The following is a 72,089-nucleotide window of genomic DNA, read 5'->3' on the forward strand; positions in this document are numbered from 1 at the left end:
TCCCTCCTGGTAGCCAGTACCCAGCTCAATGTAGGATAAATGCCAGGGTCCTTATATATATATATAGATCAGAATCAGCTTTATTCGCCAAACACAACACAATCGATCGTGTGCCCAGAATTGGGTTAGGCACAGGTACAGGCATAGTACTAGTGATTGACAAGAGGCGGTGGGGAACACGGGGGGGTGGGGGGGGGGGGTGGTAAGGTTCTGCGATGGGCACAGCAGGGGCGAGGGATTATGAGCGGGTGATGGGGCGTGGTGGGCACAGCAGGGGCGAGGGTTTATGAGCGGGTGATGGGGCGTGGTGAGTTCAGCAGGGGCGAGGGATTATGAGCGGGTGGTGGGGTGTGGTGAGTTCAGCAGGGGCGAGGGATTATGAGCGGGTGATGGGGCGTGGTGAGTTCAGCAGTCTGACGGCCGTTGGGAAGAAAGTGTTCAGCCTCCTCGATGTCCTTGCAGGGATGGCCTGATACCTGCGGCCGCACTTTATATATAAGGACCCTGGCATTTATCCTACGTTATCGGCATGAGCAGTGCGCCCTCCACCGCTTTCAGGGCTCCATTCAGGAGATAGGTGCGGGTCCCAAATATGCCCCCATTGCCTCAGACAACCCCTTAACTTCCCTAGGCCTATTTTCACACTTCGGTGTTTGGTCAATGATTTCCATAAGCAGGTGCCGGTAAAAAACACAGAACAGGGACTAATCTTTCCATTATACCTGATCTCTTCACAAATGACTGACCAAAACACTCAAGGGTGAACTAGGCCTTAGGAAGGCAGGAAGAACTAACCCCTAATTACCCTATCAATGAGTGCTAGATTGCGTTATTGAAATCCCTGTTGTCCCATGAAAGCTCAATAATTGAGCAGAGCAGCACAGGACAATGCTCCAGTAATAATTACCCCTAATACCTATAACAGCAACAATGTACCACTGTGCTGTTACTATGTAACCAGTGGTGCTCTACAGCGCCAGGATACAGCGGCCGCATGTGGAACTGCAGCCCACCCACGTCTAACGGGGTTCCTGTTATCCCCAATCAGCGGCGAGCATTGTGGCCCCGCCCCCTTGCCCCTTCCCTGTTACTCCATCCTGTGCTGCTCACCCGGTACAGACGGGCTCTCCTCCGGTGGCTGCAGCTGCCCCGTCCCGGCCTCGTCCTCCTGTCACCGCCATAGCTGCAGGTAAGAGGCGGCCGAGCGTCATGTGCTGCCGAACTAACAGTCCCAGCATGGGGGAGGCCAGTGATAGAGGACCTGCCGAGCGTGCGGCTAACATGTGTGATACTGACTGCAGGAACTGTGTATCTAAGCCATAGAGTGTGATACTGACTGGAGGAACTGTGTATCTAAGCCATAGAGTGTGATACTGACTGGAGGAACTGTGTATCTAAGCCATGGAGTGTGATACTGACTGGAGGAACTGTGTATCTAAGCCATGGAGTGTGATACTGACTGCTAAACCTGTGTGATACTGACTGGAGGAACTGTGTATCTAAGCCATGGAGTGTGATACTGACTGTAGGAACTGTGTATCTAAGCCATGGAGTGTGATACTGACTGCTAAACCTGTGCGATACTGACTGGAGGAACTGTGTATCTAAGCCATGGAGTGTGATACTGACTGGAGGAACTGTGTATCTAAGCCATGGAGTGTGATACTGACTGGAGAAAACTGTGTATCTAAGCCATGGAGTGTGATACTGACTGGAGAAAACTGTGTATCTAAGCCCGTGGAGTGTGATACTGGCTGGAGAAAACTGTGTATCTAAGCCCGTGGAGTGTGATACTGGCTGGAGAAAACTGTGTATCTAAGCCCGTGGAGTGTGATACTGGCTGGAGAAAACTGTGTATCTAAGCCCGTGGAGTGTGATACTGGCTGGAGAAAACTGTGTATCTAAGCCCGTGGAGTGTGATACTGGCTGGAGAAAACTGTGTATCTAAGCCCGTGGAGTGTGATACTGGCTGGAGAAAACTGTGTATCTAAGCCCGTGGAGTGTGATACTGGCTGGAGAAAACTGTGTATCTAAGCCCGTGGAGTGTGATACTGGCTGGAGAAAACTGTGTATCTAAGCCCGTGGAGTGTGATACTGGCTGGAGAAAACTGTGTATCTAAGCCCGTGGAGTGTGATACTGGCTGGAGAAAACTGTGTATCTAAGCCCGTGGAGTGTGATACTGGCTGGAGAAAACTGTGTATCTAAGCCCGTGGAGTGTGATACTGGCTGGAGAAAACTGTGTATCTAAGCCCGTGGAGTGTGATACTGGCTGGAGAAAACTGTGTATCTAAGCCCGTGGAGTGTGATACTGGCTGGAGAAAACTGTGTATCTAAGCCCGTGGAGTGTGATACTGGCTGGAGAAAACGGTGTATCTAAGCCCGTGGAGTGTGATACTGGCTGGAGAAAACGGTGTATCTAAGCCCGTGGAGTGTGATACTGGCTGGAGAAAACTGTGTATCTAAGCCCGTGGAGTGTGATACTGGCTGGAGAAAACTGTGTATCTAAGCCCGTGGAGGGTGATACTGGCTGGAGAAAACTGTGTATCTAAGCCCGTGGAGTGTGATACTGGCTGGAGAAAACTGTGTATCTAAGCCCGTGGAGTGTGATACTGGCTGGAGAAAACTGTGTATCTAAGCCCGTGGAGTGTGATACTGGCTGGAGAAAACTGTGTATCTAAGCCCGTGGAGTGTGATACTGGCTGGAGAAAACTGTGTATCTAAGCCCGTGGAGTGTGATACTGGCTGGAGAAAACTGTGTATCTAAGCCCGTGGAGTGTGATACTGGCTGGAGAAAACTGTGTATCTAAGCCCGTGGAGTGTGATACTGGCTGGAGAAAACTGTGTATCTAAGCCCGTGGAGTGTGATACTGGCTGGAGAAAACTGTGTATCTAAGCCAATCTATTGTGATTCTGACTGCTGACCCCCCCCCCCGGCAATCACTACCGCCTTCCCCCACCATTTACCCCAGGCCTCACTGTAGGTTATGGCATCTGAGGTGCACAATGGCTCCTGCCCAGCTCCGGGCACACACATTGGCACTGGCAGTCAGGGCTCCCTGTGGATCCTGGACATGCTGGGACTTGTAGTCCCTCATCCTGCACATGTTCTGCCGTCTGTTTGTGCTTATCCCGGGCACATCTGCTCATCATATAGATAGTTGTGCAACCAGAGGGCGTATAGAGCAAAGCCGCCCTGCGGCCACCGCCCCCCCCCCCCCCCCGACACCCCCCGACACCCCCCATAGTCACAGACTGACCAAGGTAGTGCACCGACCCCTGGGTGCAACTCCCCATAAGCCTATAGACAGCGCTGCATTGATACTATTTGGCAGCCAGAACAGGGCCCCCAGGGGCCACAAGATATAAAGCGAGTCATAGGATATATTTCCCTTCACAAGTCAGATGCAACTCTTTACTAGACCTGTTGTCACAGCCTGGGCTGCTGTTTGTGGCGGCCTGTAGTCAGTCAGAGTCCCGGCTGCTGTTTGTGGCGGCCTGTAGTCAGTCGGAGCCCCCGGCTGCTGTTTGTGGCGGCCTGTAGTCAGTCGGAGCCCCCGGCTGCTGTTTGTGGCGGCCTGTAGTCAGTCGGAGCCCCCGGCTGCTGTTTGTGGCGGCCTGTAGTCAGTCGGAGCCCCCGGCTGCTGTTTGTGGCGGCCTGTAGTCAGTCGGAGCCCCCGGCTGCTGTTTGTGGCGGCCTGTAGTCGGTCGGAGCCCCCGGCTGCTGTTTGTGGCGGCCTGTAGTCAGTCGGAGCCCCCGGCTGCTGTTTGTGGGAGTTGCTATTTCTGCAATGTTCCTTCATGTTTTGCATCTTAAAGCTGAAGTTGCTCTGGTGCCGACCGCTGTTTCCTAAGAAGTCACCTAACGATGGGGAACCAGAGGCCGAGGGGAGTAGTAGTAGTAGTAGTAGTAGTAGTAGTAGTTGGGCTGCTCACCAGATGCATCCCTGTTGTGGTTTTTAAGAATTTGTGTTAGAGAACATTTCCTCCTAAAATAAAATAAAAACACAGGGATTTTCATGAGTTTTAGAAAACCAGAGAGCGCCACTCTTATAAACTGGTCAGGTCCGGTATTGCAGCGTTTTATTGAATGGGCACCAGATACAATCCCAGACCTGACCATGGCACCAGTCTCTAAACGTCCTCCTCGAATGAATCCCAGCTGCAATACCAGACCTGGCCTGTGTACATGGGTGGCACTGTTTGTGGACAGAAGCAGCTCTGTTTTCTAATCCCATAGATGAGATTGTCTGTAACTCGTCAGTTCTTAGTTGAATTTGTTTCTGGTCATTGTGACCTTGCAGTCGTCACCCAGCTTTTCCACGGCAGATAGTTATAGGATGATGATAATGGCTCGGCGCTGACATCACAGGGTCACATGACTGGTTTAATAAGCTGCTTGTACCTTAGGAGACCCGGTGCACTGACTTATGCAATGGCTTCAAAACAAGTACACACAAAAAGGGGGGGGCGGGGTGGGGGGGCTTCCCTGATCAACCAATCAGATTTCAGCTTTTATTTTTCAAGGAAATTGGTTAAATTAACCCTTTCAGGACCAAGCCATTTCACCTTAAGGACCAGCCATTTCTTAGCAAATCTGACCAGTGTCACTTTGTGGTAATAACTTTAAATCACTTTTACTTATCCAGGCCATTCTGAGATTGTTTTCTCGTCACATATTGTACTTCATGACAGTAGTAAAATAGAGTAAAAAAAGTCATTTTTATAAAAAATACCAAAATTTGGAAAAATTAGCACGTTTCCAAATCTCAATTTCTCTACTTTTATAATAGTGATGCCTCCAAAAATAGTTATTACTTTACATTCCCCATATGTCTACTTCATGTTTGGATCTTTTGTAAATGCCATTTTTATTTTTTGGGGACGTTAGAAGGCTTAGGCCTCTTTCACACGGGCGTCCCGGATTTGCTCCGGATGCGTTGCGTGTGCATTGCGGTAAACCCGCGCGAGTAGGCACGCAATTGCAGTCAGTTTTGACTGCGATTGCGTTCCGATGTTGAGTTATTTCCGCGCCAGTGCAATGCGTTTTGCACGCGTGTGTGAAAAAAATTTCATGTGGTACCCAGACCCGAACCACATTCTTCACTGAAGTTCGGGTTTGGGTTAGGTGTTCTGTAGATTTTAATATTTTCCCTTATAACATGACTATAAGGGAAAATAATAGCATTCTGAATACAGAATGCATAGTACAATAGCGCTGGAGGGGTTAAAAAATTAACTCCCCTTATCCACTTGATCGCGCAGCCGACATCGTCTTCTTTCTTCTTATTCTTTCAGGACCTGCAAAAGGACCTTTGACGTAATCGCACTCACCACATGGTGACATCAGCGCAGGTCCTGCTGAATGAAGATAGAAGATCTTTCTATCTTCATTCAGCAGGACCTGCGCTGACATCACCACATGGTGAGCGCGATTACATCATCAAAGGTCCTTTGGCAGGTCCTGAAAGAAGAAGAAAGAAGACAATGCCGGCTGCGCGATCAACAGGATGAGGTGAGGAGTTAATTTTTTAACCCCTCAAGCAACATTTTACTAAGCATTCTGTATTAAGAATGCTATTATTTTCCCTTTATAACCATGTTATAAGGGAAAATAATACAGTGCAGTGATTAGACTATAATGGGGCCCGGGGATGCTTTCATCCCGATCATCTCGTAGCAACCATGCGTGAAAATCGCACCGCATCCGCACTTGCTTGCGGATGCTTGTGATTTTCATGCAGACCCATTAATTTCTATGGGGCCTGCGTTGCGTGAAAAACGCAGAATATAGAACATTGCACCCACGTGGAGTTCTCGCCCGTGTAAAAGGGGCCTTAGAAGTTTAGAAGCAAATCTTGAAATGTTTTTGAAAATTTCCAAAACCCACTTTTTAAGGACCACTTCAGGTCTGAAGTCACTTTGTGGGGCTTACATAATAGAAACCACCCATAAATGGCCCCATTTTAGAAACTACAACCCGCAAGGTATTCAAAAATGATTTTGCAAACTTTGTTAACCCTTTAGGTGTTCCACAAGAATTAATGGAAAATAGAGATAACATTTCTGAATTTCACTTTTTTGACGATTTCCATTTTAAGGCTACTTTCACACTAGCGTTTTTTCTTTTCCGGCGCTGAGTTCCGTCCTAGGGGCTCAAATCCGGAAAAGAACTGATCAGTTTTATCCTAATGCATTCTGAATGGAGAGCAATCCGTTCAGGATGTCTTCAGTTCAGTCTTTTTGACTGATCAGGCTTTTCAGAAAACCGTAGCATGTTGTATTTTTACCTCCGGCCAAAAATCCTGAACACTTTGACTGAACGCTTGATCAGGCCTTTTTCCCATTGACTTGCATTAACGCCGGATCCGGCGCCGTGTGTTCAGTCAGGCTGTGTTCACACTTGAGCGTTGCGCAAACGCGCGTTTTACGCGCGTTTTTGACGCGCATTTTTATGCGCGTTTTTGTAATAGTAAACGCGCGTTTGACGCGCGTTTGTGTGATTCACTACAGTGTCCTATGGCCACAAACGCCCCAAAAGTCGCTCATGTACTTTTTGGAGCGTCGGGCGTTTTACAGCGCGATCGTACGCGCTGTAAAACGCCCAAGTGTGAACCATTCCCATAGGGAATCATTGGTTTCTCCTTGTTGAGCGTTTTACAGCGCGTAGGAACGCGCTGTAAAACGCTCAGGTGTGAACCCAGCCTTAAACCGGATCCGGCTTTTGCATGCTAAACCCGAAAAATGTCCATAAATGGCGGATCCGTTTTTTCCAATGCATTTTTTCATTGTGATCAAAATCCTGATCAGGATTTAAATGTAATACGTTTTTCCGGATCCGGCGGGCAGTTCCCGGGTCGGAATTGAACGCCGGATTTAAACAACGCTAGTATGAAAGTAGCCTCAATCCACTTTTTCCAGTAACAAAGCAAGGGTTAACAGCCAAACAAAACAATATTTATTGCCCTGATTCTGTAGTTTACAAAAACGCCCCATATGTGGTCGTAAACTGCTGTACGGGCACACGGCATTGCGCAGAAGGAAAGGAATGTCATATGGTTTTTGGAGGGCAGATTTCACTGGGATATTTTTAAGCTGCCATGTCACATTTAACAGCTTGCCGCCACGTTAACGCCGAAAGGCGTCATTGCGGCGGCTCTCCCAGGTCACACTAACGCCGATTGGCGTCATCTCGCGTGAGCCGAGATTTCCTGTGAGCGCGCGCACACAGGCGCGTGCGTTCACAGGAACGGAAGGTAAGCGAGTGGATCTCCAGCCTGCCAGCGGCAATCGTTCGCTGGCAGGCTGGAGATGCGATTTTTTATTTTTATTTTTTAACCCCTAACAGGTATATTAGACGCTGTTTTGATAACATCGTCTAATATACCTGCTACCTGGTCCTCTGGTGGTCCCTTTTGTTTGGATCGACCACCAGAGGACACAGGTAGCTGTGTAAAGTAGCACCAAACACCACTACACTACACTACACCCCCCCCCTGTCACTTATTAACCTCTTATGAACCCCTGATCACTCCATATAGACTCCCTGATCACCCCCCTGTCATTGATCACCCCCCTGTAAGGCTCCATTCAGACGCCCGTATGTGTTTTACGGATCCACGCATCCATGGATCGGATCCGCAAAACGCATACGGACGTCTGAATGGAGCCTTACAGGGGGGTGATCAATGACAGGGGGGTGATCACCCCATATACACTCCCTGATCACCCCCCTGTAAGGCTCCATTCCGACATTTTTTTGGGCCCAAGTTAGCGGAAATATATATATTTTTTTTTTCTTGCAAAGTCTCATATTCCACTAACTTGTGTCAAAAAATAAAATCTCACATGAACTCACCATACCCCTCACGGAATCCAAATGCGTAACATTTTTTAGACATTTATATTCCAGACTTCTTCTCACGCTTTAGGGCCCCTAAAATGCCAGGGCAGTATAAATACCCCACATGTGACCCAATTTCGGAAAGAAGACACCCCAAGGTATTCCGTGAGGGGCATATTGAGTCCATGAAAGATTGACATTTTTGTCCCAAGTTAGCGGAAAGGGAGACTTTGTGAGAAAAAAATAAATAAATAAATTTCCGCTAACTTGTGCCAAAAAAAAAAATTTCTATGAACTGGCCATGCCCCTCATTGAATACATTGGGGTGTCTTCTTTCCAAAATGGGGTCACATGTGGGGTATTTATACTGCCCTGGCATTTTAGGGGCCCGAAAGCGTGAGAAGAAGTCTGGGATCCAAATGTCAAAAAATGCCCTCCTAAAAGGAATTTGGGAATTTGGGCGCATCTAGGCTGCAAAAAAGTGTCACACATGTGGTATCGCCGTACTCAGGAGAAGTTGGGCAATGTGTTTTGGGGTGTCATTTTACATATACCCATGCTGGGTGAGATAAATATCTTGGTCAAATGCCAACTTTGTATAAAAAAAATGGGAAAAGTTGTCTTTTGCAGAGATATTTATCTCACCCAGCATGGGTATATGTAAAATGACACCCCAAAACACATTGCCCAACTTCTCCTGAGTACGGCGATACCAGATGTGTGACACTTTTTTGCAGCCTAGGTGGGCAAAGGGGCACACATTCCAAAGAGCACCTTTAGGATTTCACAGGTCATTTTTTACAGATTTTGATTTCAAACTTCTTCTCACGCATCTGGGCCCCTAAAATGCCAGGGCAGTATAACTACCCCACAAGTGACCCCATTTTGGAAAGAAGACACCCCAAGGTATTTTGTGATGGGCATAGTGCGTTCATGGAAGTTTTTGTTTTTTGTCACAAGTTAGTGGAATATGAGACTTTGTAAGAAAAAAATAAATAAAAAGATCATTTTCCGCTAACTTGTGACAAAAAATAAAAAGTTCTATGAACTCACTATGCCCATCAGCGAATACCTTAGGGTGTCTACTTTCCGAAATGGGGTCATTTGTGGGGGTTTTCTACTGTCTGGGCATTGTAGAACCTCAGGAAACATGACAGGTGCTCAGAAAGTCAGAGCTGCTTCAAAAAGCGGAAATTCACATTTTTGTACCATAGTTTGTAAACGCTATAACTTTTACCCAAACCATTTTTTTTTATTTTTTTATCAAAGACATGTTGAACAATAAATTTATCGAAAAATTTATATATGGATGTCGTTTTTTTTGCAAAATTTTACAGCTGAAAGTGAAAAATGTCATTTTTTTGCAAAAAAATCGTTAAATTTCGATTAATAACAAAAAAAGTAAAAATGTCAGCAGCAATGAAATACCACCAAATGAAAGCTCTATTAGTGAGAAGAAAAGGAGGTAAAATTCATTTGGGTGGTAAGTTGCATGACCGAGCAATAAACCGCTAAAGTTGTGGAGTGCCGATTTGTAAAAAAGGGCCTGGTCACTAGGGGGGTATAAACCTGTGGTCCTTTAAAGCCCCCCTGATGCACCCCTAGAGTAGAAACTCCAAAAAATTACCTCATTTTGGAAACTACAGGATAAGGTGTCAGTTTTGTTGGTACTATTTTAGGGTACATATTATTTTTGGTTGCTCTATATAACACTTTTTGTGAGGCAAAGTAACAAAAAATTGCTGTTTTGGCACCATTTTTATTTTTTGTTATTTACAATGTTCATCTGACAAGTTATATCATGTGGTATTTTCATAGAGCAGGTTGTTACGGACGCGACAATGCCAAATATGAATTTTTTTTGGTTGTTTCAGTTTTACATAATAAAGTATTTTTGAAAAAAATGACTTTTTAGTGTCTCCATATTCTGAAAGCCATATTTTTTTTATTTTTTTATATTTTTTGGGGCGGCTGGCTTATGTAGGGGCTCATATTTTTCAGTATGAGATTACGGTTTGATTGGTACTATTTTAGGGGGCATGACTTTTTGATCCCTTGGTATTACACTTTTTGTGATGTAAGGTGACAAAAAATGGCTTTTTGTACACAGTTTTTATTTTTTTACGGTGTTCACATGAGGGGTTAGGTCATGTGATATTTTTATACAGCAGGTTCTTACGGACACGGCGATATCTAATATGTATACTTTTTAATTTAAGTTTTACAGAATGATATTTTTTAAACAAAAAATAATAATCATGTTTTAGTATTGCCATAGTCTTAGAGCCATATTTTTATTTATTTTTTTAGTTTTTTTTTTGGGCGATTGTCTTAGGTAGGGGCTCATTTTTTGTGGGATGAGGTGACTGTTAGCTTGGTACTATTTTGGGGGGGCATATGACTTTTTGATCGCTTGGTGTTGCACTTTTAGTAATGTTAGGTGACAATAAATATTTTATTTTATTGACTGTGTTCACCTGAGGGGTTAGGTCATGTGATATTTTTATAGAGCCGGTCGATACGGACGTGGCGATACCCAATATGTTTACTTTTATTTTTTGTCCCTATTTATTTATTTTTTTGTTACTTTATTTTGTTTTTTGTACTTGAAACTTAAAATTTTTAGTAAATCGTAATTTTATTTTATTTTTTTACTTAGTTCCCTGGTTGTTAAGGGGTTAAGTGCTACTCTTGTATCGCTTTCTTCAGCTTATCAAATGAGTCTCCACAGATGCTGAAGGAAGGACTGCGGGAGCAGCGACTCGAACATGGCATCTGAGAATCTGACATTAGTTCCCATCACAGAACTCTTCCTCTGTTATTCCTTCTGGAAATGTATGAATAAATTGATCAATGGTTGTTACTATCCCCTTGTTAAGGGTGCAAATAACACGACTGCTCAGTGTTTTGCATTCCGCAAATCACAGATGCCGCCCATGTGCGTTCTGCAATTTACAGAATAGGCGGCCCATTATAGAAATGCCTCTTCTTCTCCACGATTGTCGCGGAACGGAAGCGGACTCATTCATATGGGACCACACAGGAGAGCTGACAGATCCTCTCTACTACACCACACAGGAGAGCTGACAGATCCTCTATACTACACCACACAGGAGAGCTGAAAGATCCTCTACACTACACCACACAGGAGAGCTGACAGATCCTCTACACTACACCGCACAGGAAGGCCGACAGATCCTCTATACTACACCGCACAGGAAGGCCGACAGATCCTCTATACTACACCACACAGGAGAGCCGACAGATCCTCTACACTACACCACACAGGAGAGCTGACAGATCCTCTATACTACACCACACAGGAGAGCTGACAGATCCTCTATACTACACCACACAGGAGAGCTGACAGATCCTCTATACTACACCACACAGGAGAGCTGACAGATCCTCTATACTACACCACACAGGAGAGCTGACAGATCCTCTATACTACACCACACAGGAGAGCTGACAGATCCTCTATACTACACCACACAGGGGAGCCGACAGATCCTCTATACTACACCACACAGGAGAGCTGACAGATCCTCTATACTACACCACACAGGAGAGCCGACAGATCCTCTATACTACACCACACAGGAGAGCCGACAGATCCTCTATACTACACCACACAGGAGAGCCGACAGATCCTCTATACTACACCACACAGGAGAGCTGACAGATCCTCTATACTACACCACACAGGAGAGCCGACAGATCCTCTATACTACACCACACAGGAGAGCTGACAGATCCTCTATACTACACCGCACAGGAGAGCTGACAGATCCTCTATACTACACCGCACAGGAGAGCTGACAGATCCTCTATACTACACCGCACAGGAGAGCCGACAGATCCTCTATACTACACCGCACAGGAGAGCTGACAGATCCTCTATACTACACCACACAGGAGAGCCGACAGATCCTCTATACTACACCACACAGGAGAGCCTACAGATCCTCTATACTACACCACACAGGAGAGCTGACAGATCCTCTATACTACACCACACAGGAGAGCTGACAGATCCTCTATACTACACCGCACAGGAGAGCCGACAGATCCTCTATACTACACCACACAGGAGAGCTGACAGATCCTCTATACTACACCGCACAGGAGAGCCGACAGATCCTCTATACTACACCGCACAGGAGAGCCGACAGATCCTCTATACTACACCACACAGGAGAGCTGACAGATCCTCTATACTACATCACACAGGAGAGCTGACAGATCCTCTATACTACATCACACAGGAGAGCTGACAGATCCTCTATACTACACCGCACAGGAGAGCTGACAGATCCTCTATACTACACCACACAGGAGAGCTGACAGATCCTCTCTACCACACCACACAGGAGAGCTGACAGATCCTCTATACTACACCACACAGGAGACCGGATCCTCTATACTACACCGCACAGGAGAGCCGACAGATCCTCTATACTACACCACACAGGAGAGCTGAAGGATCCAGTTTATTACTGCTGTTGTGTAGAATGCCTCTAGCTCCGGATAATCTTCCTCCCTATCTTGTCTCCATCTGCCATTCTTCATCCTCTTGTTAGGATGGGGGTGCAGTGGGCGGCAGATGTCTTCATTTCCTTTGTGTTCTGGGTCCTTCTTGTTATGTATATGACCCTGGTGTTTGTGTAGGTCTCCAGTGGTGGGTACTGATGTCCCCAGATGTGACCTCTGATGAGAGAGATTTGCCATAATGCTGGAACACCTTTTCAGACTCGCTCTCCCTCATCACATCCTGATTCTTGAGCAATAGCCAGGTGAGACACAACTACGAGGAGGATTTTATAGGTGCAGCAGTGCCGACTTTGTCATGCATCAGCCTCATCCGTCTTTGAATATCTTATGCTTTACACTTCTGCTTAGCTTGTTCATATGTGTTACTGTTTTGTATTACAGCTCAGCTGGAAATCTGAAATCATTACAGTAAGGACAGAAAGATTAGAAAATACAAGCGACTTGTGTATTTGGTGATGTCATCATAGAGGGTCTCCAGACCACCAATTATCCCACTGAGCAACGTACAGGTAGTACTAGTGGTAATCAGTGCAGGTACTGTCTATATTAAATGATCAGGATCCTTATATGCTAGAAAGAAAGTCTTCTGACAAATTTAGCTCTGCTACTTCTGTATTTGCATCGAACGGACATTTCCATATCCAGGTCAGCTGTCACTGTAGATGAGGGATGCTTAGATCATCGGTGTGTTTATTGGCGTTGCGTCACCCCAGCGGACAGAAAATTACATTGCAGAGAGTGACATCACTATGAACCAGTATGGATCACAGTGCTTGGCTGCTGTGATGTTGTGCAGTGCTGCCGGCAGGGGATACTAATGGTGACGGTACAAGGAATGGCGCCAAAATTTAAATGGTCGCCGTAACTCGCTCATTTTTTCTCTGGCGTGGCTGGCCGTCCTCAGGAGCCTCAATCGATCAGGTTGGATTTTAGGCTTTTTTCATATCTGCGTTTTCCTTTCCGGTTTTGAGATCTGTCAGAGGATCTCAAAACCGCAGGAAACGCATCCCTCTCAATAATACCACCGGCTGCATCTGTTCAGAACGAATCCGGTTGTATTATATCGAAAATGCACATGCCGGATCCCATTGTAAGTCAGTGGGCGCCATATCCGTTTTTTTTGGGTTTTTTTTGTCCCTGGAAAAAAAACTGATCTGGCACCATTGACTTACATGGTTTTTGATGCCAGTTTCCCATGACGCACACAAACTCTGCTTGCAGCGATTTTGTCTTCGGCATTGGAACAGAATGCATTCTGGTGCACGCTGTTCCGTTCTGTTCAGTTCAGTTTTGTCTCCATTGAAAATGAATGGGGGGCAAAACCGATGCGTTTTCCTCCAGTTTTGAAATCCTCAGACGGATCCAAAACTGGAAAGGAAAAGGCAAATGTGAAAGTAGCATTACCTGTATTCTTTTTACACACACACTCACACATCATTGTTCATCCTGAGCCTCCTGATTCACCCAGTCCTACACAGCAAGCTCAAGCAGGGGGAAGAAGCATCAGACAGCTGGATGATCACCACATTGTAAATCTCAATGCAAAATATACAGTACATCCAGGGTTAAATATGTCTGCACCAAATCTGTCATAGCTGTTGCTTTTTACCCCCTTGCACTGGTTGTGTAGGGCTGTGTGAATCAGGAGCTCAGGATGAACACTGCTTTATCTGTGTACAGCACTGTGTGGCGGGTTTGCTGTAACATCCTGCGTGAGGTTTCATTGATCAGGAAGCTGCCTCCATGTGACTCGCCTTTGGTCTATTATTAAAGGCCTCGCCGCTTGCATGTGGCTCAGTCAATCCAGGGCACTTCCGCTGACACTGGGTCCTGACGCTGCTGCTTTCTGTTCCTGTCACCCTTGAAAGGTTAAATCTGACAATGCAGGACGCCGGGTGTGTGAAGCAAGAACTTGCCTGCTGCCTACTAAACTGGCCCGTATCCGGGACCATAAATATCCAGCTTGCGGTGTGATCGGGGCATTCTTCTGCTTGGCAGCAATTTGTGTTTGTCGTCTAACATTGCAGTCATTTGATTGTCTTCAAGTGGCTGGTTTAACACGTTCGCTACCAGCGCCGTACATGTACGGCGCTGGAGCGATGTGTAAACATGGCGTCTGCTCACACGCGCAGCGGGCGATATGGCCGGCAGATCTCTGCTCTTTCAATCCTTAAGTCCTTAAAGGGGTTCTCTGCTTTTGGGCTACTCCTACTCAGGAGGGTCACAATAACCTGGTTACAAAGTGTCCTCCTGCTCAGATCCGCAGCGATCAGCTGCAATCTGTAAAGACACCAGGATGTAAGTGTTCAGTTTTCCTGCAGCGCCGCCACAGGGGAAGTGAAGTATTACACAGGGACCATTCACATCTGTGGGTTTTCTGTGTAATACAGCAAAGGACAAGTCCTCCAGGGAGAGAGACGCTCTTTGTATTCACTTTCCATGCTGGCCAAGAGATGAGGATCCTGAGCAACATGGGGGCCCACTTGCTTAGTTCCCCCTTGTGCTGCCTTAAGATCCGTGTAATTTATGACGAGGCACGCGCCTTATCATAAATTAGGCTACTTTCACACTTGGGTTGTTGTTTTCCGGTATTAAGTTCCAGCAGAGGATCTCGGTACAAGAAAAAAAAAAAGTTTGTATAGTCCTCATGCATTCTGAATGGAAACAGATCCGTTCAGGATGTCTTCCGTTCCAGCAGCATTCCGCTTTGTGACCGGACAGAAAACCGCTGCAAACTGCGGTTTTGTGTCCAGTCATGAAAACAAAAAAACTGATCCGGCACTGAAAACAATTTAAGTCAATAGTGACTAATCAGTTTTTTTAGAAGCCCCAAAAAATGGATCCGTCACTAAATACATTGAAAGTCAATGGGTCACGGATCCGTTTTTTTTTTATTTCACACCATTTCAACAGGATTTGATTTCACACAACCGCATCCTAACGGAACGGATGCATCTTTATGTGCAAAATCAAAACTGATCAGTTCAATTCCTCTGACGGATCTTAATACCGGAATTAACAACGCAAGTGTGAAAGTAGCCTTAGGTGCATCTATGACATTCCTTGCTACCAGCGAAAAAGCTGCGCCAAATCCATTTACTCCTTTTTCCACGCGCCCCCTCCACCATCGTCCCGAACACGGCATAAAACCGGCCATGCGACAATATTTTGTTAAAAAGGGGACTTGTGACTATTGTATATTTTTTTTTTAACTGATATGGTCACTCAAGTCCCTTAATAAATGACCCCCATGGAGTTGTAAGGCCGCTGCTCTCATAGAGGATGTCCTAATGCGGGATCGGGGGAGGATTCTGCGCCAGCGGCTGCAAGGAGTCGCGACGTATGACACACCGGCCTGTGGTGAGGTAATATGGACCTCCGACAGGTGTCTGACCCCAGATATTAGGAGCTCTTCATCCTCCCTCCATTTGTGCCGCCCTTTTTACATCCTCCACCTGTCCAGCGTGTGTTACAGGAGACTATGGTCTTCGGCCAGACCCCCAGTCCTGCTACTACCTGGTAATTGGATATGGTGTATACTGGTATTATTCAGGGTTTTCCCCCCATTGAGCTCTGTGCGCCCAGAGGCCATTGTGTCCCTTCTTAGCATTTTTAAATACGGAAAGGACACCTTGTAAAGAAGCAGATGGACAGCATTGTCCCGGCCAGCGACTCGGCAGGTGGTCACAGGGTGGAGTCCAGGGAGGAGGCTGAGACACAGGACCATATAGGCTACGTACAGCTTGTGGGCTTTCTCTCTGTCTGCCACCCCTGGACGTGCAGCACTTTCCTCAGGATCCGCTAATATTACGTATGTGCTTCCTGTGTATGTGTAGATATTATAGGAGTGCGTATAGATATCTGTAGTCTAGTTGTGTCCCATTTATACGACGTGTGTCTGTGGATTCTGTGGCCTGCATGTGTTTATGGATGTGTACAATTATATTTATATTTATATTATATATATATATATATATATATATATATATATATATGTGTGTTATTCAGGGCTCATGCACATGAACGTGTATCGGCAGAGCCCGTGCTGCGGTGTGGTCTCCATATTCAAAAGCAGGACCCATTCACACGAATGGGGTCCGCATGCGATGGTTGCACCGCAAAAAAGTAGTGCATGCACTATGTAGTGGATCTGTACCTCTGTTCCGGTGCCTGTATATTGCGGACCTGCTGTTTGCGGGCACCGGCCGACAACGGTCGTGTGCATGAGCCCTCATGTACATGTACTAGTGGTCAGGTACTGGATGTGAGGTGGTCAGAAGTGTAGATCCAATGTACGAAATGTAGTTGGGATCTGGATATATACTGTTGAGCCAGTGTATCTAAGTCTATCCTGTGAGATACACAAAATAAAAAGAAGGTATCTGTCGTGTGTGATACTGTCAGTTGGACTGGTGTATCTAAGCCTATAATTTCTGACATGGAAAACCCCACAGTACTACATTCCCCATCTTTCGTAATCTCATTATAGAATAATTTATTAGATATGTCCGGTGAGCACCCCTGAGTTGTGGCGGCGCCTGTGTGTTCACGGCCGAGGTGGCGACGCCTGTGTGTTCATCCAACCTGACATTCCCCTTTGATAGACATCTTCCCTTATATTTCCCCTTTGGGCGGCAGGGCTGATAAGTGATCTCTACTCCGTAGCTGGCACGCTGCCAGTCGGTGGGTGTGTATCGCAGTTCTGCCCTCTGCTGGGCAGTGTTTACCTGTTGGCTGCTTTCCCAGATGCCAGACATGAATGGGAGCGTAGCTGGTAGGGCGCTCTGCATTTATTATAGGATCCATGAACTGTCATTAGGGATATTCTGTATTATTGGCCACACAACAGTGGTGCTCATGGGGTACATGGGGTGTGAATGGGGCACCCTGCTCTCTTATAATATCCCCCATACAATATTCTTACCATGATCTCACTGCCCTGCGGGTATGATCCAGTGCTAAGGACAGGGAGTGTGCCAACCCAGCATTCCCCCGAGTGGCACAGGTAACCCATCGTACCACACCAGACTGCTGTGTGACCCCAAAGCGGGACTTATCTCACCCTTCTCTGGTATACATAATACTGAACTACAACTAGTGGCGCCCCCTGGTGATAAAACATATTAATATAACCTCTATGGCCAGCTCTAGCTTCTGTTCAGCTGCTCCTCTTGTATTCCTTCTTCTTCTTCTGGGTCTCTCTTTCCAAAGAGGTTCTGCAGCAGCATGCTTTTCGAATATACTGCGCAGCTGCTGCATTGTATCTTCCTACACCCCGCAGCTTGTGCTCCTTGAAAAGGGGAATATTCATCCATGATTGGCAGAAGGCACCCTTTGTGCTTCGAAAAGAGGTTCCCCACCTACTGGGGTAATCGACTGTAATATACATACCCAGCTGCTGCAGAACCTATTTTGACCCCTTTCTCATTTTATGCACTGACTGCTGCTGCAGAACCTCACAGAAACCACGTGAATATTATTGATGTAGGGTTTACCAAGTACAAAAAGGAGCAATAAACTGAGGACAAAGTAACATCTTACTCAACTCCAGTGGTAATTAAATATTAATCTCTGAGTAATTATATCTTTTCTAAAGATGCAGCAGAGCCGAGCGTGTCCAATGCTGGATTTGCCATTTGTCACACCCCTTGTATGCAGTATACTTGGATTGACATAGGACTGCCGGTAAACCTACAGAGTTATCACTGTACAGACACACTCCTGCTAGAAAGAGATAACAAAGTTAGCTCTACTACTCCTCTAGTTGTCGCCGATTGTAGCAGAGCACCTCTCAGTAATGTCCTCCTCCATCTTATCAGATAGTAACATAGTACATAAGGCCGAAAAAAGACATTTGTCCATCCAGTTCGGCCTGTCATCCTGCAAGTTGATCCAGAGGAAGGCAAAAAAACCCTGTGAGGTAGAAGCCAATTTTCCTCACTTTAGGGGAATAAAAATTCCTTCCCGACTCCAATCAGGCAAACCTCTCTAGTAGCTATAGCCTGTAATATTATTACACTCCAGAAATACATCCAGGCCCCTCTTGATTTCCTTTATTGTACTCACCATCACCACCTCCTCATGCAGAGAGTTCCATAGTCTCACTGCTCTTACCGTAAAGAATCCTCTTCTATGTTTGTGTACAAACCTTCTTTCCTCCAGACGCAGAGGATGTCCCCTCGTCAGTCACAGTCCTGGGGATAAATAGATGATGGGAGAGATCTCTGTACTGACCCCTGATATATTTATACATAGTAATTAGATCTCCTCTCAGTTGTCTTTTTTCTAAAGTGAATAACCCTAATGCTGATAATCTTTCAGGGTACTGTAGTTGCTCCATTCCAGTTATTACTTTAGTTGCCCTCCTCTGGACCCTCTCCAGCTCTGCTATGTCTGCTTGTTCACTGGAGCCCAGAACTGTACACAGTCCTCCATGTGTGGTCTGACTAAGTGATTTGTAAAGTGGTAGGACTATGTTCTCATCACGGGCATCTATGCCCCTTCTGATGCAACCCATTATCTTGTTGGCCTTGGCAGCAGCTGCCTGACACTGGTTTTTGCAGCTTAGTTTGCTGTTTATTAAAATTCCTAGATCTTTTTCCATGTCAGTGTTACCGAGTGATTTACCATTTAATAAGTACGGGTGACTTGCATTATTCTTTCCCATGTGCATAACTTTACATTTGTCAGTGTTAAACCTTATCTGCCCAAGCCTCCAATCTATCCAGATCCCTCTGTAGCAGTATACTGTCCTTTTCTGTGTTAATTACTTTACACAGTTTAGTGTCATCTGCAAAAAATGGATATTTTACTGTGCAAGCCTTCTACAAGATCATTAATAAATATTATATCAATAAATCTATTGATAAGAATAGGGCCCAATACTGACCCCTGAGGTACTCCACTTGTTACAGTGACCCAATCTGAGTGTGTACCATTAATAACCACCCTCTGTTTTCTATCATTGAGTCAAGTACGGGTGACTTGCATTATTCTTTCCCATGTGCATAACTTTACATTTGTCAATGTTAAACCTCATCTGCCACTTATCTGCCCAAGCCTCCAATCTATCCAGATCGCTCTGTAGTAGCGTTCAGGTGTCCGCCTGCTGAGCGGAGCGGAGGCTGAACGCCGCCAGACTGATGCATTCTGAGCGGATCCGCGTCCACTCAGAATGCATTAGGGCTGGACGAAAGCGTTCGGGTCCGCTTGTGAGCCCCTTCAAACGGAGCTCACAAGCGGACAGCCGAACGCTAGTGTGAAAGTAGCCTTAGATGCTCTAACATAGCATCTGTCAGAAAACCTTCAAACAGTTTACCCACAACAGATGCTAAACTTACCGGCCTATAGTTTCCAGGCTCTGTTTTTGGACCCTTTTTGAATATTGGCACCACATTTGCTATGCGCCAATCCTGTGGGACATTCCCTGTCCATATAGAATCTGCAAATATCAGAAATAAGGGTCTGGCTATGACATTACTTAATTCCCTTAGGATACGGGGGTGTATGCCATCCGGTCCTGGCGATTTGTCTATTTTAATCTTTTTAAGTCGCTGTTGCACTTCTTCCTGGGTCAGACAGGACACTTTTAATGGGGAATTTATTTCAACATTCGGCATGTCATCTGACAGTTTATTTTCCTCAGTGAATACATTGGAGAAAAAAAATATTTAACAGCTTTGCTTTCTCCTCGTCGCTCTCTGCAACTCCCCCCTCATTACTCTTTAACGGGCTGACACCTTCAGATTTATACTTTTTAACATTTATATAATTGAAGAACATTTTAGGGTTAGTTTTACTGTCTTTGGCAATTAATCTCTCAGTCTCTAGTTTGGCCGCTTTTATTTGTTTTTTTACATGTTCTATTTTTTTTTCCTCTTTTGCTTCCCCCATGCCTGACGTTTTGTGTTCATATTTTTAGGTTCAGTCTCCATCATGTTGTCCAGACTGAGAGTTGCAGTGAGGTCGGGTGCTCTGCTCCGCCGTGCCGTTCACACCAAGGAAAAGGGGAAGGCTCTGCTGCTCAATCCAAGGACGAACAAGGTGACTATCCTGCGGATCAGAGCCTGCTGTATGTGACTATCTGTAGTGCAGACCATGTACCCAAACAGTCACTGGTGGGAAAACACTAAGGGGGAGATTAGTCAAGACCGGCGCTTTCTGCACTGGTCTTGATATACCGTGCGGCGTCAGAGGATGCGCCTAATTTATGACTAGGTGCAGCCATCATCATAAATTAGGCACATCCTCCGGCAGTCTGTGCGCCTAACCAGAAATCTACGCCAGCTCAGAGCTTCACTTGCGCCACAAAACTGGCGAAAATGAAGTTAAATTTGTCTCGGCTGTTGGCCACTTCCCTTTCGGAAAACTGGTGAGGGCGGTGTAAAAAGAGGCATGTAAAATAGTCAAACATTTGATTTGCTACCCCAAATTGTCAGAAATCGCCACCAGTTCTGTGCCTGTGATCGGCTGTGAGCCCGTCTTACTTGGTTTACTCCATTATTGTTTTTCAGGGAATGGGCTTCACCTTACAAGAAAGACAGATCCTTGGCCTACAAGGCCTTCTTCCTTCCAAGATCGAGACCCAGGACATTCAAGCTGCCAGATTTCACAAGAACCTGAACAAAATGGAAGATCCACTGGAAAAGTATGCTACTGAATGAATAGAGGGGAGGGGGGATGTCTTTCGGCAGCTATTGACCATGCAAAACTGCTGACAAAGCTTGGTAGGGAAGAGCAGGACAAACATACCTTTTGTGGAACTTTTATTATCAGGAGTAGTATGAATATGAAGTTTTATTCTACTCCTACAAGTGCTGTAGTGATCTCCTGGTTGGATGCTGCAGCTATCGGAGGAGAGGGGCTGTGGAGGAGCTCAGTGCAGAGAGCACTTCACAGTGAAGCTCTGGGTACTCCAGGGTACTTTCAGAAACAGAATCTGGCAGAATAAAACTTCATGTTATCTTTACTCCTGATAATAAAATATTTTCACCAATTGCCAACTGAGGCTGCTCTCCATCCAGGGCTGGACTGGGATTACAAGACAGCCCTGGCACACAAACCCCACCAACACATATACATGTGCGCTATGCACACAGAAGTGTGCAATGCTTTACTTGATCATGCCCCTGTGTGTAAGCCATCAATACAAGAAAGGAAATAAAAGTAGAACACAAAAATGCCTACATGGTCAGAGACCTACTTTACCCTCCTCAACAGCAACACATACCATGATAAAGCTCAAAATGCCTCTCGGCAGCATCTGATTCCACCACACAGGAGAATATATGCCCCCAACAGCGCCAAGTAAACACCACCATGCAGCACAAAATGCCACCCAAGTAGTGTCAAATAATACAATACAGCACAAAATATCTCCCCAACAGCGCCAAATAATTACTCCCATGAAGTGCAAAATACGTAACATTATTGTCTCTTGACAACCCCGCCCTCACTGGCAGCATGAATGTCCCCTGAACACCTCCCTATTGGCAGCAGTATTGTCCCCTCACAACCACTCCCCCATTGGTAGCATTATTGTCCCCATTTATATGTCTCGCTGTTCTACTACTACTCTAGTTCACCTAGACCCTCTCCCCAGTAAATTATGTAGTGGCAATAAACACCACCACAAATGCTGGAAACGTACAATTTAGGCTACTTTCACACTTGCGTTCAGAGCGGATCCGTCTGAGACAGATCCGCTCATATAATGCAGACGGTGGCTCCGTTCAGTACGGATCCGTCTGCATTATAATGTTAAAAAATTTCTAAGTGTGAAAGTAGCCTCAGACGGATCTGTCCAGACTTTCAATGTAAAGTCAATGGGGGACGGATCCGTTTGAAGATTGAGCCATAGTGTGTCATCTTCAAACGGATCCGCCCCCATTGACTTACATTGTAAGTCTGGACGGATCCGCACGCCTCCGCTCGGCCAGGCGGACACCCGAACGCTGCAAGCAGCGTTCAGGTGTCCGCCTGCTGAGCGGAGCGGAGGCTGAACGGTGCCAGACTGATGCATTCTGAGCGGATCCGCATCCACTCAGAATGCATTAGGGCAATACGGATGCATTCGGGTCCGCTTGTGAGCCCCTTCAAGCGGACACCCGAACGCTAGTGTGAAAGTAGCCTAATTTACATACACCGAGCCCGAAGGCTGAGACCCTTGTGCTGCACAGCACGGCACCCTCCGATGGATGAAGGAGGAAAGTGCAGTAATTTACCTACTGGCGGGCACAACTAAACTGCCACACCTTACCTGTTATTACCCTAAAAACAAGAACCACTGTATAGGTGTGTGTTACGGGCTAGCCTGCGGTGCAGAACAACAGCTTACAATCTTACAAAGCTCTACAGTATTCCCCCTCCCATAACTGGTCCTGTAGCACGTGGCTGAGTATTCCTTTTGAGCAAAACACCAGCGAAAAACAAACAGAGACACTAACTAACTACAGTCCTGATCTCAGTCTCTAGGCGCCAACACTGTAATGAGGTGCGTGCACGATCTTGCCGACCCGGGTCTGCTGGTGACTCTGAACAGAACAAAAGCCTCTCCAACAAGAATTCAGTCCCACAGTGTATGTAGCTTTGCTCCTCAGCTCTCATCAGCGTTCCTGGAAGCAATCCTCGTTCATTTGGACAGGATCAGGGTCTTGGACACGATCAGCTTCACTTAGCTGCCGCTCTGGTCACTGAGTGTTACCCAGTGTTTTACCATTTAATAAGTACGGGTGACTTGCATTGTTCCTTCCCATGTGCATAACCTTACATTTGTCAGTGTTAAACCTTATCTGCCCAAGCCTCCAATCTATCCAGATCCCTCTGTAGCAGTATACTGTCCTTTTCTGTGTTAATTACTTTACACAGTTTAGTGTCATCTGCAAAAAATGGATATTTTACTGTGCAAGCCTTCTACAAGATCATTAATAAATATTATATCAATAAATCTATTGATAAGAATAGGGCCCAATACTGACCCCTGAGGTACTCCACTTGTTACAGTGACCCAATCTGAGTGTGTACCATTAATAACCACCCTCTGTTTTCTATCATTGAGCCAGTTACTTACCCACAAATAAAAAGATAAAACGCACGATTCGACATTTTTTAGTCACCTTGTCCCCCCAAAAAATAGGATAGGACTGTTCTATTATGGGCCGGACATTCTATAAAATGCGGAATGCATGCGGCTTTTTTGGTGTGTTTTTTTTTTTTTTTTTTTTTTTGCATGGTATCGAGTATCGCAATACTTTTTTTATGGTATCGAAACCGAATCAAAATTTTGGTATCGAGACAACCCTACTTTGAAGAGCCCTTAACCTGTGACTCTCCAGTTGTTGCAAAACTACAATTCCCAGCATTATGGGAGTGATAATTCTGCAAATACTGGAGAGCCATAGGTTGGAGATCACTGACCTCAAGGAAAATGGTCTCTAGTAGTGTCTGCCTGTATCTTAGTTGCAATATGGTTTCTACACTGTAGCAGTGGTGCCTGTTTTTTACATGAAACACATTTTCCACGCCAAAATGTGTGCGACTGTATGGTAATGACCTTGGCCACCACAGGCCCTGGCTGTCAAGAGTTCTAAATGATGCAGGTCCATTCTACTGAAAGCCCAATCCTCATTCGTAGAAAGGTCATAAATGTAACGTAACGACTAGAGTTTTCCTTGTAGTTGTTCTTCCTCTTAATATCTTTGTATCAGGAAAATGGAGCTCCTGACACTATACAGCTCCAAATACCCTTAGTAGACATATTTAGTAATTGGATAACATTTTGACTGCCTGCAGTCACCACTAGAGAAAGCTAAGAAACATAGTGCTTTCAAGTATAAATGTCTGCAGTAAGCTCCCTCTAGTGGTGGCTGCGTGCAGCCAGATTGTTATCATTTATTTTTAGGTGTGTGCATGGGCTTTGGAGCTTTATATTAGTAAAATGGGGTTCCAACCAGTATACAAATATATTAAGTGACTCTTCAGCACAGAATGGTGTTCTGGGAAGGATCTCCTATCCCAGTTTCTTGCCCTTTGTGACTGTGTGAATCATGTTTTTCCATTATGCTGAGAGTACACTTATTCTATCCCTTTCCTCTCCAGGTACATCTACATAATGGGCATCCAGGAGAGAAATGAGAAGCTTTTCTACAGGATATTACTGGATGACATAGAGCGGTTGATGCCCATCGTGTACACCCCCACCGTTGGGTTGGCCTGCTCACAATATGGGCATATCTTTCGGAGACCAAAGTAAGGAAGCAAAAAAAAATAATGTTTTGGCTTTCTAAAAGGAATTTGTAAAAAAAAATAGAAAAATGAAAATTTCTTCCCAAATTTTGAATTCCGCATCTTAGCAAATGGTATTATTTCTCAAAGTGACCTGAATAGATTATATTTTTTTGTATACTCATGCTTTTCTGATACAGCGTCCCAAATCTACTACCCTTGACATGTCCATATAATTAAATTATTAAATTATTCCTGCATCCTCCACTAGGGGAGCATAAGAACTTACTATATACTGACATATTATTACATTCAATAGGAGCCATGTATGCAGTAGGCTCTTTGGCTCCACCTTCTGGTGGATACAGGTAGGCAGAATGGTAGCGCATGTAGATTTCTGTGTGAAGAGAAGCTGGAGATTTTGAACTCTGTATCAGACAATCATACTCTATAAACTATACAGTAGTTTTTAGGCCTTCACCTAATACTTCTATACGTCATGTTTTCCTATAGGGGTGTGTATATTTCCATCTTTGATAAAGGACATATCAGATCCATCCTGGATAACTGGCCAGAGACAGATGTTAAGGTAATGGAGTCATTATTGTGTAATAGGAGTCGTCACCGCATTATAAAAATCGCGTATTTACTGCAAAATGTGTATTTTTCACAATTTTCAAGATCACTGTTTGCTGTCAGTAAAAGGTAACTTCCTATTTATATCCAGAAGCAGGTAATTTGTACAGACCTAGTAATTAGCTGAAAGCTTGCTACTTGTTGTATCTAGACTGTTCAATCTTCTGGAAGGTAAATTATATTATAATCCCAAATCTCTTTACTTTTTGCTACACTGTATCAGTGCAGGTAAAATGTATCCGGCTAGAGGCCGGACAGTTTAGGATTGTCTAGACTTGATGCAATTGTAGCAAGTTCTCAACTGAGAGAAGAATTTTGTCAGGCTGGGTTTTCGGCTTCTGGTTTTAATCAAGAATGTTTCCTTTCACCGACAGTAAGCAGAGATCTTACACTGATGGTAAAAAACTGCAACTTTCTTATTCTTTGTATACACAATCTTAAAGCGGAGCTTTTCTTTTCTCTTGCAGGCAGTTGTGGTAACAGATGGAGAGAGGATATTGGGCCTTGGGGACCTCGGAGTGTATGGAATGGGAATTCCTGTAGGAAAGCTGTGTCTGTATACAGCCTGTGCGGGTATCCGGCCTCAGAAATGTCTCCCAGTGGTCATCGATGTCGGCACAGATAATCCCGTAAGATTACATTATCGTTATAGATGGCTTATTGCTAGCATGTTCCATAATTTGCTGATTTTATTAGGGGTCAACTGCCGGCCTATCTACAATCCCCAGACTGAGATGCCACAGCAACCGGAAAGACCATTCTGAATTGAAAATATTGTATCCTGAGACGATTGTATCTTGAGGGACCACTTGTATTAACCCCTTCACTAAACATGTGTAAACATGGCTCCCGCTCGCACATGCAGTAAGCGTCATGGCCAGCAGATCTCTGCTGTTTCAAACAGCAGAAACCTGCGGCTAATTACCATGACCGGCTATAATGACGATCCCGGTGAGGTCACGGCATCTAAATGCGCAAAAACTTGCACTTCCAGGCTTCCTACCGATGCCCCATGTGGCTAAATGGGACATTGGTACTTGCGCTGAACACTTTCAGCCTCGCTGTTGAGGCCTCGCTAATGAGGCTGAAAGTGTTCACGCTGCAATTCTTATTTTGGCCACCAGAAATTAGCAAAATTGAGTTTTAAATTGAGTTTAAAAATCCCTGATGGACCAAAATTTAAAATAAAAAGCATAATTTATAGGCTCATATATGAGCCGCAAAATATAAAAAAAATATATAAAAGTTTAAATCACCCACCTTTCCGTATAATAAAAAAAAAATACCTAAATAACAATAAATATGTGATCAAAAAGTCACGCACACTCCAAAGTGGTTTCAATAAAAACTACAGATTATTCCGTAAAAAATTAGCCCCTAAACAGCTCAGTAGATAGAAGTATAAACAAGTTATGGGGGTCAGAATATGGTTATGTAAAAAAAGAAATGTATCAAAGTTAAAAAAAATGTTTACACTATTTAGACATAAAGAACCTATACATATGGGGTAACGTTGTAATCGTACTGACCCAGAGAATGAAGGGCATGGGTCAGTTTTGCCATAATTGAAACCCATTTGGAATTTTTTTTTTTACCGCTTCCCACTACATTTTATGCCATAATTAATGGTGGCATTAGAAAGTATAACTTGTCCTGCAAAAAATAAGCCCTCATACAGCTATGTGACCGGAAATATAAAAAAGTTATGGCTCTCGGAAAATAGGGAAGAAAGATGAAACCGCAAAAACAAAAATAAACTCTGGTTGCCTAAGGGTTAAATATGTTGCTTATCCTGTACTGATCCTGAGTTACATCCTGTATTATACTCCAGAGCTGCACTCACTATTCTGCTGGTGGAATCACCGTGTACATACATTACATTACTTATCCTGTATGATCCTGAGTTACATCCTGTATTATACTCCAGAGCTGCACTCACTATTCTGCTGCTGGAGTCACTGTGTACATACATTACTTATCCTGTACTGATCCTGAGTTACATCCTGTGTTATACTCCAGAGCTGCACTCACTATTCTGCTGGTGCAGTCACTGTGTACATACATTACATTACTTATCCTGTACTGATCCTGAGTTACATCCTGTATTATACTCCAGAGCTGCACTCACTATTCTGCCAGTGGAGTCACTGTGTACATACATTACATTACTTATCCTGTACTGATCCTGAGTTACATCTGGTGTTGTGTTCTATTCCAGAGCTGCGCTCACTATTCTCCTGGTGGAGTCACTGTGCACATACATTACATTATTTATCCTGTACTCATCCTGATTTACGGACTTAAATATTGTCCACCCTGAGGATAGATGATGTACGTACATACATATAGCTCTTGTGCATTTCATATTATTTAAATGTTTCCTGCTTGTGTACGAGGGACCTGAAATCTCTCATTAACCCCTATATTTTTGTATTGTTACATCAATAGACACTGCTGAAGGATCCGTTTTACATGGGACTGTACCAGAAGAGAGACAGGACTCAGCTTTATGACGATCTGATTGACGAGTTCATGGACGCTGTTACGGATAGGTAATTGTTTCTTCAGAATATAAAATGCCCTGGACTATCAGAACATTTCTTAATAATTAAAACTTCTCTGGTGGAGTCAGCAGAAGGGGTCAGGGTCACTGGATCTGGCGGTCTGGGGTGGTCTGTTTTTCTCTTGGTGGCTTAAAGTAGAATTGGTGTGTTAATTGGTTCCCTGGTGGTCTAGTGTAAAATAGGGGGTTAATACCAGGTGGACTCTGTTGAAATACAGGGCTAAAAAAGCACTCCTATAAAAAAAAATTATAATCTTTGACATGTTAGAAAGATACATTATGTAATCTTCTTATCAAATCCCCCCCTTCTGATCTTCAGCTGTGTCATGTGACCAGCACTCTGATTTCCATCTGACACAGGACAGGAAGTCTGTTACTTCTCTATTCATTCCTATCAGACTGACATTGAGGCTCCCATAGGAATACATCGAGAAACTGACTTCTTGTCCGCATATAAGACGCTGTGTGATTTGGAGAGTCAGTGTAATGGTAACAGCTGAGGATCAGAAGGTAGGTTATAACCAATACAAATTACCTTCTCTGTAGTGTACATCATTTACCTTTCTAATGGGCCAGAGAATAAAAAAATTTGTGGGAGTGTTTCTTTAATATTTTGTTTCCTGATGGTCTACTGTAAAATAGGGAGGTAAATACCAGATGGTGTAGGGTATATTTGTGAGTTAATACCGGTTACCTAGGACATATTAGAGGTTTAATACTTTTGTTCCCTGGTGGTCTAGTATAAAATAGGGAGGTGAATTCCAGGTGGTCTAGGGTCTATTTGGGGGTTAATACTAGGGGGTTATTATTTTGTTCCCTGGCAGTCTAGTGCAAAATGGGGGGCTAATAGCAGGTAGGCTAGGGTGTATTAGGGGTTTAATATTTTGATTCTTGGCAGTCTACTGGAAAATAAGGGGTTAATAACAGGTGGTCTAAGGTTTATTAGGGAGTTAATTCCAGGTAGTCCAGGGTATATTAATGGGCAGTCTAGTATAAAATATGGGGTTAATATCAGGTGGTCTGAGGTTTATTTAGGGGGTTAATATTTTGTTTCCTCATAGTCTAGTATAAAATATGGGTTTAATATCAGATGGTTTAGGTTTAGGGTATTTTATGGGGTTAGTATTTTGTTCCCTGTTGGTCTAGTGTAAAATGCAGAAAACTGGGTGTCAAACCCAGTAAAGGCAGTACAGAAGAAGAGGCGGCTTCCAGCGTTTTTAGTAATAATGCTTTTTAATCCAAGAAAAGGTAGTACAAAAAACCCAGCTGTGCGACATTTCGGCCTAAGTAATCAAGCTAAGGTATAGCTGGAACGTTGCACAACTGGGTTGCTTGTACTACCTTTTCTTGGATTAAGAAGCACTATTACTCAAATCGCTGGAAGCTGCCTCTTCTTCTATATTGACCATATGAATGGACTTTTGGATACAGCTCTGGAGGCGGCCATCTAGGTTCCCAGGACTTGATCCCTTTGGTGGGTGCTGTATTTATTGCATTTTACCCATAAAGGCAGCCATATTAGTTGTCGGCTCACTTTCCTGACCTAGAAGTTATTAGTCTCTGCTCTTAATGGCGGCACCTAACACTTCCTTCTGCGTTCTCCAGATATGGCCAGAATACTCTCATCCAGTTTGAAGACTTCGGGAACCACAATGCCTTCAGATTCCTGAGAAAATACAGAGAAAAATACTGCACTTTCAATGACGACATTCAAGGTATGAGCAGCTGACTGACCAGTATGCAGCAGGAGGTCATACCTTCCAGTTGTTGAAGGAGGTCCATTGGATTCCATAAAAAGTGAATTTATTTTTAATGTATTGGAATATATATTACTGAAGACAAACTGTCCCAATTTTTTTTTATATAAAACTGGTGAAATGATTTTTAGTCCGAAATGCATGCAATTGGAAAAAACAAATGATATAACTGTGTCCATAGCATTTCAATATTGTTTCTGCAGCTTGTTGCCACCACAAGGGGGAGCTCAATACTTATAAATATTAGAGCTCCCATTAAAGGGGTTGTGCACTCCTTTCCAGACCTCTCAGACTGGTGGGACCCACGTTGGTGATTTACGTGATCACCAGAGCTGAGTCCTGGTTCCCTTGTTCTCTGGTCTCTGCTGATTGTCTCTGGTCCCTCCATGTAAAGTTCCAGTTTGATGTCACTGCAGCCAATCACTGGCAGCAGCGGTGACCTGCTCTCCTTTGGGGCTTACCGTTTATGACAGGAGTCTGCGAGATCACCTGGAGATTAGTTCAGTAGTGGATCAAGTCTAGTAGTATATACACATTTTACTTTAGGTATGTGTTAATTACTAGTATAATGCTGCTTATGTTTTCTTTTTTCATGCATTTTATGTTGTTCCTTCAGGCACAGCCTCTGTGGCGCTGGCTGGACTCCTCGCAACGCAGCAGGTGCTTGGAAAACCTATCACAGAGCAGAGAGTTCTCTTCCTTGGGGCAGGAGAGGTCTGTAATTGTACATACGGCATCGAACCATCATAGAGCATTGTATTACATATTGTAAATGTCTGTGTAAAGAAAACTTCCATTAATCTGGAATTTGTTATTGCACAGTCGGTAATCTGGATTTGCAGAAGACTATATGTGACTCCTTATGTTGAAATGCTGAAATAGTAGCAGCAGATTTAACCTTACTGAAGCAGAAATTTAGGCTGTTAGTAATGTCAGGTGATTACAGCAGCCTCAGCACTGATATAAGCAGGAAAAGTGGAGTACGTATAGCATGAGCTAGCTAGTTTTTGGAAAGGTAACTTGGCTGCAGCGCCACTGTATGTGTAACATGGAAGGCAATGATAACTTGCTGTTGGTGAGTTAGAAAGGAGATGTGATGGGTTAGGAAACCTCCCGGCTTCTCACATCTACAGGGTGAGACAAAAGTCTGGACATACCCTTCTAACTGGTACAATTTGTAAAAAACTGACTTCTAGCGTGTGAAAGTATTAATTGGGAGGGAGGCTGCAATATTTAGTGGAGGAAATGTTTTTTGGCTGTCATTTAGAAATTTCGCCATATTGAATTCTGCTGTTCCAATGGGAAGGGGGTCATGTGATGTGATGTATCAGTCTTGGCTAAAGTCTACTCAGAAATGCACTGGAGGTGTCAGTTTTGCCTGTTTACGAGTTAAGTGAGGCCAAAGCTTCCCACAGTGCTTTACATGACGTGTTCTATATGTCTGCCATTCTGCCGGATGTACACGGTTAAACGTTTAATCCAGTTTTCGTGAACATGCGGAAGAACCGCAAGTGATCCTTTTGCCTTGCCCTGTATACCGCCTGTAAGGTTGACATGCTGTGAATTACTTGGTTTTATGGCCAATATGTGATTTTTCAGTTCTTGCTTTTTGCAGGCTGCTCTGGGCATTGCTAACCTCATTGTCATGGCTATGATGGAGAATGGTATTTCAGCAGAGGCCGCGCGAGAAAAGATCTGGATGTTTGACAAGTTTGGATTACTAGTGCAGGTGAGTGTCTAGTGGCGGCCATTTCAAGGCTACAAATGTAACCATAAAGGGCAGTATTATAGTTATATTCTTGTACATAGGAGCAGTATTATAGTAGTTATATTCACATAGGAGCAGTATTATAGTAGTTATATTCTTGTACATAGGGGCAGTATTATAGTAGTTATATTCTTGTACATAGGAGGCAGCATTATAGTAGTTATATTCTTGTACATAGGAGGCAGTATTACAGTAGTTATATTCTTGTACATAGGAGCAGTATTATAGTAGTTATATTCTTGCACATAGGAGGCAGTATTATAGTGGTTCTTGTACATTGCAGACAGTATTGTAGTAGTATTGACCTATTATTTAAACCCTAAATGCCTAAGAAGTTTGTATGTAATTTATTTTACTCATTAGGGCCGTGAAGAAGTTGCAGATGGCAACCAGGAATCTTTTGCACATCTTCCTCCTGATCAGACCGTGAAAACCTTTCTGGATGCAGTCAATGTTCTGAAGCCAACTGCAATCATAGGTGTGTGTGTGGTCCGCTTTCAGGAGAGTAGCCTTGTTTGGTCATATCACTAATGTCTTGGGTGCAAGTGATTGGGGGTAGAGTGATGTACAGAAGGGAAAAGGCAAAGTGAAAGAAACCGGAACCCGTGTAGCACAGAGTATTTCAGGAGATAATAATTCCGATCTTTATTGTGGGGGATGCAGACAGCGACCTCTTTATTAATGTGATAATATTCGTGAGAAGAGTGCTAATGTGACAGGGACATTGTGACTTGGGCCTCTTTCACACGGGCGTCATGTTTTTGGCCAGGATAAGATGCGGGTGCGTCGTGGGAAAATGCACAATTTTTTCCACGCGAGTGCAAAACATTATAATGCGTTTTGCACGCGCGTAGGAAAAATCAGCATGTTTGGTACCCAAAGCCGAACTTCTTCACAGAAGTTCGGGTTTGGGTTAGGTGTTGTGTAGATTGTATTATTTTCCCTTATAACATGGTTATAATGGAAAATGATAGCATTCTTAATACAGAATGCATAGTACAATAGGGCTGGAGGGGTTAAAAAATTAAAAATTTAAATTTAACTCGCTTTAATCCACTTGTTCGCGCAGCCCGGCTTCTCTTCTGTCTTCTTCTTTGAGGAATAGGACCTTTTGATGACGTCACTGGTGATGGTGATGGATCATGTGACGGACCATGTGATGAGCGCAGTGACGTCACCACAGGTCCTTTTCCTACTGCACAGCAAAGATGAAGACAGAAGAGATGCCGGCTGCGCGAACAAGTGGATTAAGGTGAGTTAAAAAAAAAATTTTAACCCCTCCGGCCCTATTTTACTATGCATTATGTATTAAGAATGCTATTATTTTCCCATATAACCATGTTATAAGGGAAAATAATAATGATCGGGTCCCCATCCCGATTGTCTCCTAGCAACCGTGCGTGAAAATCGCACCGCATCCGCACTTGCTTGCGGATGCTTGCGATTTTCACGCAGCCCCTTTTACTTCTATGGGGCCTGCGTTGCGTGAAAAACGCACAAAATAGAGCATGCTGCGATTTTCACGTAACGCACAAGTGATGCGTAAAAATCACAGCTCGTGTGCACAGCCCCATAGAAATGAATGGGTTCGGATTCAGTGCAGGTGCAATGCGTTCACCTCACGCATTACACCCACGCGGAAAACTTGCCCGTGTGAAAGGGGCCCTAGAGTACTGAAGGGAGAAGTTACGTGAGAGTTACTTGGTGGTAGGAGCAGCGCAGAGCATTTCAGGAGAGGAGTGTGGTGAACTTATGAGGAGGCAGTGGCCTCTAGTTTGGACAGGACAGTATGTGGCAGGGACAATGTCATGGTGTGGAGAAGGGGAATGGACGCTACAGCACAGAGTATTTCAGGAGGGTCGTGTGGCGGCAGGGACAGGTTATGAATTTGGGACATTACTATATTTGCCTGTTTTTATGTAGGAGTTGCTGGAGCTGGACGACTCTTCACAGAAGATGTTATTAGAGCAATGAGTGCAATTAACGTGAGGCCGATCATCTTCGCTCTTAGTAATCCGACCGCGAAGGCCGAGTGCACGGCAGACGAAGCCTATACCTGGACGGAGGTTTGTGGTCAATATGGCACCCGAAGACCAAAAAGTTATCAATGACGATATCGGGAATTTTCTTTGACTTTTTTTTTTTTTGTTGGGTATTTTTCAGGGACGCTGTCTCTTTGCCAGTGGCAGCCCATTCGATACAGTGACTTTAAGTGATAGCCGTACCTTTAAGCCAGGACAGGGAAACAATGCCTACATCTTTCCAGGTGAGGAAAAAGGTCATGCGTGGTTTTATCGTATGCCTCAGTATTCCGCGAGATGCAGTAAAATTGTGATATTTCCAAGAATTGTGCTGTGATCTCATTATTTGGGCAGCAAGAATGTGAAAGGATCTTGGAAAGTTCTAATTACATTAGGCGATTGTAATGATGTTATACTCTTATCACCAGGTGTCGCTCTCGCGGTTATCCTGAGCGGAGTCCGTCACATAAGTGATCGCGTCTTCCTTGAAGCTGCAAAGGTGAGATCATGTAGTGTTATGAAATCATCATGCTGGGTAACAACCAATATGGCTGCCATCACAGCTCTCACAAGGGTAGTCACCAAAGAGACTTGGGGCTCGTGCTCACAAACGTATTTTCTATCCGTGTCCGTTCAGTTTTTGTGTGGCCCATATGCGGAACCATTCATTTCAATGGGGCCGCAAAAAAAATATGGAAATGACTGTGTGCATTCCGATTACGTATGTCTGCATAGCCATTCCGCAAAAAAGATAGAACATGTTCTATTCTTGTCCGTTGGATCCGCAAAAAAAAAGATGCAATACGGATGTCACACGGATGTCATCGGTATTTTTATGGATCCGTGTTTTGCGGACTGCAAAATGCATACGGTCGTGTGCATGAGCCCTTAAAGGGGTTTGCTGATCTCAGACATTGATGGTCTATCACTAAAATACACCATCAATGTCAGATAGGTGTGGGTCCCACCTCTAGGAACCCCTTCTATCTCCAGAACAGGGCCCCTGAACTGATGGAGACCAATATAGTAGTTTGAATATAGTAGAGTGAGTGAATGGAGAGTGCACCACGGATGCATGGTCAACACACTATTCACTGCTATGGGAGTGCTGGAAATGGCCCAGCCAGTACTAGTACTAGAACTCCCATAGCGGTGAATGGAGGGTCACCACGCTTGTGCAATGCGCTCTCCTTCACTCCGGGACCTGATCTAGAGATAGGTGCAGGTCCCACCTCTGGGACCTGCTCCTATCTTGCATTGATGGCATATCCTAGCGATGGGAATAACCTTTAATATATTGATGATCTATCCTCAGAATAGGCCACCAACTTCTGATTGGTGGGAGTCCCAGAATGGTGACTCCCAGAATTCCCACCAATCGGCTTTTGGAAGGAGCAACGGTACTCGACAAAGCGCTGTAGCCTCCTCCTCAGTATTTGACATCAGGTCCATTGGTCACACGGCCGTTGCGAAGCTCAGGCTTAGTCACGTGAATGGGACCGTGCTGCAGTTCCAAGCACGGCCACTGTTCAGTGTGCGGCACTGTGCTTGGTCTGAGTGCAGCCCCTTCACATAGCTGATCATGGGGCTGCAGGATATCAGACTGACACTATTTAGAAATTAAGGATAGGTCGTCAATATTTAGGAGGTTATCTCCAGAATTTAAAAATAAAATATCAGGAGTAATGCACACTATTTAAAATAGATCAGTACAAAAAAAAAAAAAAAAAAAGCTCTCCAGTGTACTGCTCATCCTTTTTAGCTTTTTTTACTCGCCTCTCTGCAGTTCTGGTCTCTTCCCTTTCTGTGGGCGGACAACAGCTCGTCCCATGTGACCATCAAGCACCTGCATCTCCCAGGAATGCACTGCAGTCAGCTCTTGTTAACACCTTCCTCCCCTGCATAGAAAATAGCCCCTCACAAACAGCCACAGGGATTCCACTAATAAATAGCACTATGGTATCTAATGCCCATTAGGGTGAAAAGGCTGCTTCACTGCATTCCCTTTGCCTTAGGTGGCCAGAAGTGCAACCATGCAGGGAACTGCAGCACACTTCCAGTGATGGCCCCATCATTGCCAGGATCATCAGGATTCAGAGAAATCCACCCATTGTAAATTGATGGCATATCTTGGCTGTCACTTTTATGATGGGAAAATCCCTTTAAACAGCACTTTTTATCTGCCTACAGATAACGAAATGAGTCAATTCCTCCAGGAACAGGACTATCCAAGAATGCAGAGTTTCTAGAAGTGTAAAGAACTTTGCACTCCATTTGTTCTGAAGTTTCTGAATGTTCCTGGGCCCTGATGAAATATCTATTCCCTCGAATGTCTTGTGCCTTGGTGCGGTCCTTAGGAGAAGCCATTGCTGCTAGGTGCTTTGTGCATGGTCCAGGGGGTCTCTGCACGACCTGTGACATAACCTGTGGTCATAGGGGGCAGGAATTTTGCAGTCAGCTTCTCCTTGGCTGATAACCGGAAACAATAGAGTGCAATTAGCTACATGTATAGGGACGTTATAAATACTATAACAGATTATAATCCATTTCCGGATCTTGTCTGCTAATTGTTCTTTCCAGGCTCTCGCAGAACAGTTAACTGCTGAAGAGCTGGCTCAAGGGCGTCTGTATCCACCGCTGTCCAACATCAGAGAGGTCTCCATATATATCGCTGTCAAAGTAGGTGCAATTTCATCCCCTGTTGTTTTCCTGGGTAACAGTAGTTCATTATCTCTATGGAAACTATAGTTTCCGAATGTCTCCTATTTGTCAAGCTCAAAGGCGTAGAAGGGGCCACTAAGTTTTTACATTTAGGCTTGTATCAACATAGTTTTAGATGATAACATTTTGGCTGCTTGCATCTGCCACTAGGGGGAGCTCATATAGATTTATTATTGAGGACTGTTGGGTCTTATTTTTTTGGAAACCAATTACTGTTCCAGATCAGCATTTATTTATTTTTTTAATCTGACAGGAAACCAATGCAAATTGGGAGATTGGGAGATTAATCAAATTAATTCAATTATTTCACCTGTTTTCTAGCTGGTGATGTAATTTTTTATTTTTTTTGCTGAATTGCCAAATAAAATTTTGCAAAATGGTACACGTCATCGTGAACCATCATATAGGAATATGGGCCCTGTACTGTACGTCATGTCTGCAGAGGGGCCCGCCACTGTAACGGCATGTCTGCAGTTGGGCCCGCTACTGTTACACCTGCGCGCCACTGCAATGTTGTCTGCAAGCAGTTAGAAGGAGAAGAGAACACTTCAAACAGCTGATCAGCAGGGGTACGGGCATTCGGACCCTTGCCAATCTGATATTTATGACCTATCCTGAGGATAGGTCATCAATATTACAAAAGCAGACAACCCTTTTTAAGTCACTGAAAATATATTACGTTACTTATCCTGAGTTACTGCAGTATAGTGCAGAGCTGCATTCACAATTCTGCAACCTTTAGAGTTGTAATCTACCAGCATTCTCTGCTGATTCAGTGTCTGCATAGAGCTTACAACAGATGCTATGGAGTCATGTAATAAAAACATACAGCTCTGAAGGATAATACAGGAGATAACTCAGGATAAGTAATGTATGTACATAGTGACTCCAGCAGAATAGTGAGTGCAGCTCTGGAGTATAATACAGAATAGAACTCTGAATCAATACAGCATAAATAATTTATGTAGACCTAAATAGTGAGTGCAGCTCTAGAGTACAATACATGATATACACTAGTCATGAAAAAGTTAGGGATATTTGGCTTGTGGGTGAAATTTCAGGATGAACCTACCGTCTCTAAACTTTTGAATGCACATGTCCAACTGTTCAATGTTTCAGTACTTTTTGCACAACTTGCTGTTCTCTAACAAGGAGCCTAACGGCAAAATTCACAACACGTGTTTGATCCATGAATCGCCCAATAAATTTCCTGGTTCAATTAGAATTGGTATTTAAACAGTCCTCCTCATCATGCTGTTCACATTTTGACATGAGACCAAGACGACACCTAACAATTGATCAACAGTATCTCGCCATTGCAAAGCTTCGAAGCAGGATGTTCTCGGATGGAAGTGGCCACTGAGCTTAGAGTGTCATCAGCAGGTTTTATCAGAGATACTGAGAGACTGGAAGAGTCCCAGAAAGGCATAGAAGTGGAGGTCCTTTGGTCACATCTCACACTGATGACCGCTTCATTGTGAACAATGCCCTGTGGAACTGGATGATGAATTCCACACAACTCGAGGCACCTAAGTGTCACGTCAGACCATTCGAAACCCTTTACATCAGCGTGGTCTGCGTGCTAGATGACCTGCAAGGGTACCTGACCACACCACCAGGCACAGGCGTCACCGATGTGCAGGGAGCATCTAGACTGGACGAGGGACCAGTGGGCCTCAGTGCTGTTTACTGATAAAAGTTGATTCACGCTGAGAAGAAATGATGGCCGCCAATGATGTTGGAGACGGAGAGCGCTATGCATCAGCCACTGTCACCAAACTAGCCTTTGGTGGTAGTGTTACAGTGTGGGCAGGTGTGTCAAGCCCATACTACTGGAAGAACATCAATAATCCAGTCATTGTGCCTCTGCATGAACAACACAGGCCTAATTTCATCTTCATGGATGACTATGTGCCAGCTCATCGAGGTCACATCATTAGGGGACGGCTGCTGGAGACTGGGGGACCTGATATGGAGTGGCCTGCACCTTCTCCAGACCTGAATCCCATTGAAAACCTATGGGATCAGCTGAGTCGCTGTGTAGAGGCTCGTAACTCTGTACCCCAGAACCTCAATGACCCGAGGGACACCCTTCAAGAAGAGTGGGATGCCATGCCTCAGCAGACAATAAGTTGACTGGTGAACAGCATGAGATGTCGTCAAGCTGTAATTGATGCTCCAGGCCACAAGTTTTTGAGACGCTGACCTTTTTGTGGGGGTATACCCAGCACTGGTGTTGGCTTTTGTTTCAATAAATTATTTGAGATGAGGAAATCACAATTTCTGCTTCTACGTAAATGTCCTACTTTCATGATATAATATCACTGGAGTGGGAACTTTTTATGTTTTTTTTCATAATTTTCACCTGAAAGCCAAATATTCCTAAGTTTTTGTGAGTAGTTTATGCTTCTGTATATTTATATTTTAACCATTGTACATTTCCCTTCCAGGTGATGGAATTTGTATATCGAAATGGCATGGCCTTCCAGTACCCTGAGCCTCTGGATAAGAACACATACATTCGCTCTAAAGTATGGAGCACGGACTATGACTCTTTCCTACCCGATGTCTACGACTGGCCTGAGTACGCATCAAAACCGCATAAAATGTTCTGACTCCCCCCTCACTCCTAGGGGCTCAGTACAAAGCTTTGCACAATACCTTATACACAAATTTCACTTCATTTATGCAAGAATGTGTCCATCTTCCTGTGTCTTGTACAGAAAGATACCTCTCCTACATTCCTGCTTTATAGACCCTCCACATCCTACCAGCCTGAAAGGGGCACACATTTCTGGAGCAGCTCATTGCGTCATCTATATATTTTGCATATTTAATATATTTTACGCTATGTTTTTATTGTAGTGCCATGATGTCAGCTGCACCTTTATACTCTGAGTTTGCTTTTTTTACCCCCCTTTTTTTTAATTTTTTTTTAATGTAATGCAACCTTTTATAATGGTGTTTTTAACAAAGTATTATTTGAGTTTACGATCAGCACGCTGCTTACATCCCAGAAAGTGTCAATGGGGCTCATGCACACGACCGTATGTATTTTGCTGTCAACAAAAAACGGATCCGTCCATGTGCATTCCGTATTTTGCAGAACAGAACAGCTGGCCCCTAAGGCCTCATGCACACGACCGTATGCATTTTGCGGTCCGTGAAAAATGGATCCGCAAAAAATACGGATGACGTCCGTGTGCATTCCGCATTTCGCGGGACAGAACAGCCGGCCCCTAATAGAACAGTCCTATCCTTGTCCGTAATGCGGACAATAATAGGACATGTTCTATTTTTTTGCAAAACGGAAATACGGACATACAGAAACGGAATTCACAAGGAGTAACTTCATTTTTTATTTTTTTTGTAAACCCTTTAAAATGGATAGTTCCATATACGGTCCGCAAAAAAACCCAGAACGGACACTGAAAGAAAATACGTTCATGTGCACGAGGCCTAATAGAACAGTCCAATCCTTGTCTGTAATGTGGACAATAAGGCCTCATGCACACGACGTTCCGTTTTTGCGGTCTGCAAATGGCGGATCCGCAAAAAAAACGGAAGCCACCCGTGTGCCTTCCGCAATTTGCGTAATGGAACGGGCGGCCCATTGTAGACATGCCTATTCTTGTCCGCAAAACGGACAAGAATAGGACATGCTATATTTTTTTTACGGGGCCTCGGAATGGAGCAACGGATGCGGACAGCACACGGAGTGCTGTCTGCATCTTTTGTGGCCCCATTGAAGTAAATGGGTCCGCACCCGAAAAACGGTCGCGTGCATGAGGCCCAATAAGGCATGTTCTATTTTTTTGTTTTTGTCGAACGGACATACGGAAACGGAATGCACACAGAGTAACTTCAGTTTTTTTTTTGCGGACATTGAAATTAATGGCTCCGCATACGGACCTAAAAAAAAACACAGAACGGACATGGAGCGAAAATACGTTTGTGTGCACGAGCCCTAAATCCCATATTCCCAGGGAATATCACTGGGAATAGAGTCCCCAGGCACCAGTCATGGGATCTACCAATCTACAGACACGATATTGACATCTGTATATATTTTACATGACCAAAGTTAATCTAGGTGCAGATATTTTTGTAATTAAATCTTAGAATTTTTAAAAATTTCGCTTTACCGCATTTCCAAAAAAGATGAAGATAAAATAATGTTCTCCTTTTGAAAAATGACTGCAAAACAGCAAAATATTCTCGGGCAGTGACCACATGACAATTGTTTTTACATTTCTTTATAGAATCTGCAGCTTGTCTTTTTGTTGCCTAGCAACCAGCTGACTTCCTGTCTGGGTGACCACTATGTCTTTACATGTATCTAGAAGTACTGAAGTGGTCACAAAGAATTATTATTTTTTTATTTTTTTTATTTATTTTATTTTTTAAAACCTCTGCTATAGATTTCCTATGCCATGCTGCACAGACTTGATTTTAGTCTCTTTCATCAATTAAAAAAATTAAATCAATCAAAGCAAGGGGGTTAAAGGGCAGCAACAAGAAATACTGTATAAGTGCTATAAGGAAAGCTCAGGGAAGAAATTGTGTACCAGTGAGCACAAGTTCTAAAGGGGGTTGTCTGAAATTAGAAAAACGGATGTGCTGTTTTTTTTTTTTTTCCAGAAACGGCGCCACTCCTGTCCATTGGCTGTGTCTGGTACTGCAGCTGAGCTTCATTCAAATAAAAGGAGCTGAACTGCAATACCAGACACAGCGAGTGATGCTAATTTTGTATAGAAACAATCCCTTTTTCTAACTTCATGCAGTGTACCTAGATTCCCTGGTGTCGAGATGTCCTCTGCTTTTCTTGAGTCTCCATCCATCTTGTTGTTGGTTGTCCACAGTCTCTTCTGCTCTGGTATAATGATATTTTCCAACAAGTTGAGTTTTTCTCATGAGATATCTTGAATAACGTGAAGTTTCAGTGTGGTCACTTGGGCTCCAAGTGGTAGGCCCAGCTTGATTTACCTGAGGATGCTCTTGTTTGTTCTCCTTGTCATCCATCTTAATGTCAGAAGTCACCGACATCAAAGTCAATTCTAGGCGTGACAGTGTTAGCTTTTCATATTTTGTTCATCTCTTCATCTGCTTACATTACATGTGGATGGTTTCTTGATGGCCGCCTTAGTTTTATACAGGCATTTTGGAATATGCCTCTAAAAATCTAGTAGCAAAACTACCATCGGGGCCGGCCCTAACACTGCCAAAGAGACCGTATCATCAGGTGGTGACTTACTGGGTAAATCTGGGTTTATTATAAATATTTTAAAAAGGATTTTCTGTCCTCACACTTACTGTTTTCTGCAGTTTGTCAGCTTTGCTGTATAGACTGGGACAGAATGAGCAGAGCCATCTCATAATCAAAGGGCGGGAGATATGACAGCTCTGTTATTCTGCTGAAGGCCTAAATAAGGCAGGATAGTAACAGTAAACCTACATACAGTATAAGGGTCTGTATGCAGCTCCTTGTCACTCCCTAGTCTCTTAGGCGCATAAACACTGATGGTCCTTATAATGGTTATGTTCTAAATTAAAGGGGTTAAGCGGGACCCAACATTGTGTGGAAGGCTGGGAATGTAATAAACTAAGGAAAATTAGCCTTGCCCACCTACTCAATCCCTGGTTGTTCCAGTGTTGTCACTGCAGTGCTCCCCACGGTCTATGCTTCTGGTGCTGTAGTAATGACGTGCCCGACTACTTCATGTTAGGCCCCTTTCACACGAGCGAGTATTCCGCGCGGGTGCAATTCGTGATGCATTGAATCCGGACCTATTCATTTCAATGGGTCTGTGTACATGAGCGTTGGTTTTCACGTATCACTTGTGCGTAGCGTGAAAATCGCAGCATGTTCTATATTCTGTGGATGCGATGCGTTTTTCACGGATGGTTGCTAAGAGATGTTGTTTGTAAACCTTCAGTTTTTTTATCACGCATTGCACCCTCACTATAAAAACTGAATGAACTTGTTTGCGAAATCGCGCATTTTTCACTGAACGCATTCGCAACGCATCCGGACCTAATCCGCTCACACTCGTCTGCAAGGGGCCTAACTGTCTTCAGCGGTCATCTGGGGTAGTCGAGCACAGCGTCTCTGCTCCAGCTCCAGTCTCTTCAGCAGTGAAGTCCCCATCTACCTCATAACTTTTCGAGGGTGTTTGGGTTCATGTTGCCTAGCAACCACTTGACTTTGGCCATGGTGACCACTCTTTTATTACACGTACTAAAGTGATCACAGGACTTTCGATGTTGTACAACATTCCATAAGCACAGTCCATTTAAAGTAGTCTATTTATGCAGTATTTTAGTGAAGTGCTTCCTAAGTAATACAAATTTACTCCATTGATGGAGAATAATTCCTGGTGGAATGGTAATTAGCATTTAAAAAAATGTGTAATTATTTTTATTATAAGTGTCTGCTAACAAATTGAATCTTTCATCCCTGGGTAAAGATCTTACCATGAATATGAATCAGTCCAATGACGTGACCCCTTAAAGGGCATCTGTCAGCAGTTTTGTACCTATGACACTGACTGATCTGTTACTTGTGCACTTGGCAGCTGAAGACATCTGTGTTGGTCCCATGTTCACATGTGCCCGCATTGCTGAGAAAAATGATGTTTTATTATATGCAAATGAGCCTCTAGGAGCAACGGGGGCGTTACCATTACACCTAGAGGCTCTGCTCTCTCTGAAAATGCTGCATCCTCTGCACTGATGATGTTTTCACTGCCTGGCTCTATCAATCAAAGTGCAGAGGGTGTTGCAGAGAGAGCAGAGCCTCTAGGTGTAATGGTAACACCCCAATTGCACCTAGAGGCTCATTTGCATATATTGAAACATCATTAATGATATATATATATATATATCTTTAACTAAATTCCAGAGATATTATCATTTTTCTGATTTGTTGCAGTGGCCATTTTTGAAAAACGCGTCAACAGGAAGTGCAGCCATATTGGTTGGTGACGTTTGGATAAGCTTCTCAGTCACCTGTTATTTTGTGTCAGTGTCTTACCTGAAACAAAGTATCAATTCACTGAGAAGCTAATTTCAAGGTCACATCCAATACGACTGTACTTCCTGTTTTCACAAAAATGGTTGCTTGAACTGAATACCAATTTCACCATAACTTTGTAACTAAATAAAACCTAACTACTAAATGTTGGCTGCTGCTCCATCTTCTGAATTACTAATATATGGACAATTTTACATTTTGGCTGGAGATAGCCCTTTAATTAGAGGTGGTCACACATGTGCCAATTGTCAGCCATGTGTATGTCACTAATTAACTGCTTTCAACTAATGGAAACTTACTTAATTTTCCAATATAGTGGTATATCAATGTTTTACAATACCTCTGCTTGCTGTCGTCCAATAGGAACCTTAATTGTTTACCCTGTCCTGGTCATGTGATGGACTCGCAGGTGTGCGTTTTCTTACAGTACACTTATCAGCGGCGTGTTTCGTCATGAGATGTGTGTCACATGACACGGACAGATTTTGTATCGTCTAGAACTAAATAATGAAGGTTTCTATTGAATGACAGCAAGCAGAGATCACGAGGAATCGATACAGAAAGTATATTGGAAAACTGATTTGCTGAAACAGTAGTACCCCTTGGAGAGCTGGACAAGACCTGAAACATGAGAACCAGCGTACAGCAGTGATAACATTGTAAAATGTGGCAGATATAATGTCATACACGTCCCTTTAATGACCCAAGTAATACCTGGACACCGGTCAGATGACCATGACTCTTTGACCCATGTCTGGAAATGTACATAGATACACACAGTAATTTATTTTATGGAAGTGATCAAATTTATTTTTAACTATAGAAATCCGAAAACAGTTTGGGGTATTTTTTTTGTCTTATTTTTGTTAATTTTTTATTATTAACCCCTAATTGTTGCATATGAGCTAATGGGCTTGTTGTAATTGTGTCACAGAGTGGCGTGTCCTCAGGGATGCTTCTTGAGCTTGTTGGGAAATTCAGTCCTTTAATTAATTAAATTTTTTGTACTTTTTTTTTTTTAATGCTGATGAAAAAAAATAAAAAAATCACTGACGAAGCAGCACAAAATGATGGCTAAAAATGTAACGTTAATTTACAGCTGATATAGACACCTTGATGATGTTGGTTCGGTGCTTATCATTTGGGTTTGTATTTTTTATTTTTGTCCTTTATGTGTTTCGGTGACTAACAATAAATTCTATAGACGCTCACAAGTGTAATCTCTAAAATATGAAAATAACTGGGTTCTCCCACTATCGGGTACTGGTACTGTGTCAGTGTTGTAATAAATGTGGCATCTCCAACACAAAGCTGTACTGTCCAAAAAAAATGAAGAAATGAAAGATAACAAACTTTACAGCAGCATGATGAATTCTATCTTATCTTCTGGACTATAAGGCTTAGGGCTCATTCAGACAGCCGTATGTTTTGTTAAAATGCGGAACGGGTGCGCACCCATTCATTTCAATGGGGCCGCAAAAGAGGTGTGCTGTCCTCATTCGTTGTTCCGTTCCGCGGCCCCGCAAAAAATAGAGCATGTCCTATTCTTTTCCGCAATTATGGACAAGAATAGGCATTTTCTATGAGAGTGACTGCCATGTGCGGTCCGCAAAACGCATACGGTCGTGTGAATGTAGCCTTAGACAGCAGAAAATTTAAAGAAAATCTTTTTCTTCTTGCTAAACCTTCCCTGGTGGTTTAATGAACTGGAGGGGTCAAATTCACTAACTTTGGGGTCTAGCTCGGAGGGGGTTAATAGTTTTGGGGCAGATCCTCTCAGGGACCGACTGGCTATAGATCCTAAAGGGACATTTCCTGGTGGACTAATGTCCAAGGGGTCGCCCGTGCCCCCCCTTATGGTTGCCAGCTGGGTACATAATGAGCTGATGCTCTCAGCATTAATTCATGCTAGGAGCATCGGGTACTTATGCACCTGACCAGCGGTCATAGCTGTCCTCCTGAACTCCACTGTGTCGCCATCCTCAGGATGCTGAAACAGTTAAATACTGCAGCGAAGGTGACAGTATTGTGCTGCACTGTGGTAATTGGTTCTGCTGGGGCGGTATTTTGTGATGCCCTATGGCAGTGATGGTGAACCTTTTAGAGATCAAGTGCCCAAACTACAACCCAAAACCCACTTATTTATCACAAAGTGCCAACACTGCAATTTAACCTGAATACTACAGTCCAATATAGTATATCTTCCATGTACTTTATCATTTATTATAATAGCCTGCCTACATTCAATGCGTCACCTGTGCCGTTCATAGTGCTCCCTGCGCTGATGAATGGCAGGAAAAATCTAAGGCATTTTGGTTCACCATAGACTTTTTCCAGAGTGCGGGTGCCCACAGAGAGGGCTCTGAGTGCCGCCTCTGGCACCCGTGCCATAGGTTCGCCACCACTGCCCTATGGTATTGTTGGCCCTGCCTACCTGTGTTGCACCTCCTTTTGTCAATTTGAACTCCCCTACAACATGGGGACACTTTTAGGCACTTTACTTTTCTGCCCCTTAGGGCTCGTTCACTCAAACGTATTTCGCGTTCTGTATACGGGACGTTTTCTGCGTTCCGCATACGGTATGTTTTCTGCGTTCCGCATACGGTCCATATACGGAACCATTCATTTCAATGGGTCTGCAAAAGATGCGGACAGCACTGTGTGCTGTTCACATGCGTTGCTCTGTTCCGTGGTCCTATACTATTCTTGTCCGTTTTGTGGACAAGAATAGGCATTTCTATAATAGGCCTCCTGTTCTTCTGCAAATTGCGGAAGGCACACGGGCGCCATCCGTGTTTTGCGGATCCGTGATTTGCGGACAGCAAAAAAAACTGCACGGTCGTGTGAACAAGCCCTTAGTCTGCCATCTGCTGACCATTAAAACAAAGCAATGACGCATGTGGTCACCTCATTAAATGTGCCTCTTGTCCTTGCTCTGTAGTGTCCTGCCATGTCTGCTCTGCTAGATTTTTTATTTATTTTTTGTTACATTTTTTTTTTCACTCTCCATGATCATGACTTTATACAAACACACATGCACACACACAGCTCTACAGCACTCACATTATACACACATTATACAGACACAACTCTGCAGTATGCATTTCATACACATACACAGCAGTGCACTATACACACAGCTCTGCAGCACACAAATAGTACATACACACAAACACTATATATACACAAATCTTCTGTATGCACAGCTGACACGCACAGCCCTGCTGCATACACCTCTGACAAATGGCTCTGATTTATACACAGCTGACATATATAAATACACACACACACCTCTGCTGCATACATAGCAGACATACACTCTTTGTAACTGGTAGTGGGTATGGGCTCACTGTGCCAACTAATTGGTTTGACTTTGGGCTAAACCGAAGGGCGTTGTCCTGGTATTCACCCTTTAACCCAAGGACCTGGACTTCGCTGCAGGAAACTAACCAAGCTGCTACCGCTTGGAATAGTTCTGGTGACTCACGGGGTCACAGACACTAGTGCAAATGTCCAAAGGGCCCTTTGGATATTTGAGTATAGGTTTCCGAACCTTATTGGTTGTGTGCCCCCTAAATCTATTGGTAAAAGACACTAGTGCAAAGCACCGCAAGGAGCAGACAATACTTGTAGTCAGGAGACAGGCTGGGATCGGCACAGAGTTTGTGTGTATCCATAAAGCAAATCTGAAGTCAGGGAAGGCGTAGTTTGCACATATCTGTAAATCAAGTCTGAGGTCAGGGCAGGCAGCGGAGGATCAGAGTCAGTAAACAGGCAGAGTTCTTACACAGGTAGGCAGACAGAAAAGCACACCTTCACTAGGACTAGCAAACAGTAGAATAATACCTAAAGCTCAGGTAAAGGGGAGGAAATAACAACCTAGTATAAATACGTGACCCGATGAGCAGCTTATTCAGCAACTGGACAGAGAGCAAGAGGGAAAGAGTAACTCTAGAAGAGACGATCACTGAGCAATTGGCTGCAATACACACAGAGCGAGCGGAGCGACACCTGCCTGGGATAGGGGAGCAGCAGAGAACACGGGCTGCCAGCGTAACACTAGTATCTTTAATAAAATCTCACATTTCTTGTCATTTCACTTGTCACCATTGTACCGTGCCCTGAGACGCCGGCTTCTTGTGAGTTTGAATTGTGCCGTTATGTTTAATGGCAGTTCATGTTGCCACTGTTCTGTGTGTCCTGGCCACGGTTACGTGTGGTGTGAATTAGTGCCAATGTGCTTGTATCACTTCTCAGTTCAGTACTGCATGAATTAATGTTCCCTGGCCTTGTGTTTGCATCTGCTTTGTGTCCCTCGCTGTGCAATCTCAGATTCTGCTCTCAGATTCAGTTGGATCTTCGCACGTTCTGTCTGTGTCTGGATTCTGTGAAGTCTGTTCCGTGCATGGTCTGAATTCTGTCCTAGTTCTGTTAGCCAACGAATTCCCAAGTTCTAGTTCTTGTCTAATCTGTCTTTCCACGTTCTTTTTGCGTATCTGCTCTGTCTGAACTGTGTCCCAGAGCTCTGTGCCTGTTCCGTCTTGCTAGGTCTCTGCACACATTTCTTCTTTGTCTGAACTGTCTCCTGAGATCTGTTCTGTGGGTTTTACATGTTCTTTGCTTGTTGGTCCTCAGTCTGGTTCTGTCCGTGTTTTGCCTTGGATTCGCTATGGCCTTGCTTGTGCTTCTGGTGCCATGCAGCAGTGTTTCTGACCTGTGGTTCAGCTGCCAACTACACCAGGACTATTCTTAGGGGGTAGCAGCCTGGTGGTTCCCCTGCAGCAAAGTCCAGATTCTTGTACAGGGGTTTAAAGGGTGAAAACCAGGGGGCCTCCAGAATTATGCCCTCAGGACTATCCCAACTGCAAACCACTTTAGTTGGCACAGTGGTTCCACAACCATTGTTCGTAACATTTCTGTACACGGTAAAGGCTAAATCCCCTGCGCAGTAAGGACCTTCTGACATCACAGGGTCATGTGAGATTCTAATATCATGTGACTCGGTAGCAAACTCAGGACATAGGAGCAGATTAATAGCTAAATCCCATGATACATGGTGATAAATATTACTAATATACTATAAAAATAATTAACCCTAATGTTGGTGTCTTCGGTGAGGCGCGCAGTGAATTTGTGGTTGAGGCTTCGAATGTCACATGATCCTGTGACGTCAAAGTCCTTACCGCACATGGATTTAGCCATTACCTCCTGTATGCTGAAACCCACTGTAGCATCTTTTTGGTCCCTCCCACTCATGACATCATCAAATATCCTCAAGCTGCAGTTAGTAGGAGCTTTCATCTCCTTCCCTTCAGCTTGGGGACCTTCAGGATGGAGATGGCTGTGTTTCTCGCAGTCCTCTCCATGATCGCTCACTCTTCTGCCTGCACTGATCACACAGAGAAGTATGCAGGAGCCCTGGTTTCTTACTGATCCACCAAAGCTGTGTATGAACGCTCTGCCAGATCATTAAGGGCCCGTTCGCATGGTGGATTTTAACACTGTCAATATCTGCCACTTATTCTGCAGCAGAAACTGCCACTGTTTCTGCCGTGTTTGTTCATTTTAGATGGCGCTGTCCAGTTTGCTGCTTGGCTCCATTAAATGGAGCCAAGCGGACACCTGCCATGGCTTTTAAGCGGCGTCCATTTGGAACACTGCGCCAAGAAAGGACATGTCCCTTCCTGGCACAGTAGCAGCTTTAAACCGCTGGTCCACAGCTCTGCCTCCCGGCAAACAATGGAAAGCAGACACCACGTGGCCGCCGGTGGAATTTTGGCATGGTGTACACTCAAAAATTCTGCGGTCAAATTCCACCATGTGAATGGCCCCTTAGGAAGCAATCGGGGAGGTCTGTACTGCTGGACCACCCTGACTGCAGACTATAAGACGCAGGCACTTTTTAGCAAGATTTTTTTTCTTGCAAAAAAGTCTTATAGACAAAAAATATGGGTCTATCTATCTATCTATCTCTTATTTATCTATTGGTCTATCTATATCTCATCTATCTGCATCTCATTATGTATCTAGCTATCTATCTCATAACTATAGGTTCCTTTACACTGGCCATACATTTGCCAGATAATCGCTAAGAAACATTTATACAAATGCTTGTTGCCAATTATCTGACAGTGTAAAGGTGCCGCCGATTACCCGTTGAATGAGCAAAATATTTGTTCATCGGGTAATATGATCGTTTGTGCGGTAACATAAATAATTGTTTGCCAACTGCAGATCGTTCCATCTAACAAGCCCTGCTGCTGCCGGCAAACAATGATACTCTATGGGGACGAGTGATTGCATTAGCGATCACTCCTCCCCATACTGCAGAGGAGATCGATGCATGTAAATACAGCATCTCCTTCACTGACGAGCAGCCAATCGCCTGCCAAATTGTTCAGTGTAAAGGGACCTTATCTCACAACTATTTCGTCTCTGCCTACCGCCTATTTTATCTTGAATTGCAATCCAAAGGGTAAAACAAAAATTCTTCTGTATAACGGCATTCACCTACGTCATAGTGCCCCCACTGAGATTTCTGGTAAGTTATTATTATGTTTTTGTTTAGTTTTTTTATCGTGGAGGAATATTTTACTTGAGGACCTTTCACCACCTCTTTAGGGCCTCTTTCACATGGGCTTTGCGGGTGCGTTGCGGGAAAAGATGCGGGTGCGTTGCGGGAACATGCAAGATTTATTTTTTTCCCCACGAGTGCAAAGCGTTTTAATGCGTTTTGCACACGCATGAGAAATATCAGCATGTTTGGTACCCAGACCCGAACCCGGATTTCTTTACAGAAGTTCGGGTTTGGATTCAATATTCTGTAAATTTTATTATTTTCCCTTATACCATGGTTATAAGGGAAAATAATAGCAATTTTAATACAGAATGCTAAGTAAAAGGTCAATTGAGGGTTAAAATAAATTAAATACAATAACTCACCTCCTCCAATTGATCACGTAGCTGCCGGTCTCCTGTTCTTTCTTCAGGACCTGTCAAAGGACCTGTGGTGACGTCACTGTGCTCATCACATGGTCCATCACCATGGTGATGGATCATGTGATGGGCACATTGATATCATCACAGGTCCTTTGACAGGTCCTGAAGAAAGAACAGGAGACCGGGAGCTACGTGATCAATTGGAGGAGGTTAGTTAATTTTTTATTTTATTTTTTTAACCCTCATTTGACCTTGTACTATGCATTCTGTATTAAAGAATGCTATTATTTTCCGTTATAATCAGGTTATAAGCGAAAATAGTACAGTGAATAGACTTTCATCCTAGCAACCATGCGTGAAAATCACACCGCATCCGCACATGCTTGCGATTTTCACGCAGCCCCATTCACTTCTATGGGGCCTGTGTTGCGTGAAAAACACACCATATAGAGCTTGCTGCGATTTTCACGCCACGCACAAGTAATGCGTTAAAAATTACCGCTCATGTGCACAGCCCCATAGAAATTAATGGGTCTGGATTTAGTGCAGGTACAATGCGTGCAGTGCGGAAAACTCCCATGTGAAAGGGGCCTAAAGAGGACCTTTCACCGTTCCTGACTTTAAGATATAAATACCTGGCAGTGTAGGGCATATTGATGAGATGTTATATCGCTTATATTTTTTTTCATCTGTTGGCTGCTCCGTTTTCCCCGCTGTGCCCCCCGTCCTGGTTTCCCGCTCATTATATAAATCCATACCATCGGTACAGGATGGAGGAGATGGCCGTGTTTCTCAGGGGGTGTCTTCTCCCTGGCTGTGAGCTGTCATAGCCGGGGAATAAAAAAAATAACTCCTCTTCTACCTGGCTGTCACGCTCTCTGCTGCGATTGGCCAGCTCACAGCCACGGAGAAGGAGACCTCCCCTGAGAAACACGGCCGTCTCCTCCCTGTACCAATAGTATGGGTTAGCATACAGGGCGGGAAACCAGAACGGGGGGCACAGCAAGGGAACGGAGCAGTGCATAGGAAACATAGTAAGCGCTATAACAGGGGTAGACAGCCTCTGGCACTCCAGCTGTTGTGAAACTACAACTCCCAGCATGCTGGAGTGCTAGAGGTTGCTGATCACTGCGCTATAACATACCTTCAGTATGCCCTATACAACCCACTAGTTATATGACAATGTCAGGTCTGGTGGCAGGTCCTCTTTAAAGAGGTTTTCTAGGATTTTAATATTGATCTCCTATCTTCAGGATAGGTCATCAATATCAGATCGGCATCCAGCACCCCTGCCAATCAGCTGTTTGAAGAGAAGTTTGCTCTTGTACGAGCTTTGTCTTCCCTTCATTATTTACCTGCTCGACATCGACATCGCAGAGGTGAGTGGGTGTAAGTACAAGAAGCTGTCCCATTCATTGCTATGGGACGTCTCCTTCCTATTTAAGTGTATAGGAGAGAATGGGACTTCTAGTAATTACACCTGCTCGCTGCTGGGATAGCGAGCAAGTAAACAATGAAGGGAAGGCTCAACCAGCTGATCAGCGGGGGTGCCAGGTGTCAGACCCCCGCCGATCTGATATTGATGACCTATCCAGAGGATAGATCATCATCAATATTAAAATCCAGAAAAATCCCTTTAAAAAAAGTCACTTTGTGAACTTTTTCCAACTTCTATGTTGGAAAAAGTGGAACAGGTGCTTTATTAATGTGGCTCTATTTCTGAGCACCATAATTCTAAATGTATTTGTCAGCCAACCGGCATAAATACATTAATAAATCTCCCCCTTGTAGCTCTAAATCCTCTGCTTCCCTTCATATAGTACATGATAGAACTACCCGCTGCCACCACTAGGGGGAGCTCAGTCTGAAGACATTTTATACTGGTACCATTTAACTCAATGAAAGCTGTAAAATCTCTTTGCACTTAGCTCCTTCTAGCGGAGGCTACAGAAAAAAGTTAATTGAGTCCAGCATCGGGTCAACCTTTTCCATGGGTCCTAAGGCAATGGTGTGGTCTGCATCCATAGTAAGTACCCATTATTCTGTATGACTTACTAGAAGGTGTCCATTTTGTTCCCTCTTTTATATACCTTCAATTGCTAGTGCATAAAGAACAGAAAGTTTGGAAAAGAGGCAGGTTACAGGCGGCTCCGTTCCTCTGTCAGCATTAGAAATCGGGCAAAGCAAGCACCTCCCAAAACAATGTCACACCTCAACCAGACCCAGTGTACATATGGTATACCTTCTGTACTCCAGTACCAGTCTGAGGTGGGAGTATTGAGAGATCCTGGTTACATGACCTCTTCCGTTTTGTGCATACAGCTCCAGTGCAGACCTAAGTGTGCAGTCTGATCCTGCAATCATGTGTTGCTCTTTTTCATCTGCCCTCTTAGATACTGTTTGTAGATTATTGAGAATTTGGGGGGCCAGTGGACGTGGAGTGGCTGCAGGATCAGACTACACAGAGTGTGTTTGCAGTCTGCAACCATGGAGCAAAACTGTGCTTAGTAGCTGTAGCTGTGCTTATTGTAATTGAGAGTATTTGCAAAGTTGCTCCCAGTTTTTATTTTAGATGCATTGGAGCAATAAAAACATTTGTTGCAAAAGTATGCACACCCTTCATCGTAACCCAAGTCCCAGCTGCCAGGAAACTCATCGATTCCATGGCGCAGTGTTGGTACTATACATCTATCCACAGCTAGGAGTAGGGAGTATAGTTTTGCCTGTGAAAGGAGGAAGGTATGACTATATGACACGTCATCACAAGGGACAGGAAGCGGTGGTCACCGGTGCATGCATGGACTGTAGCTATGTAATGGCAGGAGTTCAGGCTTCTGACATCATTATTTCAGGTCGGAATTCAGTTTTCACTGGAAACATCACAATGCATAACGGAAATAGTTGTAAGACAAATTTAGCTCTGCTACATCTATGTGCTACAATGTGGACAAAGCAATAGAAGCCTCTGTACAGAGAACTGATTAAATTGACATTTCCTTTTTTCTCTCTCTCTAGTTTGACAAAGACCTTTGAAGACATTTGGATATCAGCGACGCGGCAGAAATAGAGATTTCTCAAACACTTAATTCCTATTCATTGACAAACTCCTATCTCCGTGGAGTGCCTTTTTAACATATCTATAGATGTGTATTTGTCTCTATTGCATTCAATTACAAGAATAAAAAAAATAGTCATTGAAATTGTCCTTATTTGTAATTACAAGCAGGAGGCAGGGGAGAACAGAGTGACGCTGCATGGGATACACTGGAGATTCTGCACACAGCACTCACAGATAGTATACTCGGGCAGTGTTAGGGCTGATTCACATGACTATGCTCAGTCCGGGAAACTCTGCCCGTGTTGGCCACATGCCCTGTACAGACTGTGGCTCCCCAGACCTGAACGGACTGCATCATAGTATTTATGACTGTTCCTATATGATAGAGGCTCTGTAGTACTGTGCTCATATGATGTCAGTACAATACAATAGACCCATGATCAGGTAGGCACTGACAATAACTGTTCATAAATCACTATGATGCAGTCAGTTCAGGATGGGGAGGCGCGGGCCCGTCTGGGACATGTGGCCACCACACAGACTGTGTCTCCCAGACCGAGGACTGGAGCGGTGATGTGTTTAGGAACATTGGGGGCGTTACTACAGAAGGTGCATAGGGTAGCAGTTATACCTGAGCCCTGATGCCGGAGGGTCTTAAAGCAAAGCTTTCACCTTTCAAGGTTGAGGAATAGCGCACTCCTTTCCTGAATCTGAGTGTCATGGCTGCTTCAGTGCTCCATTTTCAGGAGTCGGAGGTTGCTCTGCTCAATATAATGTTGAATGCTCTGTAGTGGTGAGATCCGGTCACAAGACTGATACTTTTACACAACAAAAGCAATATGACCGTCCCAGGGTGATGTCACTGCAGATGCAAGAATTAGGAGAGGCCCTGATGAGAGAATCTGGAGGGAGCCATCTTGAAGAAGGGCACATGCCCTGGTATAGCTTGCACCCCGCTGCTGGATGATGCAGGACATTAGGCCTACTCCAGTGGCGAGATGCTTAGAATGCAAGTATAGTAAATGGCAGGCTCACCCTACACAACTAGTGGACCTAGGTGCTCTTGTGCCAGGACTGCCCCACAGTCCTTTAAGGAGATGTATCAGGTAAGTATATGAGGTGGAACAGGCACTCTATCCCCTGAAGCTGCGAAGGGGTGTTTCTATAGGTCAATATGGTGTTTGGATACAGTGTGCACTGAGACATGATATCATATAAAAATATTTATTTGATTTAGAACATAAAATTCATATGATTTCTCAAAATAGGTTAAAGTTAAAGAATAAGGTTGGTGAAAAGATAGGTAAAAAAGATAGATAAAAAAATATGATAACAAAAATGGTGGATAGTCCAATGAAATATAGTCTTGCAAAAATAGTTCATAGATACCAACCAAATGCCAGCTATGGGGAGTGGGGTGGATACCGCTCTCTAGGTGTTTAGCCTAGTTATATCCCCTGTGATCCACTTTGTTTTGCGAGGAGCCTTAAAGTGTGTAAAGGAAGTTGTTCACCTGGTCGGTTTGTTGTCTCCTCAGAGTCTCTTTCTCCCCCCTATGGTCTGGCGGACTGGGGCGGCGTTGTGTCTCCCGGCCTGCGGTCAATGCTGTGAGCTACTTCCGTGTGGTGGATCACATGACCGGAGTGCGGCCGGAGTTTAAATCTTCTTAGCGCGCTGTTTAATGGATATCGCTTCTCCTCCAGTCTATGCGGTATATTGCGATTTCTCGTAGGGATAATGCTACAGGCCAGACGCGTTTCGAAGCTGAACTGCTTCTTCCTCAGTGGCTTGGCATTATCCCTGATGTATGAGTCGAAGTGAAGTAATGAAGTAATAACAAACCACTTACATCAAAATGAAGTAATAAGGTCTAAACAAACCACTTACATCGACATGAACATCAAACGCACCAATAACGCAGTCTAGAGACTAGAACCACAACACCACCACGTTTTTCACAGACACGATCCACTGAAACCGATCGCCAACTAAATATTACCCTTAAGTAGGCACAGTAAAACTAAAAACAAAAAAATATATAAATCACACGAAAAACACAAAAAAATTGAAAAACATCAAAACAAAGACCAATACACAATATTGAACAATGTCTTAATGATTCACTAAAATAGACACAAATAGGGACACAAAACGCACCAAAAACGCAACTAAAACACACCTGCGTTTTTATAAATATTGAACACAGACAGACTTTAATGACAGAAGTGGACTACAAAACCTCTCCAAGGTAAACTTCATACTAAGACATCTACACAAATGACACACCATACATCTATTTGTCATGTTCTCATTATAAAGAATGTATTTATTTATTTCTCTCCATCCCCACCCAGTAATATGGGAATCCGGCCAACTTTTTTAGCCAACCCTAATTAACATGGCCACACCCCCAGGGTGGATATAAAATGACGCATACATCAGGAATAATGCCAAGCCACTGAGGAAGAAGCAGTTTAGCTTCGAAACGCGTCTGGCCTGTAGCATTATCCCCACAAGAAATCGCAATATACCGCATAGACTGGAGGAGTAGCGGTATCCATTAAACAGCGCGCTAAGAAGGTTTTAGAAAAAAGTAGAATTTAAACGTGCTTACTAAAAACGATACCTTTATTATTCAGACGGGTAATGGAGAAAAAACAGTTTGCTCAGGTGATGTCCTAAGTATGGTAGATATACTCAACAAGGACTTCTATTATAGATGGGATAAATTCTTAAATGGGGTCAATAGAAAATGGGGTCAATAGAGTGCTGACTAGGAAAGATGGGGGTAATGGGTAAATGGGTGGGAAAGAATCTTTCCCTGGATGACCCTCAAGATCTAAAGTCCTGTGCACAGGGATGTCCCCTGATGGTGGAGACACCCTGCCCCCGTACCTGTCTCTCTATTGCCCTAATAAAAGCCCTACTCATAGACCTGGATTGGAAATAAATAAATCCAGGGAAAACAAAAAACACACATATAGATGAAAAAATATGTATAAGCAAAATAAACCCAACGCGTTTCAGCTGCATATAGCAGCTCATCAGGAGGTGATGTAGAATTAGTGGACGTAGGGAGTAACGAAAAGATATAAAATACAAGATGATACTTAGCTCCTATATATGAAACCTGTTAGATTCAATTCAGTGATGAAAACAAACCTCTGTCATAAAGATATATAGATCTGTAAATAGAGACAAACAGAGCAGGTATAAGTGGCTAAATAGTGGACAGATAAAACTGTCTCACAATGTCAAAAGCACTCACCGATCAGAGGGGGGCCCTCAGGGGCGTAGCTAGAACTGACTGGGCCCCACAGCAAATTTTTGTACTGGGCCCCTCCCAAACTTAATGGACGCACTCATACACTCGCCACATACATGGACGCACTCATACACGCATTCACCACATACATGGATGCACTCATACACGTACTCACCATATACATGGACGCACTCATACAGGCACTCACCATATACATGGATGCACTCATACACTCGCCACATACATGGACGCACTCATACACGCATTCACCACATACATGGATGCACTCATACACGTACTCACCATATACATGGACGCACTCATACAGGCACTCACCATATACATGGATGCACTCATACACGCATTCACCACATACATGGACGCACTCATACACTCGCCACATACATGGACGCACTCATACACGCATTCACCACATACATGGATGCACTCATACACGTACTCACTATATACATGGACGCACTCATACAGGCACTCACCATATACATGGACGCACTCATACACGTACTCACCATATACATGGACGCACTCATACACGCATTCACCACATACATGGACGCACTCATACAGGCACTCACCACATACATGGACGCACTCATAAAGGCACTCACCACATACATGGACGCACTCATACACTCACCACATACATGGACGCACTCATACACGCATTCACCACATACATGGACGCACTCATACACGCATTCACCACATACATGGACTCACTCATACACTCACCACATACATGGATGCACTCATACACGCATTCACCACATACATGGACGCACTCATACACGCATTCACCACATACATGGACGCACTCATACACGTACTCACCATATACATGGACGCACTCATACAGGCACTCACCATATACATGGACGCACTCATACACGCATTCACCACATACATGGACACACTCATACAGGCACTCACCACATACATGGACGCACTCATACAGGCACTCACCATATACATGGACGCACTCATACACGCATTCACCACATACATGGACACACTCATACAGGCACTCACCACATACATGGACGCACTCATAAAGGCACTCACCACATACATGGACGCACTCATACACTCACCACATACATGGACGCACTCATACACTCACCACATACATGGACGCACTCATACACTCACCACATACATGGACGCACTCATACACTCACCACATAAATGGACGCACTCATACAGGAACTCACTACATACATGGACGCACGTATACAGGCACTCACCACATACATGGAGGCACTCATACACTCACCACATACATGGACGCTCTAATACAGGCACTCACTACATACATGGACGCACTCATACAGGCACTCACTACATACATGGACGCACTCATACAGGCACTCACCACATACATGGACAGACTCACATACGCACTCACCACATATATGGACATATACAGTCATGTGAAAAAATTAGGACACCCTTTGAAAGCATGTGGTTTTTTGTAACATTTTTAATAAAAGGTTATTTCATCTCCGTTTCAACAATACAGAGAGATTAAAGTAATCCAACTAAACAAAGAAAACTGAAGAAAAGTCTTTTCAAGATCTTCTGTAAATGTCATTCTACAAAAATGCCTATTCTAACTGAGGAAAAAGATAGGACACCCTCACATGTATTCCCTCTTAAATTGGCTCAGATCTCACACAGGTATATCACACCAGGTGCACATAATTAGTAGATCGTTACTCTGCATGTTGAATGAGGCTTGCCCTATTTAAACCTCAGACATTTAGTTTGGTGTGCTCCTGACTGTTGAAGTGAGAGTGAGCACCATGGTGAGAGCAAAAGAGCTGTCAGAGGACTTCAGAAAAAAGATTGTAGCAGCCTATGAGTCTGGGAAGGGATTTAAAAAGATCTCAAAAGATTTTGAAATCAGCCATTCCACTGTCCGGAAGATAGTCTACAAGTGGAGGGCTTTCAAAACAACTGCCAACATGCCCAGGACTGGTCGCCCCAGCAAGTTCACCCCAAGAGCAGACCGCAAGATGCTAAAAGAGGTCTCCAAAAACCCTAAAGTGTCATCTCGAGAACTACAGCAGGCTCTGGCTACTGTTGATGTAGAAGTACATGCCTCTACAATCAGAAAGAGACTGTACAAGTTTAACTTGCATGGGAGGTGTGCAAGGAGGAAACCTTTGCTTTCCAAGAGAAACATCGAGGCCAGACTGACATTTGCCAGATATAAAGTTGACAAAGACCAGGACTTCTGGAATAATGTTCTTTGGACAGATGAGTCCAAAATTGAATTATTTGGACACAACCGCAGAGGACATGTTTGGCGTAAACCAAACACAGCATTCCAAGAAAAGAACCTCATACCAACTGTGAAGCATGGAGGTGGAAGTGTCATGGTTTGGGGCTGCTTTGCTGCAGCAGGACCTGGTCAGCTCACCATCATAGAATCCACGATGAATTCTACTGTGTATCAGAAGGTGCTTGAAGAACATGTGAGACCATCAGTTAGAAAATTAAAGCTGAAGCGGAACTGGACCATGCAACATGACAATGACCCAAAACATACTAGTAAATCAACCAAAGATTGGCTGAAAAAGAAGAAATGGAGAGTCCTGGAATGGCCAAGTCAAAGTCCAGATTTGAATCCCATTGAGATGCTGTGGGGTGACTTGAAAAGGGCTGTACGTGCAAGAAACCCCTCAAACATCTCACAGCTGAAAAAGTTCTGCATTGAGGAGTGGGGTAAAATTTCCTCAGACCGATGTCGAAGACTGGTAGATGGCTACAAGAACCGTCTCACTGCAGTTATTTCAGCCAAAGGAGGTAACACTCGCTATTAGGGGCAAGGGTGTCCTATCTTTTTCCTCAGTTAGAATAGGCATTTTTGTAGAATGACATTTACAGAAGATCTTGAAAAGACTTTTCTTCAGTTTTCTTTGTTTAGTTGGATTACTTTAATCTCTCTGTATTGTTGAAACGGAGATGAAATAACCTTTTATTAAAAATGTTACAAAAAACCACATGCTTTCAAAGGGTGTCCTAATTTTTTCACATGACTGTATACTGTGTGTATATATATATATATATATAGATATATATATATATACACACACACATTACATACACATGAACTTACAAGTAGTTATACACCTATTTCTACAGACAGACACTATTTCTACAGACAGACACTTACCTTTCCTGTAGACAGCTGATGTCTGGTCCTCACAGGCAGCCTGGAGAAGTAGGTGCCATCACCCCTCTGTGCCATCCAGTGACAGCAGTAGTAGGTTTTAGGCGGGACCAGTCTCCCTCCATAGTCCCACTCCCAGTCCCTCCTCCCCACAGCAGGACAGGTAACAACCCCTCCCCCCATTTAATAAAACATGAAAAACATGAAAAAAAATGTTTAAACAAAATACTAAATATGAGCGGAGGGGGTTGTAGATTAGATATATGATAGATAGATAGATGGAGTCATGCATGCTGATCACTGCAGTCTGCACAGTCCTGCTTGTACATACACACCTCATATCTCAGCAGGAGTGTGAACCATAGGAATCTAATAGAGCAGTTTCACGTTACGTCATTCCTGTCATGTGACGTCTGCCGGAAGTCGAGCTGCTTTGTGATAGGAGCTTTACAATTCAAGTTAGTAGGCGGGAAATGGTGTGTGCACGGTGATGACAATGCCGGGGACGGGCGGAGGACAGCTGTAGGGCTCACACTGTGTCATTACTAGGTGAGATCATGGCATTGCTGAGGAGTGGGGGCCACTAAGCGCCCAGTGTAGTGGGCGGGGCGCGGGCGGTCCAACATGAGGTAGGCCGGCGGATGCAGTGGAGGGGGCCGGAACGGGGGCGTAGCGGAGGCGGAGCCAGGCTGGCACCAGCGCCGCCCGCAGACCGCAGTGCAGGAAAGGAATGAATTTCCCCGCCCCCTCCACCGCCTGAGTCCGCCTCCTACTAACTAGAGGGACTGGGTGGGAGGACTCAGGAGGCGGACTCAGGCGGTGGAGGGGGCGGGGAAATTCATTCCTTTCCTGCACTGCGGTCTGCGGGCGGCGCTGGTGCCAGCCTGGCTCCGCCTCCTCTACGCCCCCGTTCCGGCCCCCTCCACCGCATCCGCCGGCCTACCTCATGTTGGACCGCCCGCGCCCCGCCCACTACACTGGGCGGGCGGTCGGCCCCCTGGCTGCCTGTGAGTGCTGTGATGTATAAAATAAATAAATAAAATTATGCGGTCCGGACGGGCGGGCCCCCAGTGGCGTAGGGCCCCATAGCCACTGCTATGGTTGCTATGGCGATCCCTACGCCACTGGGGGCCCTTAAGGCAAATGTATCAGGTATATAGGAGGCTGGAGGGCTCAGGCGGGTCTGGCAGTGTTCAGAATTTAAGCGCCGGTGTGTGGTGACACTTCCGGACGCCGAGATGGTGAACTTCCGGTAAGTGGAACGCATCCCGATGATGCGATACGTCACTTCCGGTATTTGGACCGCATATTGGAACACATGAACCAGGAAGCACGGCCAGAAGCGCTGAGAAATAGTCTGGACATTGGTCGTTAGATATAGGTATATACAGTCATGTGAAAAAATTAGGACACCCTTTGAAAGCATGTGGTTTTTTGTAACATTTTTAATAAAAGGTTATTTCATCTCCGTTTCAACAATACAGAGAGATTAAAGTAATCCGACTAAACAAAGAAAACTGAAGAAAAGTCTTTTCAAGATCTTCTGTAAATGTCATTCTACAAAAATGCCTATTCTAACTGAGGAAAAAGATAGGACACCCTTGCCCCTAATAGCGAGTGTTACCTCCTTTGGCTGAAATAACTGCAGTGAGACGGTTCTTGTAGCCATCTACCAGTCTTCGACATCGGTCTGAGGAAATTTTACCCCACTCCTCAATGCAGAACTTTTTCAGCTGTGAGATGTTTGAGGGGTTTCTTGCACGTACAGCCCTTTTCAAGTCACCCCACAGCATCTCAATGGGATTCAAATCTGGACTTTGACTTGGCCATTCCAGGACTCTCCATTTCTTCTTTTTCAGCCAATCTTTGGTTGATTTACTAGTATGTTTTGGGTCATTGTCATGTTGCATGGTCCAGTTCCGCTTCAGCTTTAATTTTCTAACTGATGGTCTCACATGTTCTTCAAGCACCTTCTGATACACAGTAGAATTCATCGTGGATTCTATGATGGTGAGCTGACCAGGTCCTGCTGCAGCAAAGCAGCCCCAAACCATGACACTTCCACCTCCATGCTTCACAGTTGGTATGAGGTTCTTTTCTTGGAATGCTGTGTTTGGTTTACGCCAAACATGTCCTCTGCTGTTGTGTCCAAATAATTCAATTTTGGACTCATCTGTCCAAAGAACATTATTCCAGAAGTCCTGGTCTTTGTCAACTTTATCACTGGCAAATGTCAGTCTGGCCTCGATGTTTCTCTTGGAAAGCAAAGGTTTCCTCCTTGCACACCTCCCATGCAAGTTAAACTTGTACAGTCTCTTTCTGATTGTAGAGGCATGTACTTCTACATCAACAGTAGCCAGAGCCTGCTGTAGTTCTCGAAATGACACTTTAGGGTTTTTGGAGACCTCTTTTAGCATCTTGCGGTCTGCTCTTGGGGTGAACTTGCTGGGGCTACCAGTCCTGGGCATGTTGGCAGTTGTTTTGAAAGCCCTCCACTTGTAGACTATCTTCCGGACAGTGGAATGGCTGATTTCAAAATCTTTTGAGATCTTTTTAAATCCCTTCCCAGACTCATAGGCTGCTACAATCTTTTTTCTGAAGTCCTCTGACAGCTCTTTTGCTCTCACCATGGTGCTCACTCTCACTTCAACAGTCAGGAGCACACCAAACTAAATGTCTGAGGTTTAAATAGGGCAAGCCTCATTCAACATGCAGAGTAACGATCTACTAATTATGTGCACCTGGTGTGATATACCTGTGTGAGATCTGAGCCAATTTAAGAGGGAATACATGTGAGGGTGTCCTATCTTTTTCCTCAGTTAGAATAGGCATTTTTGTAGAATGACATTTACAGAAGATCTTGAAAAGACTTTTCTTCAGTTTTCTTTGTTTAGTCGGATTACTTTAATCTCTCTGAATTGTTGAAACGGAGATGAAATAACCTTTTATTAAAAATGTTACAAAAAACCACATGCTTTCAAAGGGTGTCCTAATTTTTTCACATGACTGTATTTAGTGTTGAAAACATTAGCGGACAGCCATGTTTTGGCCCCCACTAGATAAACAAAGGATAAACAACATTCCCCAGAGGATTGTTATTTTATATATATATCTTTTGAGCCCTCAGTGAAGGAAAAATGGGAGGAGTCAAGTAGGTGATATAATCGAGATATGCACCCCAAATAATACATAGTCCTATATACTTCAGAATAGGATATATGTACGTGGGACAAAGATACAGTGACAAAAAATGTATATGTCACTACTCTAAAAATGGTGCTTCCCACACCTGCATGGTCAAAAGGGGACATAGTTAAAGATATCTGTATGAACAGGGGTAGGGACTATTTCTAAGACAAGAAAGAAGGGGCCATATCCATTAGGATTATCAAATAAAGCATGTATATGTCAGTCGTTCATTTAGACCACCCGTTGACTGGGACCGGAAGCGATAAATCCACTCAGACTCCTTTTGGAGTATTTTCCGGTCCCAGTCACCCCCCCCTGAGGGAACGACTTCAAGTACAGAAAAACTGATGGAGCTAGGGTCCCCACCGTGTTGATCATTAACATGATTGGCCACCGAGGTGTCCTTCTGTTTGGATATGTCATTTACATGCTCACATACTCTACGCCTAAGCTCCCTGTAGGTCTTACCAATATAGTCTTTGGGGCAGGAACACTGACAAATATACACGACCCCCCGTGTTTTACAATTGGCAAAAGTACTGATGGTGTGAACAAAGTTGGTCCTTGAGCAAGTGATTGTTTTAGAGGTACAGATGAATTTACAGGCCTTTCAGGCCCCGCATCTAAATACCCCTTTCAGCTGCCTGTCAAGCCATGTACCCTCCTTCTTGGCACCGGTATAGTGGCTATGCACGAGTCTATCTCTCAGGCTCCTACCCCTACGGTACGTTATTTGTGGGAAGGGGGAGATAGCTTTAGACAGATCGTCGTCCATCATTAAGATGGGCCAGTGGGTTCTCAGGATAGCAGTGATTTCCCTGTTAGCCACATCATAGGTAGAGACCAGGCGGATCACACTTTTGTCCCCTCTTTCTTTATTTCTAGGTACCAGTAGGTCTCCCCTATCACTATTCTCTGCTGTCTTAAATGCTTCCCTTAGAGTGGATCTGGGATAGCCTCTCTGCAGTAGCCTGTTTTTTAGTTTTCTTGACTCGCTATAGAAATTCTCTTTATCGGAGCAATTTCGGCGTGTGCGGAAGTACTGGCCTTTTGGGATACCTCTTTTTATGGCCAGGGGATGGTGACTATCCCAATGTAAGATGTTATTTGTGGCAGTCGGCTTACGATAGATGTTCATCGGGAGATTCCCGGCTACCGATGTAATCTCCACATCAAGGAAGGTGATACTTTTAGATTGTATCTCGCTCGTAAATCTCAGACCCACATCGTTTATGTTCAGAGCAGATACAAAGTCCCCAAATTTTTCTTTACTGTCACTCCACACCAAGAAAATATCATCGATATAGCGGGTCCAAAAGATGATCTTATTGTTCCACCACATTAAGTGGTCAGGGAACACAAATGTATCGTCCCACCAGCCAAGGAAGAGATTCGCATAGGTAGGGGCACAGGGACTGCCCATAGCTGTCCCCCTGAGCTGGTGGTAGAAGGACCCGCCATATACAAAGAAATTGTGTGTAAGAGTGTATTCCAATAGGCACATAAGGAAATTGCTATGATTTTGACACTGTGTGCCTCTGGATCTCAGGCAATGGGCCGTAGCTGCAAGGCCTTTTTCGTGTGGAATTGATGTGTATAGAGACTCAACATCAATGCTTGCAAGGTAGCAATGGGAGTCTACAGAGATGGTTTCAATTTTTCTTAAAAAGTCCATCGTGTCCCTTGTGAAAGATGGCAAACATGACACGAATTCTCTTAGGACTTTATCGAGGTATAGTCCACAGTGGTGAGTCAGGGAGTCAATACCTGATACGATTGGACGTCCTTTGGAGTGCATTGACACCCTTATGTGTTGCTGAGTCAATACCCTCACAAGTCAGGAAAGGGCTACAAGGCCATTTCTAAACGTTTTCAAGTTCCAGTGGCTACAGTGCACAGTATTATTAAAAAATACGAGATGTTCCGCACTGTGGAAAATCTCATTGGACGTGGTCGGAAGCCAAAAGTGACACCTGTGCTGGACAGGAGGATAGTTAAAAAGAATCCAAGGATCACCACCAAGGCCATCCTGGTGAATCTGGGCTCTGCTGGTGGCAATGTCTCAAGGCAGACAATCCATCGGACACTGCACACTGCTGGGTTCCATGGATGCAGACCAAGGAGGACGCCACTTCTCCAGATAAGGCACACAATAGCTCGCTTGGCCTTTGCAAAAAAGCTGGTCTGCAATTATAGGAAGCGTTTGATTGCTGTAATAGCCAATAAAGGCTTTTCTATTGATTATTGTGAAGGGTATGAATAATTTTGGACTGGACACTTTTTGCTCAAATGTAAATAAAAGCTGAGAAATGTTTTTCCCCACAATAATGCCTCTTGTACATCGTCTTATTATCTTTTGGGAGACACTGATGTCATTTCCCGTCAAAAAATTACTTGCTGGTTGAATAAAAGTAACTTTAAGTCAAAATTTGCCAGGGGTATGAATAATTATGGGCAGCACTGTATATATACATATGCACCCACTTACTCTTGTTATCTTCTGTTGAAGAGTCGCACACTGCTATTAGTATACTGTATGGATTTCTAGGAGTCGAGTCCCACCCCATCAAGCAATGTGAAAAAGAACTCCAGAAATGTCGCAATAAATCATAGCTTAATGAATCATATGTGTTTTTATTAAATCTGCAGCTGATGTTAAGTTTCGGCCAATTTTACCTTTATCAAACTATAACAGAATAGAGAAAATAACATAGATATCATGATTTATCAAAGTACATAATGGCAGTGGTCAGCTTTATATAAGGACAATTAGTCACATGAATTAAATATTCCAAATCACATGATATGACAGAATTGTACTTGAAATAAAATTAAAAATGAACATGGCAATAATACATGAAAATAAAAGTAGGTATGATTTCTTCCAAAGGTCGTTACATGTCAATTGTGTCTGTCTGGTCCACTGGATCATATGGTAAGTATTGATGGTAGTGAGGTCCCATGGTGGGCATAGATGATACTGTGTTATTTAAAGGGAACCTGTCATCAACTTTATGCTGACCTCACTGAGGGCGGTATAAAATAGTGACAGAAATGCTGATGTCAGCCGTGTGTCACTCATCAGCTAAAAGTAAGTAGTTGCTGAGAACCAGCATCATAACCATTGTACTACTGTACTGTGGCGGCAGCAGGAAGTGTGCGGCGTCATAGCAACCAATGACGCTGTGCGCTCCTGCACTCAGAAGAAATCCAGGCTGGTATCACACGGACTGTGTTCCACGGACGTGTGCATGAGGCTTTACTCTGTAATTCCTCTAGCGTCGTTCTATGGAAACAGTAGGTTTAAAGAGCACACCAAATGCTTGAAATAACGTCTTTATTAACTTTCACTTTTCTACATATATAACACTGCCGCCTCCGCAGCAGATAGTCCATGTACATAACACGTGTTGGAAAGATATCACAAAATGGCGGTATGCATAAGATGGTGGTTCAACTGTTCAATCTTGTCATTTAACATAAAATGGTGGATATGTTTCTCTCTTCAGTATCTGTACTCTCACTTTAAGTCATTTAAGCACTTTATGATCTCTCTGAGAGGTAAATCTGAGGTCTAATAGTTCTACTTGCAGTATGCAGTTAGCAGTGACTATATGCAGATTGGTTGAGTATGATCTGGTATGGTTGCAATTTGGATTGCAATATGTAATAGTAACATAGTATTATAAGGCCGAAAAAAGACATTTGTCCATCCAGTTCGGCCTGTTATCCTGCAAGTTGATCCAGAGGAAGGTAAAAAAAAAAAACTGTGAGGTAGAAGCCAATTTTCCTCACTTTAGGAGAATAAAAAATTCCTTCCCGACTCCAATCAGGCAATCAGAATAACTCCCTGGATCAACGACCCCTCTCTAGTAGCTATAGCCTGTAATATTATTACGCTCCAGAAACACATCCAGGCCCCTCTTGAATTCCTTTATTGTACTCCCCATCACCACCTCCTCAGGCAGAGAGCTCCATAGTCTCACTGCTCTTACCGTAAAGAATCCTCTTCTATGTTTGTGTACAAACCTTCTTTCCTCCAGACGCAGAGGATGTCCCCTCGTCACAGTCCTGGGGATAAACAGATGATGGGAGAGATCTCTGTACTGACCCCTGATATATTTATACATAGTTATTAGATCTCCCCTCAGTTGTCTTTTTTCTAAAGTGAATAACCCTAATGCTGATAATCTTTCAGGGTACTGTAGTTGCCCCATTCCAGTTATTACTTTAGTTGCCCTCCTCTGGACCCTCTCCAGCTCTGCTATGTCTGCCTTGTTCACAGGAGCCCAGAACTGTACACAGTACTCCATGTGTGGTCTGACCAGTGATGTGTAAAGTGATAGGACTATGCTCTCATCACAGGCATCTATGCCCCTTCTGATGCAACCCATTATCTTATTGGCCTTGGCAGCAGCTGCCTGACACTGGTTTCTGCAGCTTAGTTTGCTGTTTATTAAAATTCCTAGATCCTTTTCCATGGACAAGGTCCTTTTGCTGGCTAGGATTTAGCAATCTCACATAGAGCAGGCTATTTCCTAGGCAGCAGAAGGACCAGGTCCTTTATCCTATAGTATCCAGCCTTTGTATATATTATAACTATTTCCGAGTCATCACCAGAGGGACCAGGTCCTTTATCCTATAGTATCCAGCCTTTTTATATAGCATAAGTTAATTTCCTAGGCAGCAGAGGGACCAGGTCCTTTATCCTATAGTATCCAGCCTTTTTATATAGCATAAGCTAATTTCCTAGTCGACAGATGGACCAGGTCCTTTAGCTGGCTAGGATTTAGACTCTACCGAGTAGAGTCAGTTGTTAAGCTGAGGCTACACACCACGGAGTAGTGGGTGAAGTCTGATGCCGCAATGAGGTAGAGCCAAGGTATGAGGGGCAGGAGAGCGTTTTCCTCCTGTGATCCTCTTAGTTCCTACATCCTACAACCAGAGGATAGTGTTTGCGTCCCTGGAAGAAAGCCAAGCTAAAAGAGAGACATCGGTTTAACAGCCACTACCTAAGGCTTAATGGGCACCTTTGCACATGGTGGAGGACAATCTAGCTACAGGCAGCCTCACCATACACTGAAGAATACAGACTAGCTACCTGTTCAAGGGCTTGGAAGATACAGAAACAATAGGACTAAGCATACCAATAAGTATTACAGGCAACCTAACCAAATCACACTGGTTTAAAAAGGACCTAGTAGTGAAGTTAAAACCCAGCCAAACCTATTTACAGTGGATCAACAGAATTCCTCTAAATTGCAAAATACTGTATTCTGTCTGGATGTGTATGCCGCAACTGGAACCAACCTCAGTAAAAGTTGTGAGTTGTATCCTACCACTGTCTACTTCATTCTTACCACTGGTTGTACCACCATTAATGGTACTGGCGTCACGACAAATAACACCAAGGGACTCAGCCGCCACAAGCACCCTAAACACCACTGCCACCAAGGGCACCTCGACCTCCATCTAGGCTGGTGCTTCCCTACCACAGAGTGTGCCCCGGAGGATTTAGTGCTGTCTTCCTCAACACTGTGCTGCCAGCCCAGAGAGGCTTTCTGCTAACCGTGAGTAAACCGATGAACTGTACTACTATTTCTCTCATCGGCCCACCGTGCACGTCACGTGTCGCCCCTGCCGTTCTGGCTGGCTGCATATAGTATATACAGCAGTGTACTGATATGTGAGGTACAGGATATAATATATGCAGTGTGTACAGGTATATAGTATATACTGTAGTGTAATATGTGAGGTTCGAGGTATAATAGATGCAGTGTGTACAGATGTATATTATATGCAGCAGTGTACTGAAGTGAGGTATAATAGATACAGTGTGTACAGATGTATAGTATATACAGCAGCATACTGATACATGAGGTACAAGGTATATTATATGCAGAGTGTACAGGTATATAGTATATATTGTAGTATACTGAAATGTGAGGTACGGGGTATAATATATGCAGTGTACAGGTATATAGTATATACTGCAGTGTACTGATATGTGAGGTATGAGGTATAATAGAAGCAGTGTGTACAATCTCACAGATACATAGTATATACAGCAGTGTACTGATATATGAGGTACAGGGTATAATATATGCAGTTTATACAGGTATATACTGTAGTGTACTGATATGTAAGGTACAGTGTATGATATATGCAGTGTGTATAGGTATATAGTATATACAGTAGTGTAATATGTGAGGTACAAGGTATAATAGATGCAGTGTTTACAGGTATATAGTAAATACAGCAGTGTGTTGACATGAGGTATGAGGTATAAATTACAGCTCGTACCTCACATATCAGTCCACTGCTGTATATACAATATATCTGTACACACTTCATCTATTATACCTCGTACCTTTCATATCAGAACACTGCTGTATATACTATATATCTGTACATATTCCATCAATAATAGCGTGCAATGTATGCAGTGTGTGTGTATATTGTAAGACAGCACACGGTGTGCTGTGAGCATCTTTTGCGGCCCCATTTAAATGAATGGTTACGCACCCGTTCCGAAAAATTGTGGAACGGATGCGGACTCATTCAAACGGGCGTCTGACTGAGCCCTAAGTGTGTTGTGTGGCCTGCCGGAGAATGTAACAAATTCATGAGAGACCTGCGCCTGAGCATCAGAAGGAATCAAGACTGGCGCTTAAAACATCTTGATAAATGTTCCCCATATCTAAGAGCACTACTACTCATATCCAGATATTCAGGACACTGGTGCTATCTCCTATATACAGAATAAACTGATGTTGACACAGGTACACAAAGACACACATACACACTCTTCAGGTTCTCCATCCTCCTCCTTCTCTGGTGTCTTTTGGAGGCTAAAGGACCTGTGTTCATGTGCCCATTGCGTTATTGAAAAGGTCCTTCATACTCTGGTATGTACACCTATACCTAGGGGATATTGTACATTGTGGTTATGTTGCAGTTTTTGCAGCGAATTGCAAATGTTTGAGAAGCCCTGTGATAGCTGCAACATTGTATTCCCTAGTGGGGATACAAAAATAAAGCTAAAAAAGGCTTCATAAAAATGTCCAAAATAAAAAGTGTTATAATATACCTTTTTTTTACATTAAAATTATTTTAGTTAGCAAAAAAATAATTTTTTATTTAGTACTCTCATTAATCTAAATCATTTATTTTTTTCGCTCATACTTTGTGTATTCTAGTAATCACATATGTATGCTGGTTTAATTACATTTAACAATTCCCCCCAAAAATTTAATTCCAACCATGTGGACAATGAAAATACGTAAATGGGCAACTGAGGCATGACGCTCAATTTCAACTTAATACACACAGGTAGATTGCTGCCACACCTTGTGTATTGCTGCAGTAAATATATATGCAGTAAAGTATGTGAACCCTTTGGAATGATACGGATTTCTGCACAAATTGGTCATAAAATGTGATCTGATCTTCATCTAAGTCACAACAATAGACAATCACCGTCTGCTTAAACTAATAACAAATAATTAAGTGTTACCTTGTTTTTATTGAACACACCATGTAAACATTCACAGTGCAGGTGGAAAAAGTATGTGAACCCTTGGATTTAATAACTGGTTGAACCTCCTTTGGCAGCAATAACTTCCACCAAACGTTTCCTGTAGTTGCAGATCAGACGAGCACAACGGTCAGGAGTAATTCTTGGCCATTCCTCTTTACAGAACTGTTTCAGTTCAGCAATATTCTTGGGATGTCTGGTGTGAATCGTTTTCTTGAGGTCATGCCCCAGCATCTCAATCGGGTTGAGGTCAGGACTCTGACTGGGCCACTCCAGAAGGCGTATTTTCTTCTGTTTAAGCCATTCTGTTGTTGATTCACTTCTATGCTTTCAAGAAGAAAAGCATTTTTGAAAGCAAGCCATAAGAAGTCCCGTTTGCAGTTTGCCACAAGCCATTTAAGGGACACAACAAACATGTGGAAAAAGGTTCTCTGGTCAGATGAGACCAAAGTTGAACTTTTTGGCCAAAATGCAAAACACTATGGGCCATATTTATCATTAGCTCAAGTCAAAATAATGGAGTGAAAAATCGCTAAAACTGCGTGAAAATTTGCGACTTTTATTGGCTCTGCGCTATGCTCGCCAGTTTGCTGAATACAAAAGCACGTCACACTTTCCAGAATTTTAATTATTAAAAATGTTGAAAACCATGTATCATTTTCTTTTCTCTTCACACATACTGCTTTGTGCTGGTCTATGACATAAAATCCCAATAAAATACATTTATGTTTGTACCGGTATGTGGAACGGAAAAAAGTGTGAAAATACAAAATCTATCCATCTGTCTTCCTGTCTCATTGCTTGGTTTGTACAATAAGGGCCTGGCAGGTGATGAAGGACACGCCCTCAGTATCATTCTGTCTCATTTTTCTCTCACTTCCTCGTGCCTTGTTTATGTAGTACTATGAGTAATGTAGGTTTGTATGTCATCGTCCGGACACGTTTCCATATTCCACGTGACTATGAAAATCAAAAACAAGAAGTGTATGAATGTAAAACCAGCATCCCTTCCTTCCCACACACAGCAGATGGAGGTTTTTCTGTCATCCAATATGGCCGCCATTACTGCTCCCCCAGGTTTCCAAGGCAACTGAATGGCTCATCTTCCTGTTTATGCAGATTGTGCAGTTCCTATGATGTCTGCTTTTGGTTACAGTTTCCCATTTTTAATGTCCTTTATGACGTTCTGAGTGAAAATATTGCAAGATTGGACAGTTGTGTAGGACAATAAGAGAAGTTTCAGACTCGGCAGCTTAAAGGCCATCTGTCAGCAGTTTTGTACCTATGACACCGGCTGACCTGTTACATGTGCACTTGGCAGCTGAAGGCATCTGTGTTGGTCCCATGTTCATATGTGCCCGCATGGCTGAGGAAAATGATGTTTTAATATATGCAAATGAGCCTCTAGGAGCAACGGGGGAGTTACCGTTACACCTAGAGGCTCTGCTCTCTCTGCAACTGCCACGCTTTCTCCACATTGTTTGAATGGACCAGGTGTGATGGTGTTTTCATGTCTGGCCCTGTCAAAGTGCAGATGGAGCTGCAGTTGCAGAGAAGGCTGAGCCTCTAGGTGTAACGGTAACGCCCCCATTGCTCCTTGAGGCTCATTTGCATATAATAAACATAATTTTGCTCAGTAATACGGGCATATAGGAACATGGGACCAACACAGATGCCTTCAGCTGCCAAGAGCACATGTAACAGGTCAGCCAGTGTCATAGGTACAGAACTGCTGACAGATGCTCTTTAAGGGACCCCTGCAGAGTCAACCCAGAGCATTTTGCCGCCC

The 72,089-nt window shown here is 43.8% G+C and overlaps 1 protein-coding gene across 4 annotated transcripts; it reads left to right on the forward strand.

The window, feature by feature from the left end:
• Positions 1-1,066: 1,066 nt before the first annotated feature.
• Positions 1,067-53,249, forward strand: ME2 (malic enzyme 2). Of its 4 annotated transcripts, none has more exons than XM_044276340.1 (18): positions 1,067-1,189; positions 12,777-12,929; positions 20,317-20,438; positions 20,909-21,042; positions 24,492-24,641; positions 25,131-25,206; positions 25,721-25,882; positions 27,702-27,805; positions 29,422-29,531; positions 30,190-30,287; positions 31,189-31,302; positions 31,705-31,819; positions 33,265-33,407; positions 33,505-33,607; positions 33,791-33,861; positions 35,943-36,041; positions 38,534-38,667; positions 53,071-53,249. In XM_044276340.1, the coding sequence occupies exons 3-18, from the start codon at positions 20,331-20,333 to the stop codon at positions 53,120-53,122; spliced, it is 1,773 nt and encodes a 590-aa protein (XP_044132275.1). In that variant the 5' UTR covers positions 1,067-1,189; positions 12,777-12,929; positions 20,317-20,330; the 3' UTR covers positions 53,123-53,249. The 4 variants fall into 4 exon arrangements, with proteins under 4 accessions (XP_044132275.1, XP_044132274.1, XP_044132273.1 ...); XM_044276339.1 differs by having other exon boundaries at positions 12,777-12,904; XM_044276341.1 differs by lacking the exon at positions 1,067-1,189 and adding an exon at positions 12,622-12,637 and having other exon boundaries at positions 12,777-12,904.
• The last annotated feature ends 18,840 nt before the right edge of the window (positions 53,250-72,089 follow it).

The sequence above is a fragment of the Bufo gargarizans genome, chromosome 1, assembly GCF_014858855.1.
Source record: "Bufo gargarizans isolate SCDJY-AF-19 chromosome 1, ASM1485885v1, whole genome shotgun sequence".
Lineage (NCBI taxonomy): Eukaryota > Metazoa > Chordata > Amphibia > Anura > Bufonidae > Bufo > Bufo gargarizans.

Excerpts from the sequence above, each read along its gene's own strand:
- ME2 (XM_044276340.1), top strand. The coding sequence starts at position 20,331 with ATGTTGTCCAGACTGAGAGTTGCAGTGAGGTCGGGTGCTCTGCTCCGC. Across the intron at positions 25,207-25,720 it reads GGCCAGAGACAGATGTTAAG|GCAGTTGTGGTAACAGATGG; the intron begins GTAATGGAGTCA and ends TTTCTCTTGCAG. Across the intron at positions 27,806-29,421 it reads ATGGACGCTGTTACGGATAG|ATATGGCCAGAATACTCTCA; the intron begins GTAATTGTTTCT and ends TGCGTTCTCCAG.